Raw genomic sequence first — 72,089 nt, 5'->3', positions numbered from 1 at the left:
ACTTTGAATTACCTTGTGTTGAAAGGTGCTATATAAATAAACTTGCCTTGCCTTGCCTTGCCTTTGTACGAGAGCTGGAAGAACATGTCCGTCAGTCTTCGTTCTCCTCCTCCCTTTATGACACCGAGTGTCTGGTGTGTAAAGGCATCCTGATACTGTAGATTAGCACTGAGGTGCTGATTGGCTCAAACTCTTCTCCATCAGAGCGCCATATTTCAACCCCCCAATTGCTCTGCTTTTGTGTGGCTCATTCAGTGAGCACTGTAGCTGACCCCCCAGTGAGACGGAGGCTCATCTGCCGGTATTCCTTCTGCTATCTGCTTGAGTGCAACTGCGTATTCCTGATGCATCCAGGTGTCCCCCCCCGTGATGGGAGAGGTTAGGAAGACATCACACTCCTCCAAGAAACATGGAACCTTGTATTATAGAAACCTCTGAAACCCTCGCTCGTCCTGCAGGGTTGTCTGCTAGAGCCCACCGAGCAGAAAGATGAAGAGAAGCATCCTCTCATCTCGAACGACCTCGTGCTTCCTTGCACGTGGCTGGGGGTGCTCTCTGCACCCGGAGAGTGTGACCCTCTCTCTCTGACCCTTGGCCTTGAGAGCTGTCCTAGTTATTGGGTTAACACCTGATAGGGATGTTTTTCTGAGTGAAGATGTTGTGGCGATCCAGTACTCACAACAGGAAAGAATGAAACAGAGAGGAATCAATAAAACACAAAACACAGGAATAGTTGAGATTAATCATTATTATTTAGTAGCGCACCACCAAACAACAATGGGGAAACATTACCTTGCTTCAACAGCAACCAATCGCAGAAATGGTCCCCCGAACACAAGAAAACACAGGGCAAATATACGTTTCCTAAATGACACACGAACATGTTCCCTAATCATGTTTAACGCACACACATTGTCAGGTCTCCCAAACTTGGACATGTTCCAGATGTCGAAAGGTCATCATCTCATGACTTCTTTCGGAGTCTTGCAGGATATGAATTATCCAATTAACAAACTATATATACGTCTGCACATGAACGCACATACATTTCTTCCATTAACACTTAACTGTATTATATCTAAATGTAGCCTCTTTGCATTTCCTCTGAGCTCGGCGTCAGCTCACTTAACGTAATAATTAGCAAAGAGACGATTCTATGGAAACTGTAACTTAATAACATACCTAGTTACTATGACTAGGTCCAAGATTGATATAACATTCCCTCCTTTTATTAATTTAAGTTTCCAGATCATCCAATAAATACTCTTACAAATAACCTTTTGAGATCCGCCCTGGAAAGTCCAAAATGACTTTCTGAAAAATATTTATCAATGAATAATCATTTTACTCAAGGCAGAAGTCACAGGGTTACCTGTACTACTCACAAATAGCCAAAAAAACACCTTTTTGATTATAACACAAAAAGTGGAAAAAAAGACAATTTGCGCTAATCTACTCTTACTTAAATGGAAAATCATTTAAAAACCTCAGTATGCTTAAGAGGAAAACATCAATTTGTCCCATTCAAGTTTAACAAACTTACATACATAACCTAATAACAAAGTAACATTCAATTTAATACTTGATTATACATAATAAAAAATCTTCCAAAACACTTATAGCAAGATGTAACTGGCGTCCACTCTTTCTGCTTCTGTTATATTGTCCAGTAAACACTTCTTCAGGGTGTGCACGTTCCGATCTCCATGCGTAGCCTTTAGATGGAATATCTATCTTAGCCTTCATGCTGTGGTGTCCCATCTCATAGCAAAATCCCTTGATGACATCTGAAGCAACATCATTACCATTTGAATTGGACGGAATTGTAGTCAGAAAAACTGAGACTTCTTTAAAAGAACAGTTTAACGGTAGATCTTCTTCTCTGGAGTTTGAGATTACTAATATACTTGGCTGTAAATCATCTCAGACATTTTGGGTTTTGTTCTTCGTGTTGACCCAAACCCATAAGACAATAGCAGTGGAAGAATAGCTGGAACTGAAGGGAGTCATCCAGCTGCCTTCATTGAAACTCCAGTTTGCCTCCAGACGCAGCTCCTTAAACATCTGCATCAGAATGATCCATCTTCCCTCCTTCAGATTGCAAGGGAAAGACAGCTTTGACCTGGGTAGAAAATAGCACTTGCATTCTGGGTTAACAGCCTACACAGTCAACCACAAGGCCTTAGAGTCTTACCTATAATTTGTAAACTTCTTGAAACCATGAAATGTTGTTTGTGTTGTGTTTTTACTTACCCACAATTTCCTAAGCACACAACAAACATATTCTGCAAAATTGTTCAGCCACGGTGCTGAAACCAATCAGATCTCAACTTGGAACAATACATTTAATCATACCTATCTTTAGCAGAACCCAATCAGGAGCTTAACCATGTAGGAAAAAAGTTGTTTAGGCAAAAAGTTGTTTCATTTGCCCTCTGGATCATGTGAGGGTTAAAAAATTCACGTGACAATATAATTACTAAATTGAACAATAAACCCATTATACCCCTCCTGGAAACATTGTCCTCCAAACCATAGAGACCATGTTTCCCCAAGTAAGATACTTCAGAGTACCCATCTTCACATACATTGTTATTTCAAAGTCCTATGACTCATCATCAGGAAAACTTTCTCCTGTCAAAAAGAATCAACAATGTTAAATATCAAGTTACATAGTCATCAAGTCATGCAGGGATCATGCATAGTCAGACAAAGTTCATGCGTCATGTCTCACAATGGTTCAACTAATATGGCATAGTCAGAAATCCATTGCCAAAACCATTGTGTATACCCCAAAATAAAATCACTCTTTTGTCGGTGGGTCAGTGTTACTGTAACAGTCAGGAATTGACAAATCAATTCACATTCATTTAGTCTTTGCAAAGTCTAAGTCAGTCTCGAGATCTCATGTCCTATAGTGGTGCACTTTGATATTCTACCAGCTGGAGTTTTTAATCAGTGACATCATTGTGTTGATGTCAAACAATGCAACAAAGTTTTTCCCGTGTTCGCAGCACAATTTCCTTCAGATGTTAAATAAACAAATTATCAATACACTTCATTAATGTACTGCCCCTAGGAAACACAAAGCCTGACAAATGTTCTTGCAAGGTATCCCTAAGTGAACCTGCAGTCATCGGCCTTTTTAATTAATTATTTGAATTAATTAATAATAATAATAATAATAGTCCTTTTTATTAATTTGTTTACCCTTAGAAGTGAACATATCTCATAATGTTACATCAGGATGTTAAACAACATTTTAGCCAAATCAATCATACCAAACAATTTTACAGTACCAGGTACTGAAGTAAATCATTATTACTGTATCAGATTTAACTGGTGATTGAACAAACCTAAGCCTCTTTGTTTACGACATGCAAACCACTAACACATTTTTCCAAGTTCAGCATCAGCCTTCGTTACTCTAAAATTACATTTTAAATAGGAATATTTAGAAATGGAACAAATATTCAATCTTCAGAAATGTCCTCAATAAATCTCTATCTAGTGAATAGCCAACATATTTAAAAAATAAACCTAAATACTCCTTTACTATCAAAGTCTAAAGCTAGACCTAAGGTGAACAGTTTTTTTTGTAATAGACAATTTAATTCTAAAAAACAAAACTGGACTCGTGTTTTTTGTTATTTATTCTTCAAAATACATTAGTAAATACTTTGTGAAGTATTCACAATATAACTAACCCTCTCTAGGATATCAAATCAGTTCATCTTTAACCAGACACTATTTCCCTATTTACTTTCAGTTCATTATAACAATGGTATAACAACCACACGTTTTACCCATAGGTAGTTTATATTTCAAGATGATTCTGTGTGATATAATAATCAGATGTCTAGTATGCTAAAATAAAGGATATTAATAGTATTCATCTTTTCAGTATTCTAGACCATCGTTAAACAAGCAGCCTCTCTTCTTAAACACTAAGCATAATGTTCTACACTACCCTCTGGAAAACTCTTGCACAGTTATGCTGTAAAATCATTGCATGATTTCTTCAGGGTCTGAACAGTCTGAGACAAGCCTGCCTCAAGATCTTGTCATAATGAGAACAGTCAGTGATTCGTTGTCCTCTGCAGCTGTAGTCAGTGGCAGGGTCCCCAAAAAGCTAGAAACGGCCCTGGTCAGTGGGCTCAAGGAAACTCTTGGATCAATGTGGTACAATCAGCAGACACACGTTATCCTCTGCACAGTAGAAATCCCCAAAAACTGCAGTTCCTCTTCACACCACTGTTGCCTTGACAACAAGGGTTCATGTACATCACAAGCAAAATGTCAAAACCTCCTCAGAGATGCGTTCTTTGCACACTTCTTCTGTTTCTGTAGTGAGCAACATTTCACCAACACACTGATTCAGAGTACAACCCAAAGGTGGCGCATAACTATCCAGTGTTGCTGTAATCACAGCCAATCAGCTACTAGAGAAAAACTCAATTTAAATCTCTCCCCCAACGGGTTATAAAATGGCTGAGTGTCCATATGGTCAGGAATGCTGAAACATGTGAATGTTAAAACAAACTAATGGTGGTAGTTTACCCAGATTCTTTACTTCATCAAAAGTAGTAAAACTACATTGTAAAATCTCTTTTGTCTAGTTGACGTCCTGCTTTTAAATTCTAGTCAGGAAAAGAACATAAACATAATCTTTCAAATCTTCTTAAATTCGAAACCAAAAAGGTCTTAATTCTCCACCGTGATGCATTTCAACATCAAAGTTCATAAAACTGATGATTTATCTTTTAAAACCATGAGGAATGACAGTTTTCATAAAACACCATTCTCCTTTACTTCAGTTCGAAGTCAATGAGCAAAACAAGGAAACCTTCCTTAACCACTATAGACTCATCTTTAATCTTCTTGCATATTCTATTCATTTTCAAATTGTTTATCTAAGTTGTGTTACAAGCAGGGTTAGGTTGTAATAATACAAAACATCAAGTAACTGTATTCAATCCGCGCTATATTTGAAACCCCAAGTAATCTGATTACAGTTAATGAATATATTTTTGGAACACTTAAAGGAATTATTGGTGGTTTCCTCACAAAATGTAATCTTCATTACTAAAGCTAAAACCTAAAGAAATCATCACGGACCGGTTGTCTTTCCTCATCACTTAATTGTTTAAATAAAAAAATAAAAACGAATTGTCAAAACTCTTGAGAACATCTCAACACTTTATTCCATCTAAGCACGAATGTTTATGACAGACACGCCATATATTCCAAGAATAAATATCTCTGGGCCTAAAGAACAATCCATTAATCCAAAACGGTCTTTAGTGATATCAATTGTGAACTTTCTTAACATTAATTGTAAATGCAACGTATGTTCTCTTTAGAACAAAGATAGGATAGTTGCAGCTGAAACTGGTTAATAGCAATTTTCTGTTAACCTAGATAAGCATGTTTTTCTTATATCTAGTAATATAAATATATTTATATTTTATTTTATGTTACTCATGAAACAGTAAACCATTTCCAGAATAGTAGTTAACTTTATATAACATTTACTCTCTCTAGACTCAAAACATCTTAATTCTCCTGTCTCTCTCTTTCCTCACTGCGCCCTGCAGCTGCTCCTGTCCACAAGCTTCTCTCATCAATCACACTTGACCTCTTGTGTTATCCAACAGTGTGAGACGCCTCGAGCAAGCATCGTACAGCACCTCTGTCATGCTTAAACATTAAAAGATTCCTTCTGACTGACAAACTTATAAAAACCTCCTGCTTATTACTTACTACTCTTTCTTCATAAACTTAAAAATACAATTGTGGTGAATCGTTTGCATTTTCAGTTTCCTATCTACTTTAAACAACCATCAAATGAGAGTCACTATTGTATGATAAATACAACTCCTAAATAACATTACAATATATATTTCTTACAGTAAGTTTGTTATTTCATGTTTAACAATTCTCCTCTTTCTATGTCTTGTACTAGGTGGAAAAATCCACTATTATATTTAATTTGAATAAAACCTTTACCTTAATGTACTTCATAAACTCAGTAAACCTCTTTTTACTTTGCCTTAACGTTACTGTATGTAATTAAGTTCCTTTGAAATATAATTAAGTACAATTCTTAGTCAAATGACAAATACCATGAAATTCACAATGCAATGCAATGGTAACAATCAGTTCTCAAAGACTATGTTTAAATAGCAACAAATCATTGTTTCTTATTTATTTCAATATATCTACTACTTCAAATCACACATTGATCTATTCATTTTCAATGTATTCACTCCAACTTCAGATCACTCGTTGATCTTTCACTCCTTGTTTTAAACTCAACACTCAGCAGCCTTCTTTCAGGCATTAGAGAAAAAACAAACAGAAACACTCCGGGCTGCTTCTCTCACAGCCTACAATTAGAGCATCTCCTCTTTTACAGAATGGGGAGAAGGGGGGAGAGATACTTTCACAGACAAATACAGACACACCCCGGCTGGAACTCTCAGCCTTTTCAGGAGAAGGGGGGACATATTTCAAACTGCAGCTTCTTTGACCAATAAGAAATTAAAACAACAAACTATGGTATACCAAAACATTTAGCGCTTTATACTGAGTCTCTAACTCATTACGGCCTGACAAAACATGGTTTCCTCCACTTTTGTATTTAGTGAATTCACAGAGTCGCGAGCAGAGCTTTTTATATTTTTAACCCCCTCGACTCAGATCGGGCTTATTAATCTCTTAATTACCGAACGGACCGGAACAGGCATGACCCTCCACTCTGTTTTTGTGCACTTGGCTCGCAAAGCAAATTTGTATTCCTCAGCCAATAAATCTCTGAACCTTAAGACAAATCATCAGGACCTTCTCAGGCAGAATTCAAGACTACGAGCAAATACAGTGATTCCTCCAGCATAACATGTCCTTACGGCTAGCAAAGATCATATCCCCTCAGTCAAACCCTTAGCTTCTCAGGCAGACTACGAGCAGAATACAGTGATCTCTCCAGTATAAACATAAAACAAACCAACAAACAAAACAAACAATCAACAAACAAACAATCAACAGATCTCAACCATAACTGTGCAAATATCTCAAATCCACTCCTCTGCATTTTCCTTTTAACCAATACAACTTCAAAAGTCATTTCATTCCAAATACGTTTTGCTTACTGTGAGTCGGTATTTCTTCTGTGGAAGTCTCAAGTCTGGTTTCTCAATTCCTCGAGATTTTACCACAGCCGTCTCAGGGCTGCCTGGCCAAGGGAGTTGAGACCCCCAGAGAAGGAACACAGCAACCTCCAGCATCGGCAATCTCGGTAGAACCTCCAAAATGTTGTGGCGATCCAGTACTCACACAACAGGAAAGAATGAAACAGAGAGGAATCAATAAAACACAAAACACAGGAATAGTTGAGATTAATCATTATTATTTAGTTGCGCACCACCAAACAACAATGGGGAAACATTACCTTGCTTCAACAGCAACCAATCGCAGAAATGCTCCCCCGAACACAAGAAAACACAGGGCAAATATACGTTTCCTAAATGACACACGAACATGTTCCCTAATCATGTTTAACGCACACACATTGTCAGTTCTCCCAAACTTGGACATGTTCCAGATGTCGAAAGGTCATCATCTCATGACTTCTTTCGGAGTCTTGCAGGATATGAATTATCCAATTAACAAACTATATATACGTCTGCACATGAACGCACATACATTTCTTCCATTAACTAACACTTAACTGTATTATATCTAAATGTAGCCTCTTTGCATTTCCTCTGAGCTTGGCGTCAGCTCACTTAACGTAATAATTAGCAAAGAGACGATTCTATGGAAACTGTAACTTAATAACATACCTAGTTACTATGACTAGGTCCAAGATTGATATAACAAAGACAACTCAAAGTAATGGATTAGTACATTATCATTTAATTACAAAAATAGGATAGGCCCCTCAGAATTATTTGGGAGCCTTCCTGACACATGCACATTATCATTTTGAAGGTTTGTGTTAGTCATTGAACATGCAAGAATCATATACTCATCAGTCCATAGCAGAGACATGTTATTGTAAGTTAAAGGTGAGCTTGTCCCTGTGGATATAACCCCTTCTCAATGATTCTAAATGTATATTAATTCACCATTTACCTTTTGATAAAATATTAGTTTATCAGAAATATTTAGTCTCTTCCATAAAACATAGGTTTGAGAAATAAATTACCCAATATAAAATAAATTACCCAATATAAAATCAATTACTCAATATAATTGACTCTTCCCTCCCTTTTCTTACATATGGTACATATGAAATAATAACTTAGGAGTCTATTGAAGCATGGTATAGTTTATAATCTATTAATCGAGAAGACTCAGTATCACCTGTGTGCAGCTTACAAAAACCCATTGTGATAAACATATATTATGCAGGAAATTGATACATTTGTTGAAAAACAAAGCTTATCTGATTTGGGAGGAAAAGTTTCATCCCTTTAACATCTGAGTTATTACTGAAGGCATAGCATGAATGATATTGGGTGTCTGAGGGTGTCATTACTGAGAAATGTCAAACAAAATCAAAACCTTACATTTGAAAACAGGTTTGCATTCCTCCACTGAAGGTGACGTTATCATTGGAAACAATAAAAGCTAATTGTTTTGATGTAGAATCTATATATTGAATCGTTAGAGCAGAACAGAATGGTTGTATTGTAGCCTGAGTTTTGTGCAGCCTTTAGTTTTACCAGGTGGAAACATTGTCTATATAATGTGAATACATGTAGAACTAGACATTAAGAGACCCCTGACATTAGGCCTATTTGAAACAATAGTAGGGGCTTTTACCAGCTCGCCAACTTACAGGCATCCTCTGCATAGCAGTATGAATAGCCTTAAAAACAACCCACTCTGCGGTAACGAGAGTCATGTATCTGAACCAAATGCCCTAAGTGAAGCCGTTAGTCTCATCTGACTGACCCAAGGGTTGGTGCTGGTGTGACAGGGAGGCTTCCAAGTGTTCATAGCAGATGTCATGCTTTCAGTTCATGGCTCAGTGGGGGGGAGCAGACCCATGTGAGACAGTATCAACAGCTGTAATGTTCAGTTTGAGGAGTGTCATTCTCTCTGGGAGCAGGAAATGGTGTCCATTCTCAGACCAGACCATTAATGTCATGTAGAGCAGCCATAGCATCTCTGTGACTGCACTCAGCCGGACTGCAGCAGGGCAGAACTGGGTGACTTTTAGTGAAGCCGTCCATGGCCATAGACAAAATGGAACCACGTACTAACAAAAGGGACACAAGGTCATCAATGTCTCTCTTTACCTTTGGCCTGATTGTAAAACAAATTAGTGGAAGAAATGTGGAACACTAATCCATCATCATGTGACATTTAGAGTTAATTTAAATAATTACTTATGGGTTGAAGTCAAATTAACATTAACATTAGAACTAAAGTCAGTCAAAATTGGACTTGCACGGATCAGAATCTAATCAATACACCATTTTCCCAGCTCTGTAATGAAAAGGATATCAAGATTAGGTACATTACAGGAGTGATAAAACATCCAAACATGCACACTTATATTATTCTAATAGAGATTAGAGGACAGGTCTAATGTTGTGAACAAAATGATCAAGTCAAAGTTATTTTATTTATTTTATCTTATGTACCACATTTAATTTAATAATTAATCTTAAATTACTAATAACTTTAAAGTAGGCAACAATTTACAATGTGGATAAGGTGACTACTTATCCAAAGTGTGTGGGTGTGTGTGTGGGTGTGTGTGTGTGTGTGTGTGTGTGTGTGTGTGTGTGTGTGTGTGTGTGTGTGTGTGTGTGTGTGTGTGTGTGTGTGTGTGTGTGTGTGTGTGTGTGTGTGTGTGTGTGTGTGTGTGAACAGCTTGTCTGCCCAAGGTTAAAACATTTGGGACAGCAGTGAGAATGTTATGAGAAACAATTTGTTGCTTAGACTGAACTCGAAAGAAGCTAGACTGGAACATTTTAAATAAATCAAAATACTTGTACATTAATTAAATACATTTGACATTTAGCTTGAGCTGGGTTCAATACTTTCTTTATGGTATTTAAATTGGGCTCAAGTAGAACCTTTACATGGATTTGGCTTGCAACACAAAGTGATACCGATCTCTGTCTGTTATGATTTGAAAGTCTCATGATTTAAAGTGTAGGCCTGTGAAGGAGAGGCCCTTGGAAAACAACCTCTACTTCTTTGTTAACTGTAATTACTTATTGTAAAGAGATTGCAACATTATACTTTTTAAAGAATTGCTCAATTCATTTAACACATTTATTATGCACACTGTAATGAAAACGTCAACAAATATATTGATCCTGGCTTAACCAGCGACCTTTACTCTTTTGTTCATAAGCTCGGTTTCAGAAAACTTGTCAGTAGTTTAACAACTATTAGAATTTTAGTAATGTCTATGGAGACCAATTGGTTGATACGAGAAATCATTTGAAGCAGTTTAATAAAGAATGTTAAACTATATTTAAAACTGTAATTAAACTTCAACTTATATTAATTATCTGAATCCAGTGGCCAGTTGGAACAGATAATCAACAAAGTTTCCATTTTGCAGCAACAGCGCAAAAGGTTTCAACAATAATTTGTATTATGTCTGAGTCTAGTTCTGTCTTATCAGCTTTGTTTCGGAATGTGTTCAATACATTACGTTTTTTTCATTATTACCATACAATACATAGATTTAAGAATAAATGAAACAAATAATACAACATTGACCTAAAACAGCAGACAGATTTTGCAACCCTGACCTCCTCAGGCAGGGTTTTTTACGACCAGCAGTGATGCCTCTGAGGGTCTCAGGGTGCAGGACGGGGCATAGGGTTTATAAAAGGTCACAAACATATCTTAACATACCAGCAATACAATTTAAGAATGTATTCTTAAAGTAATATAATCTTCTCTTCTTCTTACACCTAAAGCGCACACCCTGAACAGTGTGCTTCTTGTTTACGTTTCCTCTGCACACTCAGATGCAGGACATAAAACACTCTTTTGCTATTTATTTTCATTTTGCAGCACATTTATACTACCAGAATTTTGCAAAACACTATATATTATTTATCTTTCTCAAGTCATTTACTTTTGGTGAGTTAACTAAAGCTTAGTTTATTTTACCCTGGCTATGGACTGATTCATTATTAGTTGTTACAAAACATGCACAAGACGGCGGTTAGACAAACCAATATAGACCCCTGATACAAACAATCAGACAAACAAACATGATGAACTCGTAATAAACAACAATGCGACAGCAAAGTTCATCCAGCTCAATTTAGTCCGGATTAAAGAGGTTTCAGAGGGGGTAGGGACTATTTGATCTCTCCCAATGGGAATCCAGTGGGGTACCTTGACTCGTGCCTCCACCCTTGTATACAAGTCCTTAGATCGGTGCCTGAAGACCGTCCAAGAGAAATAACTAGCTTATCCTCTTGCGACCCCACTATCCCTGCTCTAGTGGTGCTATGCCCCCCCGATCTGGAGCACATAGACTTTTTTCCTCTACCCTTTCTATCCGAAACCACACAGTTAACTGTAGTCCTACTCGACCAGCCTACACACCTCCCATCATGCTCATCCCAACGATGAAACACAGTTTTGCTCTACACTTGCATACCACTGCCCACCCATGATCAATTAGCCTATAATTTTATGTATGCACCCCGGACCGACATCAGCTCCTCAGCAATGTAGGGAGCCTGTCGCATCAGGTAATGCACGCACCTCGCACCTGCCAGCACATCGTAAACGGCCACAAGCCACGAGAGTGCTTTTAAACCGTCTCGTTTTTAATAGAGACGGCGGTGGTGTGAGTTAAAGTTATAGACCAAAATCTGTGATTTTCTCCCTCTGAGTTCACTTCACCAGCTCATGCAGATACGGGGAGGTATTTTACACACATTCCCCGGAGCCGCAGCTGGAGCCGTGTTTTTTTTTAGAGGCGCTGGGGGTAATATCTCTGGCTGCTTTAGTTAACTGCTAGTGTTGGCCGCTGAAACCCCCGGAATCTCGGCGATTTGTTCATTACAAATCTCTATTTTGATTTCACACAGAAGTTCCACTTTACTGCTGCCCTCATTAAGGTCTTTTTAAACATCTCCGTGTATGCCTGCACGGCACATACGTCCCGAGCAGCACACACAGAGGGAACCAGCCAAGACAGAGTCCCTGGATGATCCCCTGGGGTTAATAGCCCCAAATGTTCATTAACCAAAACGAAACGCAGCCGCTTAGCTTCACAGATAATTTTAGGATACCGTCAATCACAGATTCTGGTAAGGCAATGTCCAAATGTAGATTTGAAATCACACTTACCAGTCTCTGAAGATCTGTTGGTATCCTGCCGACAACGCCAATTTGTGGAGGAAACTTCTGTGTAGTAATGCATGGAGTCACCGACTCAGGAAGGAGACACGGTGAGAGTTGGAGCTTTGATGTCAAACACTGATGGGTTTATTCAGAGTATTCGGCCGGAGGATTCACATCACAAATCAAAGAGTCAGAGGTTCTGACCACACGGTAGAGTTGCCACGTCAATTCTGAAGAACCTCTCTCTATGCTAGACCTTTTAACTGGTTCACAGAGAGAAATCAACATCTCTGAAGGAGTAGACTAACACTGAGTCACCTGCGTCCGACGCTCATGGCCTCAAGGATTTCACATCCTAGAGCCCACAAACACCGATAAAGAAGTGCTTCAGTGTTCCCACAACAATTACCCTTCGTGCCAGTCAAGTTGACCGGTCTCACACTGGTGACAACAACACATATGGCACCAAGACCTTTCCTTAAAGGAGATAACACATGTCAGAGTAAAAGGTTAGATATCTAGAAGAATTATTCCTTAACACGTACTACACGTACTACACGTACTACACGTATTACACGTATTACACGTACTACACATACTACACGTACTACACGTACTACTCGTATTACACGTACTACACGTACTACACGTACTACACATACTACACATACTACACATATTACACGTACAACACATATTCCACGTACTACACGTACTACACGTACTACACGTATTACACGTACTACACGTACTACACGTACTACACGTACTACACGTACTACACATATTACACGTACTACACATACTACACGTACTACACATATTACACATACAACACATATTACACGTATTACACGTACTACACGTACTACACGTATTACACGTATTACACGTACTACACGTACTACACATACTACACGTACTACACGTATTACACCTACTACACGTACTACACGTACTACACATACTACACATACTACACGTACTACACGTACTACACATACTACACATACTACACATACTACACATAATAATAATAATAATAATACATTTGATTTATATAGCACACTTTAAAAACAACGTCATCTCAAGGTGCTTCTCAAAGCTATAAGGAACAATAAGTAAAAAGTTATCTAAAGGAGCATATTGGATAAAATATGGCAATATAAAAATAAAAATAAAAGGTTAAGAGCATAGAAGGTTTAAAAAATAAATAAAGTAAAGGACAGTCAGTAAAATGCGGTGTGGAACAGGTGGGTCTTGAGGCATTTCCTAAAAACTGAGAGTGATGCCGAGGTCCGTATGTTCTCTGGAAGCTGGTTCCACTAGAGATGGCAAATCCGGATCCTTTTACGGACTCAGGGTCTTCTGAGTCAGTCATTGAAGAGATCCGGATCATACGAGTCATTTGAGTCATATGAGTCATATGAGTCAGTATCACCAAGACCGTAGAAATCCTATCGGTGAAACCGAAAAGTTGTTGCATTTCACGAGCATATTAAACTGACGTTATATTAACCTCCGCTACACAGTGTATTTTGCTTTAATAAAAAATGTTGATCACAAAAAAAAGGGTTATTTTACGATTTGGCAAATCTGAGTCTGCTGTTGACTCGTGCATGAGGACGAGTCTGCTGGATCTCTGGATCTGCTGCTATATGGTTATGGCTCTGAGTCCGCACGAGTCTGCTGTGTGTTGCACAGCGAGTCAGGATTTGCGAATCTGAGTCTGTGAAGTTGACTAACTCGTAGGCTGCTGGTCTCTCTCGATCATTGACCTGGATTCACGGATCCCGCGATTTTGATTAAGTCCATTATGTTTCCGGCTCTAAATGAAGTTTCAGTGTAGACTTCTAACAAAATGGTCATGTTGTGCAACAGTCTCCTGCGTGTAATAGCTGCATTTCCAATAAGGATCTTACTTGGCAAAACGTTTATTTTGAACATAGCACACAAAAAGAAACAAACAATGACAAATGATAGAAAATTGCAAAACAGTTAGAATATATAAAATGTCTTAATTATACAATTATTATTATTAAACATATAATTATATCTAATCATATGCCCCCCATATTTTCTCATGGACTGCGTAATCATTGCAATCCTGGTGTTTGTAAGTGTTAAATGTGTAAAGTGGTGTCTTTTGCTTTAATAAAACATATTGATCACAAAAAAAAGGTCATTTTGCGATTTAGCGAATCTGAGTCTGCTGTTGAATCGTGCATGAGGACGAGTCTGCTGGATCTCTGGATCTGCTGCTATACGGTTACGGCTCTGAGTCCGCACGAGTCTGCTGTGTTTTGCACAGCGAGTCAGGATTTGCGAATCTGCGAGTCTGCTGTTGACTCGTGCATAATATAGTGCGGGAGCCGGGTGCTGGAGGAGGGGCTATGCTCGTGCACATGACGAGTATGGATTGCTGGATCTGCTATGCTATTACGGTTAGGAGCCGTCGGCTCCTCTGAGTCCCCACGAGTCTGCAGGAAGTTTCACTGATCCGCGTCCCCTGAGCCAAACGATCACTTCTGGCAGCTATCCTACTTGCTAAAGGGTAGGTAGATGGACTGGGGTACGTTGTAATGTGATTTTACATGTTATAAAGAGAGTAGCGAGTGACGCAATTTATAGTTTTAATTTGTACGTCACACCAAGTGTGGGACTCAAAGGACTCGGGTTAATGGAGAGGGGAGACTCGTCACGACCAGCTCATTTCTAGGATCCGGGTTAATGATCCGGATGAATCAGGACTCGCCCATCTCTAGATTCCACAGACGTGGACCCAGGGAGGAGAAAGCACGGTATCCCATGCTGACCAGTTTTGTCCGCGGGACAGCCAGGAGATTGGAGCTGTCTGAGTGTGCGTGAGGTATGGGAATGTTTTCTGATTAGCAGTTCCTGTAGGTAGGTGGGGCCAGTGTGGTTGATGGCGTTGAAGACCATTATGAGGACTTTGTAGTTGATCCGGTGGGTTACAGGGAGCCAGTGGAGTGAGTGAAGGATGGGGGTGATGTGCTCTGATTTGCGTGTTTTTGTGAGTATCCGGGCGGCACAGTTTTGTATATATTGTAGTCTCTGAGTGGTTTTTGCTGGAATGCCTGCAAGCAGAGAATTGCAGTAATCAAAGCGGGAGGTGATGAAGGCATGGAGCAGTTTTTCTGCATCCGGTTTGGTGAGGGAGTGTCGCATTTTGGAGATGTTTCTTAGGTGGTAGTATGAGGCTTGGCAGACCGTCTTTATGTGTGCTTGGAATGAAAGGGATGAGTCCAGTTTCACACCAAGTGGGGAGAGGGGAATGGAGTGGCCATTGATGCTGATATGAGGGATATCAGTTTGTTGTGTTTGATGTGGTGTTCCAATCAGAATGGCCTCTGATTTGCTGCTATTCAGTTGGAGGGAGTTGTTGCTCATCCAGTGGTGTATGTGTTCCAGCATGGGCGTAGGAAGCATCCTGAATGTGGGGGGGACATTTTTAACGGGGGTGTGGGGGCGAAAAAAATATAGATTTCCTGTATTCTGGTGCATTTTAACAGGTGGTTTGATACTTTTATGTGGCTATACTAGCATGAGGAAAATGATGGGTACATTTTGTAATTTCATCCAGTAGTAAAGAAAGGAAACATATTTGATTATTAATTCAGAGCTGTCTTTGAATTAATAAAAAGCAGTTTAAATGCCCATTTTTTTGTACATTTATATACAACAATAAATATTTGTGAGTGCATTGAGAGATATTGTTGTGGAGAGTCATTTATATATAAATCGCAAAATACATTTGTGAATCCTTCTGTGAGCATTTATTAATATTGAGACTGATCTGACTCCATACGGATGTTAAGTTCAACTAGGAATGGTATCATTGACTTAAATGTTCAAATAAATGTTGCTCTTCTGTCTATATTGGTCATATATGATTTGTTAATTATGATGGTGGCAGTTGGAATAATGGATGGAGAGCAGGCTTTCAGTAGGGAGGTGGGGATAGGATCAAGGGTGCAGCTAGATGAGGTCATAGCTGAGATAATCTTTGAAAGCTCAGCTTGCGTGACCTCCGTGAAGCAGTTTAGGATTGGTGCATTTGGTGGAGCAAGTACAGGATGTTGGGGAGAGACAGGTTGGTTTGAGGAGGCTTTGGCGATGTTAAGCCTGATGTTTTCAATTTTTGTTTTCAAAACTTCCATAAAGCGGTTGCAGTCATGAGTTGTAGGAGTGGTTGATGAGGGATCACTAGGTTTGAGCAACCGATGTATTGTGGAGAATAGGTGCTTGGGTTTGTTTCGATTTGTCTCAATCAGATTGGAGGAGTAGGCTGACCTGGTTGCTCTCAATGCCGAGGAATAGGCCTTCTGGTGATCTCTAAAAGAGAGCAGTTTTTGCGTCTGGAGAAAACCTGGTCCACTCTGAAGGGATCTACTGATAGATGTTATAAGGCCTGGCAGCCATTGATCACACACGCAGAGAAGTGCAAGCTGGACTTAACTCTTTAAAGAAGAGTGTGTATAGGTTTGAGTGTTGCTGAATCTGGGCTGCTACCATTTCTAAAGCATATTGTAAATGTTGTATATATTTTGTCTTTTTGTTTGTCGTTTGCTTTGTATGTTTTTATTTATTACATTTTTGTGTCAATCGTGAGAACGTGTACACTTATCTCATTTACTCTGTTTTTTTTTTGTTTGTTTTTTTTAATTTCATATTGGGGTACATTTGATCTGCTTTTTGGCAGTCTGGTTTAAATGTGCACTGTTGCATCTACAGTATGTATTTGACTGCTCAATGACATTCTGTAGGATTTTTCTTTGTAATGAAAAGTTTCAAAAATAAAGTGTTAAAAAAAAAGAATGGTTCTGTGTTTATTTATAAGGTAAAACATAGTGAACTAGAGGTGGTACATTTCCAGATATTAAAGCTTTGATTGTGCTACAGTCATAATAAATCAGATCAGACAGATGTTTAATAAAAAGCTTGTAAATCACTTTAAAAAGCGCTTATTTCCACACACTTTTACGCTTGTTATTGACCTATTTTCTGCCTTTTAGCTCAACGAGGAGCCTCTAGCGATGAACCAGGAATCTCCCTCTGAGGAGTTGGTGCCGCTGAAGAAGCGGCGGACACACATGTTGTGGCGATCCAGTACTCACACAACAGGAAAGAATGAAACAGAGAGGAATCAATGAAACACAAACACAGAAATAGTTGAGATTATATATATATTATATATTATTGTGTTGAGGCCATAAAACCTTTTAATGGGTCGCTCTGTGGTCTGTTCAGATTTAGATGTTCTTCCTCTCCAGAGGTCATGCCTGTCTTTGACCCTGTGTGCTGCTGTGAGTCTGCAGCACCTCAGGAGCAGAGAAAGGGGGGAGATATTGACCCAACAAGCTGAGCTCCCTCAATGCCTGTGCAAAATCATTATGCGATGAACAACATAGCACCACATTTAACTCTCCCTGACTGGTTTGTAAAGCGTTTTTTAAGGCTTGCATTGAGTCCTCTGTTGTGTAACCGAAAATCCCATTTCCAAAAAGGGTCAAGAGCACGTAGTTTGGTTGATTTTGGTAAAGTATTTGAGCTTTAGCTTCCTCCTCATATTGGTATTGAAGATATTCTTGGGGTTTGATATCTACTGATAGTTCCCACATAGGTTTAAACGGTACATGCAAAACGACAGATATTTGTGGGTCATCACCCCCTCGAGTGACAACCACATTGCCCTCTGACAGTTTAATAGTCCTTATCATATTATCGCTCTGTGCTTGCATGCTAGGACCTATTCTTTTTGCCAGAGCTGCTGCTACCCCTCCTGCAGGTTTTAGCTCCATATTAGCAGGGTTCACTAACATGGTTGGTTGATCCAGTTTAAGATTTTCAATATCTGCCATTATTATTTCCAACATTCCTTTCCCTGAATAACAGGTCTAACAATGTGTTTTCTTTTAGGAGTAGTAGATAGGATACTTATAAATGGCATCTGTGAGCTATTATCCCCGTAGGGTGGAGGTAGGGTCTCAGACATTATACCACCTGCTTGTTGCTCTCTGTCTAAACGGTAGTCTAGCAGGAACGTATTTAGGTCGCGATACGCCCGTGGGTCTGGGCTAATCCGACCAGGGGGGGCAGAAGGTCCGGATCTAGCTTCTGTGTATCCCTCCCAATCTGTGGCTGGCTCTGAGTCATTAAACTGCATTCTAACCTCATCCGCCATCTTCTTAGGGTTTAAGTTCACTCTTTTATACACATGCAAGTTCCTAGGCTCTTACTCACGCAGGGTGTACAGTCCGACTATACCGTCACTTGGTTCTAGGTTACTCTCCTGGATTCAGCTAGTGCATGCGGATACCTCAACTAAGAGGGTTATGTATCGAGCTTCGAGCTTTTCCAACAGCCTAGGAACCCTTTCAGACCTATGGTTTATCTTTATTAAATATCCTATTAACTCTTCACCACGTTATGTTTTAACGCAAAAGTTCTAACCGCAGCTCTTTGTCAAGTCCTACCTATAAGTTTCAAAGTAATTGGACAGGTACTGAGCAGTGCTCCTACGGCTGACTTTACTAATAACTACTAGCCACCAAACCTGTGCATTAGGGACCACAGGGGTTTCCCAGTTTGGCTAGGGGAAGAAAAGCCTACTTTTAGCTTCTTTAACAGACAGCAATATCCGATATAATATAACCCTCAGTCCGGTGCAATAGTATCAACTTTAATTACTACACTTTTAGGTATAAATATATTCTAGGATTTGGGTAGGTATTTTAACAAGACTTTCAGCCTGTATTTCGCTGATTTGTGCTCCTCGGCTTTTGTCACTAGGCCGTTTTGGTTCTTGTATTTTAACTCTGTAGAAGTACAACTTCTCACAGAGTCCCACAGTTGGGCGCCATGTAAGAGTCGGGAGTCATCCGATATAATTTATTCCGAACTTAAATTACTCAGACCTCCTAATTGACCTAACCGAAGTTATTGAGTCTATGTAAGTTTACTGCTTGGCTCAGATCCACCAACGGTCAGTAAGATCTCACCTCTATTAACTCCCCGAAGAACCAGGTTCAATTAACTGCTGTTTCAATTCAGACAACCCCCTAAATCTGTTTAAGCAATCCCGAAGGACTTTGATATCAGTACAGATGAAGCGTCTTATTTTGGACAGTTTAAAATGCGAGGGTCGTGATCGGTTTGTGCACGTTCCGTGATGGCCGGCCGGCCCCCAGTCAGACTTGATACCGCCCCCATGATAAATACATTTAATTATTGTGAAGCCAGCTGCAATGGATCATTGATCCACCAGGGGGTGCAGTGGGGTTCCACACTGGAGTCATGTGAAATCAACTTCTCTGTTGTTAATAATGTTGTTTAGTCGGAAAAAACGAACGAGCCGGCTCTCCCGATTTTTAATCCTAATTTAATCATCATCATTGATGTTTATGTTCGCCGAATTGACATGAAATCACTGACAAATATGAATATTCTGTATTCAACTTCATTGAAACGATCAGGATGGGTGTTATTTTTCCCCACAATGACCAAGTCGCTGCAAATGATCCCATGTATTATGTACATGTACATGGCCACATTCTCAACAAAGTTACGTAACGAAACATTCTGTATTCCTTGCTTACTTTTTATTTAATGCTTTATAACAGCTGGAATAGTTCGTTTAGAACAGGCACCTCACTCGCAATCTGCTCCTCCGCAACGCCTACCACCTACCTCCGGCTGAAATTATGAATGTACAGTAAGGCATAGTAATCATAGATAACACGGCAGGCTCCGTTACAATTTGTTTTCATCTGATTTCAAATATTTCAAATGTCTGAAGTTAATAAATACATTCTCAGTGTTCAAGTCAATAATAGTCATATAAGAAAAGTACTGATCTAATAACAGAGATTTTATAAGGACTTTTCAATGTTCGACATCGCTCATGTGAAATACAGTAAACTGGATGTTGTGGTGCCGAGAGGCGGGGTATCAAAAGTACAAGCTAAACTTTTATTTAGCATCTGAACACACTTGTAAACAACGTGATGCCCGGGAAGCGAAGACCCGGCGGAAACAGCTGGTCTGGTTCACTAAAATGTCCGTGTACAGTATATCTGGTACTAATGTATAGCGGATCTTTGTTAAGATCGATATGTCAGTAGAGATGGGATGGCAGAAGGTGCTATATATATATATATATATATATATAATTCCAAAGCTGGTAAAGACCTTTCAAATTTAGCAATAATAGTCATATAAGAAAAGTACTGATTTGTTCTTGAATCAACTTTTTTATGGAAAATGTTTTATGTAATTTTATTTCATTTTAAATAAAATGAAAGACATTCACAGTTAATGTAATTAGATATACATTATTAATGCCATACATTTTTAAATGTAATTAGATATACATTATTAATGCCATACATTTTTGCATAAATATTTATTCAGTATGATAGCTGTCTAACAGAAGTTAAATCCATTTCTCACTTATTCTGACAATGTACTTAACCCCAAATAAAAGAACCCAATAAAAATAGTTGTTAAATAATAGTGAAGTCACGTTGTAATAACAATAACTCATCTCTCTCGGTTTTTTTTTGTTTTCTTTGTGTGCTTTGCCAAAAGCCACTGTGTCAAGTGTCCTAGTTGGGTTACCGTAACGAACAGCAGCCGGCTCTCGATTTTTAATCCTAATTTAATCGTTTATGTTCGCCGAATTGACATGAAATCACTGACAAATATGAATATACTGTATTCAACTTCATTAAAATGTTATTAACGTGCCTAAACTCAGTAATTCACTAAAAATTACTGATCCCTGGGTGTTATTTTTCCCCATAATGACCAAGTCGCTGCAAATTATCCCGCTTATTACATGGCCACATTCTCAACAAAGTAACGACATGACTCCCAATATTAATTAAAATGCTTTTATGGATTTAGAAAATATTTTTATTGATTTAAAACATAGTTCTATGTATTGATTTAAATTTACATGCATCCGCTAAGAAAAATAGTCCGTTGTTACCGTTTTTTAAACAGTCAGAATGAAACGGCAGCTCTCAGCTGTGTGTTCACACTCCTAACTCTGATCTTTCTTTTCCAACAGTTAAGTTAACTGTAGGTTACTCTGAGTGACAAGCTTACAGTTAGTGAAGTAACACTTTTTTTTTGTGAGTCACGACCTCGCTGTTTCATTCTAACATAACTCTCCAAATACGACTGTTTCCACTCGGACTTCAATACAGCAACACCATTGTTTGGTTTCCATGGTAGCGTGTCTCTTTAGTAGCGTGCACTCCTTTCCTGTAAATTACAGGTCCAGCCAGGCAAAACAGTAATATGAAATATGAACGTTAGTTTTTAACTGAAATGATCAAATAAAGTCAAAATGTCACAGTGTTTACAAACATTGACCATACCGTTCACCAGCCCCCACCCCACTCTTTGTTTAAAACGAATTGGCCATCGGAATGTGTGTGTCCCAACCCCCCCCTGTGATATCTCTTCACAGGGGGGAGAGAGTTAGACGCTCGTGAATTGTCAACGGGGGGGGGGGGGGGAGCCTCTCTGCACGGAGGAGCCGCGGAGAAGTGAATCACAGTGATCTGCTATTTTAAAGTAAATTCAACACATATCGACCCTAAATATAGCATATATTAAGAACGAGAAAGTGTTAACATCGTTTTTTGTAAACATATGACCAATGTGCGAGGGTGATGACATCAGAGCATCGTCCTATGGGCTTAGCCCCGGACAGGTACAACAGGTATTCACTCAGAGGGGGGTAGTTACCCATTTACATGTCAAAAAGCAACATACAGTAGGCGGGTGGGGGATGGTGAACGTTTACATTTCTCTACAGCAGTGGTTCCCAAACTTTTTGTGCCCAAGGCACACCAAAGGACAAGTAAAAATCTCAAGGCACACCTATTGTGCGAAATAGCCCTTATAACACGTGTTATCACTCATATCATGTAAAATATCTGTAAATGTGCATAATTATTTACTAATGCCAAATAAAATGTATAGATAGAACAATCAGTGGTTCAAGTTAGTATATTCCTCAGTGTAACATATCCACTAGTTGCAAAGCTTAAACATTTTTATATATTTTTTTATTTTAAGGGAAAGGATGTTTTCACTACTCAGTTTGTCAACTATGTTACGGACAAACTTGATGTCATTACAATCATTTGATTAAGTCCTGCACTTCAAGTAAAATCAAATTTGAAAGGCTCTTGAGTCTATTCTACCATATATCCAAAGATTTTTTAAAGTTTAAAAATAATTGTATTAAAGTTTTGTTTTTTCATGTGATATGTTCAGCACTGTCATTAAGTTTAGGGATATTTTGTATTATAAAACTACCATACAGGTCATTTTGATAGTTTTAAGAGATGTCATGTAAAACTCCAACCTGTGTAGATATACATTATACTATAAAGGATATCAGAAGCACTATTTTAGATATTTTAAATTTGAAAAAATGAGGTGCAACATAGTTGACAATGAAAGTCAAACATTTGACGCAAATAACATAGTTGACTGGACACATTATTAACCATCAGCACTATGTTCATTTCAAGGCAGAAGTGCAAAATTCCATTGATAATGATGTGTAATGACGTCTACATGTCGTACAAATTGTCAACTAGGTTACCTGTCAACTAAGTTACTACAGTTATTACAGTACTGGGTAACTCAGTTGACAGGTAACCTAGTTGACAATTTCCCTATTTTGACCCATCATTTCAATGGTAGGCCTTGCCTGGATGACCACATGTCATTTTCTTGAACAGGTTAACATCACATTTGCACATATAATTGAATTAAAATCATTAAACAATTGTAAACCATAACAATGTACGTAACATTGTTGATTGTCAATGAGTATATTAATTGACCATGTGCTATTATACATAAAATATTGTAAAAATGTAGAGGACAATCACCACAGTGTGTTCAAAATGTCTGCCAAAGAGGAACATGGCATCATGTGATGCTGGTGACATGGTATTGGGACAAACAATTTTTGAGTTAAAGGGGGAAGTTCTGTTAGTAACATAGTTGACAGAACTTTTGCGGACATTCATATATTAAGATATTTAAATTATTTAAAGGGGGAAATCAATTAAAAATATGTTATTATTCTTTAGTATTTAGACTTTTGAAATAAATGAATCATTTTTTAAATTTACTTTAATGGTTTTTATTCATTATTTTGAATCCAAGACACCCTCAACTGAAAAACGGACATAGCAAAAACTGACAATTTAAGAACATCATGACACATTTCAAGCTAAATAAAGCATAGGATGCACATAATGTTTGTGTGATATTATAACATGCTTTCCAATAATAGGCAAAATATGATATTTTTGAAGAAAATAGTTAGAATAATTATAATTATCATCAATGGACATCAATGGACATGGAATGTACCCTAAATTGTAGAATCACTCAGCAGTTACATACACCAAACCTTCCAGTTATATTCCTATCAATATTATGAAGGCTTTTACAGAAGGGTTTGGTCATATATAATTCATAGCCTGAATTATATAACATTTATACCTAAAAACATGGTGAAAATTGATATTTTAGGGCTGTTGACAGTATTTTCTGATTTATGGAGTGATACAAAGAGATATCACTCACTCAATTTCACTTTCCACTATGTCCACCGTTGTTTTTCACAACCAATGGCAGAACTTTATTGAGGCCTGTAATTAGTCAACTACAGGTCTCTTGAGTCAGTCTTTTTCTTCCAAAAAGCTTGTGACAAGATGTTATTGCTCTTGGGGCATTAAAAACAAGATTTTAACTTTAGTTTTTTATATAATATCTGCATTTTCTATTGTGAAAAACTAAGTCTTAGTTATTTAATATATAGCGCCATCTCCTGGTTAAACCCTGAAATTGGAGAATAGTGGGAGGGCCTAACATTCCTGAATACTGGTCTTTGGCAGGCAACTGGCTGGCAGTCGGCAGGAAGCTGTATGCTGGGGTCCAAAATAAGAGGCTCCATCTGTAAATGAGGTGTGGCCCTACCTAAGTGTGAGTGTGGCAGGGTGCGATCTTACCTTTCAAGCAGGAGAGGAGAGCGCAGTTGTCTTTTAAGTTGTCCCAATCCAAAAGGTGGGATCAGTTTATTTGAAGAAAAATAGGTCCAAACTAATACAGGGTTTTTGCCTTCTCTCTTTACAACATTATAATCATACTAAACCTATCATGCTGTGATCAAGTTCTAATATGAAACTTTAATTCACAGTTTTACATTTATTACCAAAATTGTAACTTCAACTGCCCAATTCAGTTGTGACATTTAAAATCTCCCGATAGAAATTAGAGGCTTTTCCTCATAAAAGACCGTTGTTAAAAGATCGTTGTTAATAAAAAGCACATTCAAACTTTCTTTCACCAAATTAGTTCACATCAATTCCATACCTTTTTTCCGACACAGATGGCGGGCACCTAGTGTTTCGCACAGATGGCGCAGAAGTTTCACCTAGTGTTTCGCACAGATGGCGGGTACCTAGTGTTTCGCACAGATGGCGGGTACCTAGTGTTTCGCACAGATGGCGCAGAAGTTTCATTCACAAACACATACCTATTTCCCAAACACAGATGGTGGGTTCTAACATTCACACACCCATAGCGCAGAAGTTTCACCTAGTGTTTCGCACAGATGGCGGGTACCTAGTGTTTCGCCTAGATGGCGCAGACCTTTCACCTAGTGTTTCGCACAGATGGCGGGTACCTAGTGTTTCGCCTAGATGGCGCAGACCTTTCACCTAGTGTTTCGCACAGATGGCGGGTACCTAGTGTTTCGCACAGATGGCGCAGAAGTTTTACCTAGTGTTTCGCACAGATGGCGGGTAAGTGTAACCTAGAGTTTCGCTCAGATGGCGGAAAGTGTAACCTAGAGTTTCGCTCAGATGGCGGGAAAGTTTCATTCACAAACACATACCTATTTCCCAAACACAGATGGTGGGTACTAACATTCACACACCCATAGATTTACGCAATAGTTACCAAGTTCGAGAGAACCTTACCGAGAGCAAAAACCCAGCTCTCAGGGAGAGAGCGTTACCGAGAGCCAATATACCAGGGGATCCCCCCCCCCCTGTCTCCCTCTCTCCAAAAAGAAAGTTCCTCCCCACCTGCCAGTGTCTTTATGCTCGAAAACAGGATAGAAAAACCTAAAGACACCTCCTCCATACCCATATTTGTGGAAACTGGGCATGGCCTCTGGTAGAAAGAACTGGACATGACCAGACATATTCTATGGCTCTGGCATAAGACACACCTTCCCATGTTTGTGTAAAAAGGACATGACCCCGACATAACCACCTTTTTGGAGCCTCAATGTATTTCTCCTTAAGTCAGGAGTCCCCCTCCCTGTGTACTGCTGTGAGGGGAGAGGGAAGAAACTGCCTCTTCTCTTATCAGTGACACCCATAAACCATTATAGGCCTTACACACTCAACTTAACAAACCACTTGCTTTTTGTTTATACTGTAAATATAGAACATCATAAAATATGAAGCATTTTCATTGTGGGTTATACAAGAATATAATTGATTATATTTGATTATAACTAACTTTCGTTTTAAGTATTCATCCTGATTTGGAGATCTCAACAGTTCTTTGCACACTTCTTCTGTTTCTGTAGTGAGCAACATTTCACCAACACACTGATTCAGAGTACAACCCAAAGGTGGCGCATAACTATCCAGTGCTGCTGTAATCACAGCCAATCAGCTACTAGAGAAACACTCAATTTAAATCTCTCCCCCAACGGGTTACAAAATGGCTGAGTGTCCATATGGTCAGGAATGCTGAAACATGTGAATGTTAAAACAAACTAACGGTGGTAGTTTACCCAGATTCTTTACTTCATCAAAAGTAGTACAACTACATTGTAAAATCTTTTTTGTCTAGTTGACGTCCTGCTTTTAAAATTCTAGTCAGGAAAAGAACATAAACATCATCTTTAAAATCTTCTTAAATTAGAAACCAAAAAGGTCTTCCTTCTCCACTATGATCCATTTCAACATCAAAGTCCATAAAACTGATGATTTATCTTTAAAAACCATGAGAAACACTATTCTCCTTTACTTCAGTTCTAAGTCAATGAGCAAAACAAGGAAACCCTCCTTTAACCACTATAGATTCATATTTTATCTACTTGCTTATTCTATTCATTTTCAAATTATTCATCTAAGTTGTGTTACAAGCATGGTTAGGTTGTAACAGAATACAAAACATCAAGTAACTGTATTCCATCTGCGCTATATTTGAAAAACCCAAGTAATCTGATTACAGTTAATGAATATATTTTTGGAACACTTAAAAGAATTATTGGTGGTTTCCTCACAAAATGTAATCTTCATCACTAAAGCTGAAGCCTAAAGAAATCATCACGGAACAGTTTTCTTTCCTTATCACTTAATTGTTTCAATAAAAACAAAAAAGAATTGTGAAAACTCCCACTCTTGAGAACATCTCAACACTTTATTCCATCTAAGCACGAATGTTTATGACAGACACGCCATATATTCCAAGAATAAATATCTCTGGGCCTAAAGAACAATCTATTAATCCAAAACGGTCTTTAGTGGTATAAATTGTGAACTTTCTTAACATTAATTGTAAATGCAACGTATGTTCTCTTTAGAACAAAGATAGGATAGTTGCAGCTGAAACTGGTTAATAGCAATTTTCTGTTAACCTAGATAAGCACGTTTTTCTTATATCTAGTAATATAAATATATTTATATTTTATTTTATGTTACTCATAAAACAGTAAACCATAGGAACATTTTCCAGAATCAAAACATCTTAATTCTCCTGTCTCTCTCTTTCCTCACTGCGCCCTGCAGCTGCTGTCCACAAGCTTCTCTCATCAATCACACTTGACCTCTTGTGTTATCCAACAGTGTGAGAAGGCTTGAGCAAGCATCGTACAGAGCCTCTGTCATACTTAAACATTAACAGCTTCCTTCTGACTGACAAACTTATAAAAACCTCCTGTTTACTACTTACTACTCTTTCTTCATAAACTTAAAAAACAATTGTGGTGAATCGTTTGTGTTTTCAGTTTCCTATCTACTTTAAAACAACCATCAAATGAGAGTCACTATTGTATGATAAATACAACTCCTAAATAACATTACAATATATATTTCTTACAGTGTGTTTGTTATTTCATGTTTAACAATTCTCCTCTTTCTATGTCTTTTACTAGGTGGAAAAATCCACTATTATATTTAATTTGAATAAAACCTTTACCTTAATGTACTTCATAAACTCAGTAAACGTCTTTTTACTTTGCCTTACTGTATGTAATTAAGTTCCTTTGAAATATAATTAAGTACAATTCTTAGTCAAATGACAAATACCATGAAATTCACAATGCAATGCAATGGTAACAATCAGTTCCCAAAAACTATGTTTAAATAGCAACAAATCATTGTTTCTTATTTATTTCAATATATCTACTACTTCAAATCACACATTGATCTATTCATTTTCAATGTATTCACTCCAACTTCAGATCACTCGTTGATCTTTCACTCCTTGTTTTAAATTCAACACAATGCAGCCTTCTTTCAGGCATTAGAGAAAAAACAAGCAGACACACTCTGGGCTGCTGCTCAACAATTAGAGCAGAATCAGGAGAAGGGGGGGAAATACTTTCACAGACAAAGACAGACACACCCCGGCTGGAGCTCTCAGCCTTTTCAGAAGAAAGGGGGGGCTTCTTTGACCAACAAACAACAAACTATGGTATACCAAAAACATTTAGCGCTTTATACTGAGTCTCTAACTCATTACGGCCTGACAAAACATGGTTTCCTCCACTTTTGTATTCAGTGAATTCACAGAGTCGCGAGCAGAGCTTTTTATATTTTTAACCCCCTCGACTCAGATCGGGCTTATTAATCTCTTAATTACCGAACGGACCGGAACAGGCATGACCCTCCACCCTGTTTTTGTGCACTTGGCTCGCAAAGCAAATTTGTATTCCTCAGCCAATAAATCTCTGAACCTTAAGACAAATCATCAGGATCTTCTCAGGCAGAATTCAAGACTACGAGCAAATACAGTGATTCCTCCAGCATAACATGTCCTTACAGCTAGCAAAGATCATATCCCCTCAGTCAAACCCTTAGCTTCTCAGGCAGACTACGAGCAGAATACAGTGATCTCTCCAGTATCAACATTTATCAACATAAAACAAGACCAACAAACAAAACAAACAATCAACAGATCTCAACCATAACTGTGCAAATATCTCAAATCCACTCCTCTGCATTTTCCTTTTAACCAATACAACTTCAAAAGTCATTTAATTCCAAATACGTTTTGCTTACTGTGAGTCGGTATTTCTTCTGTGGAAGTCTCAAGTCTGGTTTCTCAATTCCTCGAGATTTTACCACAGCCGTCTCAGGGCTGCCTGGCCAAGGGAGTTGAGACCCCCAGAGAAGGAACACAGCAACCTCCAGCATCGGCAATCTCGGTAGAACCTCCAAAATGTTGTGGAGATCCAGTACTCACACAACAGGAAAGAATGAAACAGAGAGGAATCAATGAAACACAAACACAGAAATAGTTGAGATTAATCATTATTATTTAGTTGCGCACCACCAAACAACAATGGGGAAACATTACCTTGCTTCAACAGCAACCAATCGCAGAAATGGTCCCACGAACACAAGAAAACACAGGCCAAATATACGTTTCCTAAATGACACACGAACATGTTCCCTTATCATGTTTAACGCACACACATTGTCAGGTCTCCTAAACTTGGACGCACCAACATCAGAGCAACATGTAAGTTCCAGATGTCACACACCAACATCCTTATCGTTTCTTAGCTAATGCATGCTGGATATGAACCACTAACTAACAAGACTTTAACTGTATTATATCTGAGGAAGACCTCTCTTGGAGTTCCTCTGACCTCTGCCAATTTACTTAACATGGGTACATCTGCTGTTAATTGCAAAGACCATTGATAATTAGCAAAGAGACTCATGGGCCTCTTCCAATATCTGGAAACTGTAATTAAATTATAGTTATATTGAGAAGGTCCAAAACTTGACATAACACACATTTCAGACAAACCCAACTATTCTCTCAATCTGTGGAGTATCATGAAGAACTGTATCGGCAAAGAGCGGTCCAAAATCCCAATGCCTGAGTATTTCTAAGAGGTTACTCCAGATCAGATGTCCCTTACAGGAATGATGTTTGTTGGCATGACCAGAAAGGACTCCACCTTTTCTTTTTAAATTCTTTGTTGCAAGAATGCATTCAGTCAAACAAGCTAACAAGTGTGTTTTAAGATCGCACTGATTGACTTCTGGCACCAACACATTCATGAGATGCCAGGTCAATCAAAAACACAGATCGTCTTCAGTTCCTGTTGGACAACATTCTGCCAGAGCCATCCAAGTTTCAAATGGCTCTATTGACAGATTAATGGGACCAGTGGCGAACAAGTTGTGGTCAGAGGTCAGAGTGAAACCTACCGATTGATCATCAGGACACATCTCACTGTTGAAACCGCTGATATTACTGCTTGTCCTTCTGTAAAGAAATGCAAAAGGTAAAAGAGTATCTGTCAGGGTCTGGGAGGTTTCTGGTTTCAGCCACTTCAACATACAAGGAAATAGAGATTGAATTACTTCAACTGATACTAACCGATCCAAATAAATCAAATGTTTCACAGTTAAGGAAGTGCAAAGACATTAACCCGAGTGACATACAAGGAACTGAGTTAAAAAAACAGAAGTCTTAACCTCTTAAGCACGGCGGTCCCCCCATTGGACCCCTCCCACCGTTTTTTTTTCGAGATAATGTCTCAGGGCTTCTTAACATTTATGAAACTATTAATGTGTAGCACCAGATTAACGGGAAGAATCTCAGCTAACTGAAGATATGAACAATTTTTACCAAAACAAAACACAAGTCTCATAAGAAGCGTCTAAATGACCCCTGAGCGAAACAATTCTAACGCACTGCGGCACACAATTCAAGATAAAGATACCCTTATTACTTATCGTAGCTGCACATACAATATAGCCGATTAAAGCTGAGACTCCACAGATTATTTAGGTATAGTATCATCACTGAGCGATCCGAACTTGCGACAGGGGAAGCAAACACAGACATCACAACACGTACCTTTACGGAGCATTTACGGCAGATCGTCTCACAGTAGCTGTCAAATAGGGCAAAAGACGTGTTCAATGGCATTAAAACGAAAAAAAAAAATGCTACAACTGTTGATCCATGGGTTGAAAATGTACCTGTGCCTTTGAAAAAAATATTTATAATCCATAATTCCATTTTTTATGTAAAAATCAGAGCGGAAAAGTTAGCTGCTAATGGTAGCCACCAGAGTGTATGCAGCTTCCGGTTTTGGTAACGCGTCACTCTCACTCCTTATTTGTTAACGTTTTGGTGTGTATATAACTTTCCCTCGATTCTATTGGCTCTAACGGTCAGAAAGAGGTGTCAACCATCAAAATTGAGCAAGGGGGGCCAGAGATAGGTCAAATCCACCCAAATGATGAATATTTGGCTAAATCTCTCTTAAAAAGGTCAAATTTCACTTGTTTTGCATCCATTTTGATACAGGGTACTTATTATATGTTGTACTTTGGATTCCTAAAGCTTTTAGTCTACTAACCCATCATCCAAGGGTAGTTTTCACTATAAGTACAAAAGAACGGACACTATAATTTACAGTTTTTTACTATGTAAAATCTGAATTTTCTATAAAATAAAAAACATCTATATTGATTCTGACTTTTCTACATCCAACTCACAGGTTTATCATTACTTTGAGAATAAAGATTATTAATTTAACCCTTTTAGAAGGGAAGATATGGTCATTTGTTCTGGGAATGTCATTTTCGAGCCTTAGACCTGAAAAACAGGCTCAGGGCTTAAGAGGTTAAGAGATGAGACAAGGATTAGGGGAATTCTGAGTCACACAAGGTGATGTGTTTCCTTGTGTGACTGTTGAGTAAATAACAGTGTGTTATTTAGAAAAGAATGACAAATTAGAAGGAAAATATTTAAAAAAAAATTTTAGATTCCTGTATTTTGAGGCTCTGAGCCATTTATTTTCCTCACGGACGGCAAACAAAGTCAGACATTATAGAATTTAAAATAAAAACAATATCGTGGCTTGATATTGAGTAACAAAACATTTTTATGAGCCACACAGCTTCTGCTCTTCCAAGACCCGACCGGACAAAAATACATGGTGCCGGCACGAAACATACTACCAATAGAAATACATTGCTTTTAAAATCGTTCTGTGTGACACGAAAAAAAGGGGAAATCGTGTTGGTGAACACGAAGCAATAGATTACATGTCGTGACTATAACACGAAATGCCGTGAGACTGGGTTTGTTGATCAAGACTGCATATTTGACCAGTTCAAATACGTTTTTGTCAGCCTTGGTTGAGAAAAAGGACACCACTTGATGGCTGTATGTTCAGAAACTTTCAAAACCAGAAACAGTACGTATACATTTGTATTTGAATAAAGACTTTCAGCCTATATTTCACTGATTAACACTCATCAAGCGTTTCCACTGAGCCGTTTTGGTTCTTGTAGTTTACACACACACACACACACACACACACACACACACACACACACACACACACACACACACACACACACACACACACACACACACACACTCGCACACACATACACACACACACACACACACACACACACACACACACACTCTCGCACACACTCTCGCACACACACACACACACACACACACACACACACACACTCTCTCACACACACACACACACACACACACACACACACACACACCACACACACACACACACACACACACACACACATACACATACACATACACACACACACACAAGCCTGATATTTGCATATAGATAGAAACACAGGAAACCATTTTTAATACAAGAATAACCAGACTGAGAAGTTTTCAGGAATGTTTGCATCAGTCTTTAGGGGCTGGACGAGCAGAAACAGCATAAAAACAGACAGAGCGAGACACAGCGCCACATCAGAGCTGCACCTCCAGGACCAGGACCTTAACAGAAGCATCAGCTGCCCCGGGCCTCCAGGACCAGGACCTAAACAGAAACATCAGCTGCCCCGGACCTCCAGGACCTCCAGACGGTGAGTCTCCGCTTATGTTTCTCCTCACGGTCCTGCAGCTCCGTCAGGAAGCCTCCTGTGACTCGGTGCAGGGACCAGTCCCCTCAGAAACACAGAGAATCCTGAAGAGAGGTCCGTGTGAATGCTGAATGCTGAGCTTTCTGAGTAACGTACGGGGAGCAGATAGCAGCTGAAGTCAGTAGTTATACATATCCCGCTTCAATCACATTAGTATGCATAACAAGTGACAGGTCACACCTGCTAAGTCCCGCCCCCTAATTATGCTAATGAGCCCCTTTGATATGCTAATGGCCTCCTTTGTTCGAGGTGTTATAACGTACAGGTGTCACATCCTCCCTGTAGCCCCCACCCCTCTCAGCCCACCCCCCTCCCCCTCACATACAGGTGTCACATCCGCCCTGTCGCCCCCACCCCTCTCAGCCCCCACCCCTCTCAACCCACCCCCCTCCTCCTCCCTTACAGCAGGTGTCACATCCTCCCTGTCGCCCCCACCCCTTCCTCCCACCACCCCTTCCCCCCTTCCTTTAGCTGTGATGTCAGAAGATAGAGGTGGGGGGGTGGAGTTAGATAAAAAAAGAAATCCGTGCAAACTAGATAAAAAGCCACTCACCAAGTCACCTAAACTTTCAAAAACGAAAATGGCAAAGAGACGCAACGATATGGGTTTAATCAGCGAGACGCCTGTGACAACTTACCGCCATCCGTCGGGAGCGCCAGTCAAGAAACGGGTGCAGTATCTGTGCCGGGTTCAGACCCTCCGTCTGAGGCTCTTCATGAAAAATGGAGTCTGGATGTGTGAGACTGTCTCCCCTCAGATTTGTGCGTAATTCTCTCACAAAGGAACTGTAAGATACACGTTTATGTATGGAAAACTTTATAACTTGGTAAAATATTCATTCATTTGTAACGAATTGAGTTTTCTTCAAGAATCAAACTCTAATGGAGAGTTTATGATTTTAACACTGTTTCGATGAAACAATGCAGTTTTGATAACTTGACTTGACTAACATTACTTTTTTAAATATATGTTTTTAGATGCTTTACTTTTGATTTCTTTCATGTTATTTTAACACATTACTTTTTTCATATTTTTCAACATACTGTGATATTTGTTTTTCTCTCTCCTTTTTTCCATTATATTTATGAATATACAGACATTCAACGCAATAAGTCCCACCCCCAATTAGCAAATCATCCAAAACTAAGGACCCCCACTAAGACGAACAGATTTTCTTTAAGACTGTGACTCTTAAAGGCACTTTGGGATTTTAGTAAAATAATCCAGTTTTCTGGAAATAACTTAAATGATTTTCGTTTTTTCTCCTACAAAGATACTTATAGTTACACTTTAATGGATGCAAAACTTTATAACTTGGTAAAATATTCATTAATTTGTAATGAATTGAGATTCTTAAAGAATCAAACTCTAAATGGAGAGTTTGTGATTTTAACACTGTTTCGATGAAACAATACCGTTTTGATAACTTGACTTGACTAACATTACTTTTTTAAATATATGTTTTGTTAGATGACTTTACTGATTTTTGCTTTTTTCTTCCTTGCTTTTGTTTGTGTTACTAGGATACTTTTAGATACACTTTGAAGTGTGCAACACTTTACAACTGATAGAATAGTACTTTGTAAGGAATTCGTTTTCTTGGTAGAATATAAAGTACTTTTGTAAGGAATTGGGTTTCTTAACAATCCTGCTCCACCATTAAATCACTTAATCTGCTACTTCCAGGCAAAAGCTTTTAAAACTTGCATCGTGTATTAAGTCATGTCTTGGCAAAAATGAGAGTCCTGGGTGCTTTAAAACATTTCTTAGAACATTTTGATATATTCAAACACATAATGAACTGCAATGACTCACTGCTGCATCAAATGTATTTTACACTGTTGGGAGGACAAAACTGTGAGCCTCTCAGACCCTTTTGTTGTCAATCTAATTAGCCTGTCCTCATTCTAACTAAAGTAATTTAACCTAAGTGGAGCCAACCTAAGGAGTGGGCCCTACAGTCTGGGACTAGCTTACTTTTTAACATTCTACTCAAAGGGCCCGTAAATATTATCTCCGCCAAAAGGCTAAAGAATGCTATATTAAAATATCATTTAAAAAATAAAATAAAAAATAAAACTCATTTCATGTTGAAATGATCAAGGAAAAGCCAGTCAATGTTATGCTAACACAAACAAAAGTTCTGTTTTATATGTTGAAATATAATTTAAAAAACAACGATATAGTATTTTCAAGTCTTACTTTAGTATGGTAAAATTAAGAATAAGTCACATTAAAGTTTGTCATGATTTTCCGTAAAAAAGTCAAGTATAGTTTGTCAAAAGAATATGAAAAAATCATTTTGTGGAGTAGTATGTTGAAAATCTCAGTGTTTAACTGAACACATCTACATGTGATAACACCTCGAACAAAGGGGTAATTAGCATACAAAGGGGGGTCACTAGCATCAGTGGGGGAAAGGTGCTACGGGAATGAACTTTGAGGAGGGGGAACTTGTAAGAATTTCCAAGGCGAGAGGGGTCTTTGATAAAAAAAAATATGAACAGAGTTATACCGACTAATTATTTACGCCGTCCGAACGCAACCACTCTGTTTGTGAGTGTGTCAGTGTTTCAGTGTCGCAGTGTTTCAGTGTTTCAGTGAAACACTGAAATACTGAAACACTGACACACTGAAACACTGACACACAAACACTGACACACTGAAACACAGACACACCAAATACTGAAACACTGAAACACTGACATCTGTGCACAAACTTATCTCGTGCCCTCATTGGTCATGTGCGCGTTCGTGTGTGTTGGAGGAGGGGCTCTGTAAGGAAGTGGCAGATTTTCTCCGGTTGTGTATTTTCAAATTCTAGCGCACTCGAGCTGGTTTCTCCAAAATTACCTACCCCACCTTTAAAGGTCACCTATCATGCTTTCATACATAAATATGTGTCCCCGTGTGTCAGGAGACTCACAAAGGGGCGTGGCCAGCAGCAGCTCGGGTACGTTGGAAGCTACTGACCCAGAATCAGCTCTTTAGTCACAGGCCTGAAATAGAGGGGGATGAGGCTGCAATGATCTGTTTGGGCTTTGGAGCAAAGCACTTCAGAGACATGTTTTTTATATCTCTGAAACCTATGATATATGCCTAAAAATAGTATAACAGGAGACCTTGAACATATACCAAACAGTTGGCTTTATTGCTAGGTTCAATAAGTGAACAAAATGCACTTTAAACATGTCATGCAGGAGTAAGACAATGATTTAAGTAGGTACCTCCATATGATTATTGTGAATACATGATTAAAGGTTTCAGCCTAACTCTCTGAAACATGATGTCACACATCACTTGTGGATTGTTATATTTTATGAATCTAAAAGTGTTCATTCATCTGAAGCACTTTGAGAGCATTATCAATAGGATATAAATATGGTGTGCTCTTGTAACAAGTATGTGCATTTGTAAAGCATTGAAACAGAAACACACTGATTGTATAACTATTAACGCTAACGACACAGAAAGAAAGTTACATCTACACATCACGGTGGAATTGGCATTACTCCTGAAGTTACTCGTGCACAGTGCTGCCCCTGACAGAGTTGGCCCGTTCTTTACATAACGTGTGAAAGTGTGTTCATTGGATGACAATAGTGAAGCTGAGGGAAATGATTTCCAGATATGTGTTCAGTTAAATACCACCAGTACGTCTTCTTATCTCAATGTCTCAGTTTTGCTCACAGCCTCTTTGCATCACTAAACTGGTGACATCAGGGAATCAGTCAGGGAGCATTTGACTGGTTTAGAGAACATTGTTTTGAATCTTCAGGAAGTGTATGAACCACTTCCTGCCGAGGACCCTTCATTGTGTACGCTGTTAATGTGTGTTATCGTGCGTTAACCCGGTGTTTGTGCCTCTTCCTCTGTGCAGAGTCATGAAGCTGCTCCTCCTGCTGGCAGGTAAGCAGCATCGCAGGCTTCACTGTGACAAACAACATGTGTTTGAAAGGCATTATGAATGCATTTCAAAGTCAAGTCCTCTGTGCATAAAGTCACTGCGAGTGTGTAATAGCCCTGCACTACTCTACTGTCTTCTTTGTGCAAATAAAACAAGATAATGTTTGAATGACAGACTTTTAAAACATGAGCTCATCCATGAAATCAATATAAATCTGAACGGGTAGCTCTTATTCAACATTTTGATGGCTTCAGTTAATGAGGGGGTTAGCCTTCAACCACTTGTATTTATGAATGAAACAGAACCCAGATACCCTGTATACATTCACCCTGAAGGAGCACATGCTTTACAGAATAAATAAGTATATCATTATTCACTCATTGCACTGATGAGTGTCACTTCAAGTCAGAGGAGAGACTTCAGGGAACGATGAGTGTTCAGGTTGTTCTTGATGGATGTGTTTCTCCTGGAACTCCTGCAGTTGCTGCCAGCCAGATGGAGCTCTCTGCCTCTCAGACTGTCACTCTGAATGCTCCTGGTGGAAACATCAACATCAGCACCATGCCCATCACTTTCTATGGAAAAACATACACATGGTTACACGTGAGTACAATGAACCCCTGCCTGTGTTTCCTGTGATCATCCAGCACACACACTGACTGCTGATGACTGGTATTATTACACATGTTACACATACTACACATGTTACACATATTACACGTACTATACATACTACACGTACTACACGTACTACACATATTACACATGCTACACATATTACACATATTACACATATTACACATATTACACATACTACACATATTACACATACTACACATACTACACATATTACACATATTACACATATTACACATATTACACATACTACACATACTACACGTACTACACATGCTACACATATTACACATATTACACATACTACACATATTACACATATTACACATACTACACATACTACACGTATTACACGTATTACACGTACTACACGTACTACACGTACTACACGTACTACACGTACTACACATACTACACATATTACACATATTACACATACTACACATACTACGCATACTACACATACTACACATACTACACATATTACACGTACTACACATATTACACATACTACACATATTACACGTACTACACATATTACACATACTACACATATTACACATATTACACATATTACACATACTACACATACTACACATATTACACGTACGACACATACTACACGTACTACACGTACTACACGTACTACACGTACTACACGTACTACACGTACTACACATACTACACATATTACACGTACTACACATACTACACATATTACACATACTACACATATTAAAGGTATATCTGTGGTTTAGATAAGGTATAGATATTACAGATATTACACATAACTCACTGTTTAATATGTTATAACTCACTGTTTAATATGTACTAACTCACTGTTTAATATGTACTAACTCACTGTTTAATATGTTATAACTCACTGTTTAATATGTACTAACTCATATGTACTAACTCACAGTTTAATATGTACTAACTCACTGTTTAATATGTACTAACTCACTGTTTAATATGTACTAACTCACAGTTTAATATGTACTAACTCACTGTTTAATATGTACTAACTCACTGTTTAATATGTAATAACTCACTGTTTAATATGTACTAACTCACAGTTTAATATGTACTAACTCACAGTTTAATATGTAATAACTCACTGTTTAATATGTACTAACTCACAGTTTAATATGTACTAACTCACTGTTTAATATGTAATAACTCACTGTTTAATATGTACTAACTCACTGTTTAATATGTACTAACTCACTGTTTAATATGTACTAACTCACTGTTTAATATGTACTAACTCACTGTTTAATATGTACTAACTCACAGTTTAATATGTACTAACTCAGTTTAATATGTACTAACTCACTGTTTAATATGTAATAACTCACTGTTTAATATGTACTAACTCACTGTTTAATATGTACTAACTCACTGTTTAATATGTTATAACTCACAGTCCTCAGAATCAGTCACGAGTGTGTTTGTCTTGATCTTATTTATATATAGATGTAAGCGGTTTGTTACCTCTCAGCGTGTCAGCCTGTAAATATGGGAGCAAATGAATAATGACATGTTGCTAAAGGCAGAGAATGAATTGAGTATTACACACAAAGTTTAAAGTGTGTGCTTTTTGTGCCAGCTGTTATTTTGGGTATTATAAAAGTTTCCCCTCATATTATTCAATATCAGATGCACTGAGACAGGCTTGGTCCCAGAATGCATCACTGTGAGTCTGGTCCGGAGCTGGAAAGTGAGCGTAACATTTCCCTCTGGGGTCTATGGGGTCTATGGGGTCTATGGGGTCTATGGGGTCTATGGGGTCTATGAGGTCTATGGGGTCTATGGGGTCTATGGGGTCTATGGGGTCTATGAGGTCTATGGGGTCTATGGGGTCTATGGGGTCTATGAGGTCTATGGGGTCTATGGGGTCTATGGGGTCTATGGGGTCTATGGGGTCTCTGGGGTCTATGGGGTCTATGGGGTCTATGGGGTCTATGGGGTCTATGGGGTCTATGGGGTCTATGGAGGTCTATGGGGTCTATGGGGTCCATGGGGTCTATGGGGTATATGGGGTCTATGGGGTCTATGGGGTCTATGGGGTCTATGGGGTCTATGGGGTCAGGCACTGATCAGATCAGTTCAATGGAGTGGGGACAGATCATTACTAGAGCCAACAGGAAGTGGTTTGGAGCAGCTGGACGCGTCTCTTTGATTCCACATGTGTCTCTGTATGAAAGGAGACATAAAGACTTGTTGGACAGTGGCTTGTAGAAAGCTTTTTTCCAAAGTGAGAGAAATGTTTTGATCTCATCATTGATCCTATCCTTTTTCTCCGTAGCTCAAAGCACTCCTTGCAGCTCAGACATTTGAGGAGATGAGACGATGCTGTTCTGGAGCGAAAGCCTTCATATTGTAGTTCCTTTTTTTGTTTTTGCAGGTGAAGATCGGCAATAAGTTTGAAGTTTGTTTAAAAAATGACCCATCTGAGGACGACATTGACTGTGTGGTGACCAGCGACGGGGTGGCTTCAGACAAAGTGGTCTACAATATACAAAAGACACCAGTTCCCCCTCACTCTTCTCTTGTTAACATCAAAACCCAGGGACAGGGTTACATTTTCTTCGAGTTCTATACTGGTGCTACATTTAATGTGAGTCCTGATCCGATCCCTGTTACACACTGACTGGCTGTCCAGCTGTTTGTACAAAATGAACATTTCAAAGACATTGTGTGGCAAAGACAACTTCAAATCAAAGTTTATTTGTAAAATGTTGGAAGCATTTCCTAATATTTCTCTCTCTGTTCCTGCTTTCAGATGGATTGGATATTCATCAATTATGGGTTGCAAGCTGCTTGCTATACATATCATTATGCTGGCCGTCCGTTTTCTGATAGTTTAGTAAGTATGACATGAGGCTGTTACCTAACCCTAACCCTTCAGCCTCACCGATGTTTAGAGTTACCATTTGTCAGGTCCCGATACCAATGCAATGTTGTCCTGTTTGTTTCTGTGTGCCAGGGAAACTCATATCCTAAATGCTTTCTGTTAGAAAGCTGCTGTCTTCCAGCCTTCCTCACACTCACTCTGAATGAGAACTGATCCCTGAGAAGACTTCTGTACCCTAACCACCCTGAGAAATGAGAACTGAGGCTGTGTGTGATCCATTATTCCTTTGTATCACTATCAGACATCATTCATATGAATACAGAACCAGCTTTCAGTTCAGCATGGATAGGTGAATGGAGAAGATCAAGTGCAGTCTGTTTGCTCCTCTAAGCCTCTCCTTTGAAAACTCTCTTCTTATTTTCACTTCTAAACAGAGATAGGTGTCAGAAATAATGTCATCCACAGCCTTAGAGTTTCAGGAAGCAGAAGTCACTCAGCATCATGTGTCTGAAGACAAAGAGAGTTCTTATCAGTGACACATGTAGCTGCTAGCATGCAGAGCTAACGGGGGCTGGACTCACAGCACCAGGGGCTGGTGGTTCTGCTCCTTCCTGCCCTCAAGTGGACAAAGGAGTTCATTAGAAATATCAATCTGGAATAATGAAGGAGCTCACCACTGCTCTCACTGTTACTTCATGTCCTAACATCGGAGGAAATATATCAGAAGTGGCATCTATAGAACACTTTCATTCATGTGTACAGTGTTGATGTTAACTTTGTTTTCACTGATTGTATTTACTTCAAACATCTGTCCAGGGACTACAGCTGTAAAAGAGCCTCTTGGCTAACTCTGGCACATTTACAGAGATGGTTCTTAGTGTGCAATGTCCCTGTTAAATAAATAATATGCATACAAATACATTCTGTTTAATCCTTTACTAGAACATTTCTACAACAGTCGGTGGCACAGTGATGGATACCTGGGAGCCTCCTGCAGGAACATCTACTCTTCGAGACCTGAGTGGATGCAGAGGCTCAGGTAAGCTGGTCTGGGGGTTCCCAAAGAAAGGGATCCTCTAAGTTAAATGTGATATTAAAACATGTCTGTTGTTTCCCTATCTTAAATTCTGCCTGTAGTTACTGAAGGGTAATATCATTACCTCCATTCTCCTCCAAGGTGGCGCTGTAATGCCGGGTTCAGAGATGCCCAACTTAGGGCCCTGCTCTACTGGAGTCTGTTCTCTGTCTGCAGTCCTCTCTACTGTCACTGCATGTGGGCCCGAGGAGGTTTGCCAAGCGGACAACACGTAAATATGTGCTCTTTATATCAGGAATAAAGGTCTGACTGATTTGAATAAAGTGTCCCATGTGATCGAACCCTCCATGAGAGAGTGAGGATATTATCCACCTGAGGATTATTGCAGTTACTGATGAATCTGTTCCTATTTCTATTACCCCTTTCCACCAAAGCAGTTCCAGGGTCAGTTCAGAGCTAGTGCCCGATAGCTCACCAGTCCTTTCATTGTTTCCATGAGCAAAACTGGTTGGTGTTAGGAACCAGAGCACTGCTGAACTGGAACCAAGAACCAGATCTGTGTGGAGGCTGGGTCAGATCACTAGAGCCGTAGAGATACGTTCGCTCTCACGGCCCGTTTTGAGGAGCAGCACGACCCGTTCTCCTGTTGTTTTCATACCAGCTTTCAGGTGTGATCACTACATACTGTAGGCTACACAAGTTTTCATATCAGATCACAAGTGAAATCCTATTGAAAGAGCGCCGGTAGAAAACGGAAAATGACTCAATGATAGCAACATGTACTCATACAAAGCATTTATGGTGAATAATTAAAACGCCGTAACCATCTAATGTTCATATCATGTGTTATATATTTTAAATAAGTTTAATTTAGTTTGTTGGCTCTTAATCTGGTTATTGCTTCTTCAGACTGGCTATGCTAACATCATCCATATGATACAGGGAAACGTTTGGCAGTTAACGTCAAACATTGTACATTAAAACTGAACAAAATATGAATCACTGGGGAAATCTGCATCTGTTGCTTTAGTGACAGTCAGCAGTGAATTACTGACTGTCACTAAAGCAACGGTGAATGCCTCTGAATCCTAGTGGGAACAGTTCAACCTGGATCTGAAGAAGAGCAACGAGAGCACAGCTCCAATGCAGCAATATCATATTCCATTTACATGTATACAGACTTTTTGCATTACTTTTTATTTTTGTATTTGATTATATATGTTGCATCGTTGGAGGAGCTCAGGTCAGAAGAATGTCATATGACAATGAAACCTTTGAATTGAATGTTGAATTGAATGTCCATCAGGTGCGCTGCTCCTGCTCTTGCTCCTGCTCCTGCTCCTGCTCTTGCTCCTGCTCCTGCTCCTGCTCCTGCTGCTGCTCCTGCCCCTACTCCTGCCCCTACTCCTGCCCCTACTCCTGCCCCTACTCCTGCCCCTACTCCTGCCACTACTCCTGCCCTACTCCTGCCCCTACTCCTGCCCCTACTCCTGCCCCTACTCCTGCCACTACTCCTGCCCCTACTCCTGCCCCTACTCCTGCCCCTACTCCTGCCACTACTCCTGCCCCTACTCCTGCCACTACTCCTGCCCCTACTCCTGCCCCTACTCCTGCCCCTACTCCTGCCACTACTCCTGCCCCTGCTCCTGCAACTACTCCTGCCACTACTCCTGCCCCTACTCCTGCCACTACTCCTGCCCCTACTCCTGCCCCTACTCCTGCCCCTGCTCCTGCCACTACTCCTGCCCCTACTCCTGCCCCTACTCCTGCCCCTGCTCCTGCAACTACTCCTGCCCCTACTCCTGCCACTACTCCTGCCCCTACTCCTGCCCCTACTCCTGCCCCTACTCCTGCCCCTACTCCTGCCCCTGCTCCTGCAACTACTCCTGCCCCTACTCCTGCAACTACTCCTGCCCCTACTCCTGCACCTACTCCTGCCCCTACTCCTGCCACTACTCCTGCCCCTACTCCTGCCACTACTCCTGCCCCTACTCCTGCCACTACTCCTGCCCCTACTCCTGCCACTACTCCTGCCCCTACTCCTGCCACTACTCCTGCCCCTACTCCTGCCCCTACTCCTGCCCCTGCTCCTGCAACTACTCCTGCCACTACTCCTGCCCCTACTCCTGCCACTACTCCTGCCCCTACTCCTGCCCCTACTCCTGCCCCTGCTCCTGTCACTACTCCTGCCCCTACTCCTGCCCCTGCTCTTGCCACTACTCCTGCCACTACTCCTGCCCCTACTCTTGCCCCTACTCCTGCCCCTACTCCTGCCACTACTCCTGCCACTACTCCTGCCCCTACTCCTGCCCCTACTCCTGCCCCTACTCCTGCCACTACTCCTGCCCCTGCTCCTGCCCCTACTCTTGCCACTACTCCTGCAACTACTCCTGCCCCTGCTCTTGCCACTACTCCTGCCACTACTCCTGCCCCTACTCTTGCCCCTACTCCTGCCCCTACTCCTGCCACTACTCCTGCCACTACTCCTGCCCCTACTCCTGCCCCTACTCCTGCCACTACTCCTGCCCCTACTCCTGCCCCTACTCCTGCCCCTACTCCTGCCCCTACTCCTGCCACTACTCCTGCCCCTACTCCTGCCCCTACTCTTGCCACTACTCCTGCAACTACTCCTGGCCCTGCTCCTGAGGTTCCTAAGGCCCCGGTGGTGTGCACGGTGACGGGCTCCACGGTGATCGGTTTCCACGGATCAGTGCACTCTGTCCAGGATCGCTGTGCCTACAGTCTGATGGAGCCTGAAGGCAGCGCCAGCTTCAACCTCATGGCCGCTTTCAGGGAGCGCCGGCGTACAGATGTTCCTCTTCTGGACCACCTGATCCTGTCGCTGCCAGGTGTGACCATGTATCTGGAGCAAGGAGGAAGAGTTCGGGTACGTTAGCACGTTGTAGTTATGGGGGTGTTTGCTCAAGCAATGCTGATCATTTCCTGCTAGGAGTTACTTTGTGGTGGTGTATCACAAACCCTGTGTGTGTGTGTGTGTGTGTGTGTGTGTGTGTGTGTGTGTGTGTGTGTGTGTGTGTGTGTGTGTGTGTGTGTGTGTGTGTGTGTGTGTGTGTATGTGTGTGTGTGTGTGTGTGTGTGTGTAGGTTGGTGGTGAAGCCCTGGTGCTCAGCAGCACAGCTCAGCTGATGCACGGCGTGGAGCTCTCCAAGGACCAGACTGGAGTCACTGCTAAGTTCCCGTCCTCCAACATGACTCTCTTCTTTGATGGCAACAGCGCACATGTGACAGGTACAGAACAGTACTTCCAATCTGGACTGAATATTACATATTTATTTCTGAATAACAGCTTTAATTCTACCCTCACATCCACCAGGACTTCCTGAAGCTGTAGAGGGTTTGTGTGGCAGCCCCTCCAACTCCAGCTGGACCACCACCCCGACTGCAGAGAAGTCCTCTATCAGCCTCCCTGGGTACCGCTCAGTCCGACTGATATGACCTATTTGTCATAATGTGGATTAGGGTTCAGATGTAATGTGATCTTTGTCTCCCTCTAGCTGTGAGATTCAATACCAGGACTCAGTCGACAGCGCCATCAACTGCAACCGCTCCACCGACCAGTAAGAGCTGAGCCATGAACACCCTCGTCTTGTCATGTCATATAAGCAGCGTTGTTTCTGCAACATCAACCAATGTAACACGGAAAACTCTTCCCTCTGAACAGCTGTAATCTCATGAGGCAGCCTCCCTTCTCCGCCTGTCACGAGCACACCGACCCAGAGCCGTACATCAGCGCCTGCACACACACTCTGTGCAGATACCCGTCAGTGGATGGGGTCGACTGCCACTTTTTGGAGGCTTACGCCAAGGCCTGCAGCCTGGAAGCCAACGTGACCCTGGAGGACTGGAGGTCAACTTCTGGCTGCTGTAAGACCCTCTTTCACTTTAATATTGACAGTCGTTGTGGTTTAATACACAACTGGAAGTCCCTGTGTTTGTATAGTAGCCTGAGTATGGTCACATATACAGGATATATGTAATATGGATAGTGTGCAGTGTTTGATTCCACTTCATTCTAGGTTTATTACTTCATTCCTAGTAATAGTTTGTATAATCATTGTTATTAGTGATATTATTATGATAACTATTTAAAACTGTGTATGAAGGAAAAAATGGAAATTAAATTAAAATTAATAAAAGCATAGATTTTGTAAAATTAATTATTTTTATTTCATTTTAAATATTTTAAACTCGTCTAACTGTCATAGTTGGCTCCTCATGTTGGATGTTGTATTACGGTGTGTGTGATATCTCCTGTATAGATAGATGTTAATACATATATAACTTTTATCAATATATTTTAATATTATTATAAGTTGTTATTAATACTATCATGAGTTTTAGAATCCTTATCTGAGATCTGCCCACTAAATGTGTGTGTGTGTGTGTGTGTGTGTGTGTGTGTGTGTGTGTGTGTGTGTGTGTGTGTGTGTGTGTGTGTGTGTGTGTGTGTGTGTGTGTGTGTGTGTGTGTGTGTGTGTGTGTGTGTGTGTGTGTGTGTGTGTGTGTGTGTGTGTGTGTGTGTGTGTGTGTGTGTGTGCAGCCCCCCCCCCCTCTCTGTCAGCAGCCCTGCAGTGATCATGAGTTCTGTGGAGCAGAGATCTGGTCGTCGTCTCGCTGCTTCTGTCGGGCTGGGTTCTCCTCCAAGTACAGAGCCACCAAGTCTTTAGGTACGGAGCTGGAAGAGAGGCGCTCCTGAACGCATCACATGTTTCTCTAGAGACATTAGTAGTTATTCATATCATACATCTAATATCATTATATGATAGGTCATCCTGACCACAGCCCCTGAATGTACTTTTCTTTCTTTGGACTTTTGGAGCTAACCATCAGTTGGTTATTTTAGCTCGTCTTCTCCCTGACAACGGTTAACTTGAAGTGTTGCTGTGTTTGCAGGCGAGCCGCCGGTCTGCAGGCAGGGCTCGGCCACTGTGACTCTGGCTGGATGTCTGCTGGCTGACAAAGGCATCGAATTCTCCACCTTACACCTGAAAGACCCCAGCTGCAAGGGCCACATGGACCCCCAAAGCCACCTGGTGACCTTCAGCTTCGACAGCAGCAACACCTGCGGGACGGAGGTCATGGTGCGTGCTTTCCTCACAACTTAAAACCAGTTCTGGTGTCAACCTCTTTCTAGTTCAGGGGCCACATACAGCCACATGTGATCTCCAGTGGGCCGGACCAGTGAGATCACAGCATAATGACCTATAAATAACCACTACTCTAAACCGTTCCCTTTTGGTTCAGTCCAACAAAGTGTATTCTTAAAATGATCACATTTAATGAACTATCATTTTACAAAACATTAGGAAGTAACAAAATACTGTTTCCCGTGTTTATCTTGCAGCGAGTAACCCTTACAAAAACAACAGAGCAACAAGAAACACTGACAGGTCCTAAAGTGCTTTAGTGCCAGGAGGTTTCCTGCAGTGTCATCCTGAACATCAGTCTTCTCCACACTTCAGGAAACCAGTCGTTATAGGATAACCCTTTATCAAAGCTTCAATGCCACACTTTCCATTACAGGGCTCATCACTTCCTGTTGTCCTGTAGAGGACATGTCCCACTAGTTTCCTTTATTGATGAAAGAAGGACACACGTGATCCATGAACTGGATGATAAAGATATGGCCGTCTGGATGGAAATGTTCGGGAGTAATGTTTGCGCTGTGATCAAATGAACTGATTACTTTTTCTTTCACAATGCAGAAGAACGGCAGCCAGACCGTCTACGAGAACTCCATCGTGTCGAGCAACCGCTCATCAGGCGGCGTCATCACGCGCCAAGACCAACTCAAGATCGACTTCTCCTGCTTTTACAAACAGCCGGAGGTCAAGAGTGTGTCCTTCACTATCAGAGACAGGTGAGGGTCCTCCTGGTCCTTAATGCACCACAGCTTAACATTCACAATGCTGAAGAGTGTGTGTGTGTGTGTGTGTGTGTGTGTGTGTGTGTGTGTGTGTGTGTGTGTGTGTGTGTGTGTGTGTGTGTGTGTGTGTGTGTGTGTGTGTGTGTGTGTGTGTGTGTGTGCAGCTCTGTGGTGCAGCACATCGTATCTGGAGAGTGGAACTACACTCTGACGATGAGCTCCTTCAGCGACGCCGGCCTCCTGCAGAATGTTGGGCCGAAAACAGAGATCAAGCTGAACCAGAAGGTCTGGCTGCAGCTGGAGGCGGGGGGGCTGGACGCCAACATGGTCGCCATGGTGACAGACTCCTGCTGGGCAACCAATCAGGCGTCACCTGATGATTCGCTACGATACGACCTCATCATCAACGGGTGAGGAAATAAACTCTGACTGTTAGAACAAAATAAACTCTGACTGTTAGAACAAAATAAACTCTGACTGTTAGAACAAAATAAACTCTGACTGTTAGAACAAAATAAACTCTGACTGTTAGAACAACATTTTACATTTTTTTATTACATGTTACTTGTTAGACGCTTTTATCCAAAGCGACTTACAAATACAAAAAATAAACTCTGAGACTTCATCTTGTGTATTTCCTGTCTCCGGGCAGATGTCCGAACCCTGCTGATGATACGGTGCAGATGCAGGGAAACGGACAGGGAACGTCCAGCGTTTTCTCCTTCAACATGTTCCAGTTCTCTGGAGGAAGCAGTGAAATCTACCTGCACTGCAAACTGGAGCTGTGCCCCACACAGGGCCAGGCCTGCACTCCGGTACACACAGAGTACTAATACACAGAGTACTAATACACAGAGTACTAATACACATAGTACACAGAGTACTAATACACAGAGTACACAGAGTACTAATACACAGAGTACACAGAGTACTAATACACAGAGTACACAGAGTACTAATACACAGAGTAAACAGAGTACTAATACACAGAGTACTAACACACAGAGTACACAGAGTACTAATACACAGAGTACTAACACACAGAGTACTAATACACAGAGTACTAATACACAGAGTACTAACACACAGAGTACACAGAGTACTAATACACAGAGTACACATACACAGAGTACTAATACACAGAGTACACAGAGTACTAATACACAGAGTACTAACACACAGAGTACTAATACACAGAGTACACAGAGTACTAATACACAGTGTACTAATACACAGAGTACTAATACACAGAGTACACAGAGTACTAATACACAGAGTACTAACACACAGAGTACACAGAGTACTAATACACAGAGTACTAATACACAGAGTACACAGAGTACTAATACACAGAGTACTAATACACAGAGTACACAGAGTACTAATACACAGTGTACTAATACACAGAGTACTAATACACAGAGTACACAGAGTACTAATACACAGAGTACTAATACACAGAGTACACAGAGTACTAATACACAGAGTACACAGAGTACTAATACACAGAGTACACAGAGTACTAATACACAGAGTACTAATACACAGAGTACACAGAGTACTAACACACAGAGTACTAATACACAGAGTATACACAGTACTAATACACAGAGTACTAATACACAGAGTACTAATACACAGAGTATACACAGTACTAATACACAGAGTACTAATACACAGAGTACACAGAGTACTAATACACAGAGTACACAGAGTACTAATACACAGTGTACTAATACACAGAGTACTAATACACAGAGTACTAACACACAGAGTACACAGAGTACTAATACACAGAGTACTAATACACAGAGTACACAGAGTACTAATACACAGAGTACACAGAGTACTAATACACAGAGTACACAGAGTACTAATACACAGAGTACTAATACACAGAGTATACACAGTACTAATACACAGAGTACTAATACACAGAGTACTAATACACAGAGTACACAGAGTACTAACACACATAGTACTAATACACAGAGTACACAGAGTACTAATACACAGAGTACTAATACACAGAGTACTAATACACAGAGTATACACAGTACTAATACACAGAGTACTAATACACAGAGTACTAATACACAGAGTACACAGAGTACTAATACACAGAGTACACAGAGTACTAATACACAGAGTACACAGAGTACTAATACACAGAGTACACAGAGTACTAATACACAGAGTACACAGAGTACTAATACACAGAGTACACAGAGTACTAATACACAGAGTAAACAGAGTACTAATACACAGAGTACTAACACACAGAGTACACAGAGTACTAATACACAGAGTACTAACACACAGAGTACTAATACACAGAGTACTAATACACAGAGTACTAACACACAGAGTACACAGAGTACTAATACACAGAGTACACATACACAGAGTACTAATACACAGAGTACACAGAGTACTAATACACAGAGTACTAACACACAGAGTACTAATACACAGAGTACACAGAGTACTAATACACAGAGTACTAATACACAGAGTACACAGAGTACTAATACACAGTGTACTAATACACAGAGTACTAATACACAGAGTACACAGAGTACTAATACACAGAGTACTAATACACAGAGTACACAGAGTACTAATACACAGAGTACACAGAGTACTAATACACAGAGTACACAGAGTACTAATACACAGAGTACTAATACACAGAGTACACAGAGTACTAACACACAGAGTACTAATACACAGAGTATACACAGTACTAATACACAGAGTACTAATACACAGAGTACTAATACACAGAGTATACACAGTACTAATACACAGAGTACTAATACACAGAGTACACAGAGTACTAATACACAGAGTACACAGAGTACTAATACACAGTGTACTAATACACAGAGTACTAATACACAGAGTACTAACACACAGAGTACACAGAGTACTAATACACAGAGTACTAATACACAGAGTACACAGAGTACTAATACACAGAGTACACAGAGTACTAATACACAGAGTACACAGAGTACTAATACACAGAGTACAGAGAGTACTAATACACAGAGTACTAATACACAGAGTATACACAGTACTAATACACAGAGTACTAATACACAGAGTACTAATACACAGAGTACACAGAGTACTAACACACATAGTACTAATACACAGAGTACACAGAGTACTAATACACAGAGTACTAATACACAGAGTACTAATACACAGAGTATACACAGTACTAATACACAGAGTACTAATACACAGAGTACTAATACACAGAGTACACAGAGTAATACACAGAGTACACAGAGTACACACAGAGTACACAGAGTACTAATACACAGAGTACACAGAGTACTAATACACAGAGTACACAGAGTACTAATACACAGAGTACACAGAGTACTAATACACAGAGTAAACAGAGTACTAATACACAGAGTACTAACACACAGAGTACACAGAGTACTAATACACAGAGTACTAACACACAGAGTACTAATACACAGAGTACTAATACACAGAGTACTAACACACAGAGTACACAGAGTACTAATACACAGAGTACACATACACAGAGTACTAATACACAGAGTACACAGAGTACTAATACACAGAGTACTAACACACAGAGTACTAATACACAGAGTACACAGAGTACTAATACACAGTGTACTAATACACAGAGTACTAATACACAGAGTACACAGAGTACTAATACACAGAGTACTAACACACAGAGTACACAGAGTACTAATACACAGAGTACTAATACACAGAAGTACACAGAGTACTAATACACAGAGTACTAATACACAGAGTACTAACACAGAGTACTAATACACAGAGTACTACAGTTACTATACAGAGTAAGTACTAATACACAGAGTAACAGAGTACTAATACACAGAGTACTAATACACAGAGTACACAGAGTACTAATACACAGAGTACACAGAGTACTAATACACAGAGTACACAGAGTACTAATACACAGAGTACTAATACACAGAGTACACAGAGTACTAACACACAGAGTACTAATACACAGAGTATACACAGTACTAATACACAGAGTACTAATACACAGAGTACTAATACACAGAGTATACACAGTACTAATACACAGAGTACTAATACACAGAGTACACAGAGTACTAATACACAGAGTACACAGAGTACTAATACACAGGTGTACTAATACACAGAGTACTAATACACAGAGTACTAACACACAGAGTACAAGAGTACTAATACACAGAGTTACTAATACACAGAGTACACAGAGTACTAATACACAGAGTACACAGAGTACTAATACACAGAGTACACAGAGTACTATACACAGAGTACACAGAGTACTAATACACAGTACTAATACACAGAGTATACACAGTACTATACACAGAGTACTAATACACAGAGTACTAATACACAGAGTACACAGAGTACTAACACACATAGTACTAATACACAGAGTACACAGAGTACTAATACACAGAGTACTAATACACAGAGTACTAATACACAGAGTATACACAGTACTAATACACAGAGTACTAATACACAGAGTACTAATACACAGAGTACACAGAGTACTAACACACAGAGTACACAGAGTACTAATACACAGAGTACTAACACACAGAGTACTAATACACAGAGTACTAATACACAGAGTACTAATACACAGAGTACACAGAGTACACATACACAGAGTACTAATACACAGAGTACTAACACACAGAGTACTAACACACAGAGTACTAATACACAGAGTTCTAACACACAGAGTACTAGTACACCTGTGTGAAGCTAACTTCCTCTCTGATAAGCTCACTTCCTGTCTGTGAGCTAACTGTGAAGCTAACTTCCTGTCTGTAAAGCTCACTTCCTGTCTGTAAAGCTAACTTCCTGTCTGTGAAGCTCACTTCCTGTCTGTGTACAGAGCTGTGGGGGGGCAGCTCGCAGGAGGCGCAGATCTGCTAAATACGCTGATGGGAACGCGGCCCTCATCACTATGGGATGGAGAAACTGAAGAGCTTTGCATGGTAGGTAGCTCCTTCATTTGTTCTTCCTAACGAGTTCCTTAATTAACACGATGTTTAACGAGTTCCTTGATTAACACGATGTTTAACGAGTTCCTTGATTAACACGATGTTTAAAGAGTTCCTTGATTAACACGATGTTTAACGAGTTCCTTGATTAACACGATGTTTAACGAGTTCCTTGATTAACACGATGTTTAACGAGTTCCTTGATTAACACGATGTTTAACGAGTTCCTTGATGAACACGATGTTTAACGAGTTCCTTGATGAACACGATGTTTAACGAGTTCCTTGATTAACACGATGTTTAACGAGTTCCTTGATGAACACGATGTTTAACGAGTTCCTTGATTAACACGATGTTTAACGAGTTCCTTGATTAACACGATGTTTAACGAGTTCCTTGATGAACACGATGTTTAACGAGTTCCTTGATGAACACGATGTTTAACGAGTTCCTTGATTAACACGATGTTTAACGAGTTCCTTGATTAACACGATGTTTAACCTGTTTCACACCTTCCCCCCGGTACCGGGCGGATAAACGCGTCATTTGCAGGAAACAACGTCTAAGGAATCTTAATATTGAATAAAACTATGAATGTGTTATATCCATGTAACGGGAAGAAACTCAGCTAACTGATCTTTTTAATTTTTTTTTTTCAAAAAAACCCACAATGCTAGCACTCAGCCTCTGAATTAGCCTCGACGAAAAAACGTAACCTACAAAGGCACATAAACTCACTCAGAACTCCCTTATTACTTATCCTAGATGCACAACCAAACACTCTTTTTTGGTGTCCTGGAGACACTGAATCTACCGGTGCCCTCCTCAACACTCAGTGATAAACATTCGCGACGCTATCAACGAAAGCGTACATCATCACATGTGGAGCTAAGAAGCTAAACAGTAAATATGGCTTACCTTGGTCAAAAGTGGTCTTCAATGGCATTAAAACGATAAAAAAACGATGCTGCAGTTAATCCATAGGTTCATCCTATGTGTCTGTGCCTTCTTTGAAATGATTTCTGATAATCCATAAGCAATACAACTGCGTTTTAGTTTCCAAACTCCAGAAGGAGACATTCCTCTACTTTGGTTTCGTTTTCCACACGCGAAGCAACCACATTTTTTCTTTACAACCTGTCTGGGTGGGAGCCTCCCCCTTCGATTCTATTGGCTCTAACGGTCACAAGGGTATGTCAACCAACCAAATCGAGCAAGGGGGGCCAGAGATAGGTCAAATCCACCCAAATGACCCCAGATGGCCCAGTTTTTGGCTAAACCTCTCTAAAAAGGTCAAATTTCACTTGTTTTGCATCAATCTTGATACAGGGTACTTATTATATGTTGTACTTTGGATTCCTAAAGCTTTTAGTCTACTAACCCATCATCCAAGGGTAGTTTTCACTATCTGTAAAAAATAATATTTGGACGGACACTATAATTTACAGTTTTTTACTATGTAAAATCTGAATTTTCTTTAAAATAAAAAACATTTATATTGATTCTGACTTTTCTACATCCAACTCACAGGTTTATCATTACTTTGAGAACAAAGATTATTAATGTAACCCTTTTAGAAGGGAAGATATGGTTATTTGTTCTGGGAATGTCATTTTCGAGCCTGAGACCTGAAAAACAGGCTCAGAGTGGAACAGGTTAACGAGTTCCTTGATGAACACGATGTTTAACGAGTTCCTTGATTAACACGATGTTTAACGAGTTCCTTGATTAACACGATGTTTAACGAGTTCCTTGATGAACACGATGTTTAACGAGTTCCTTGATTAACACGATGTTTAACGAGTTCCTTGATTAACACGATGTTTAACGAGTTCCTTGATGAACACGATGTTTAACGAGTTCCTTGATGAACACGATGTTTAACGAGTTCCTTGATGAACACGATGTTTAACGAGTTCCTTGATGAACACGATGTTTAACGAGTTCCTTGATGAACACGATGTTTAACGAGTTCCTTGATTAACACGATGTTTAACGAGTTCCTTGATGAACACGATGTTTAACGAGTTCCTTGATGAACACGATGTTTAACGAGTTCCTTGATGAACACGATGTTTAACGAGTTCCTTGATTAACACGATGTTTAACGAGTTCCTTGATGAACACGATGTTTAACGAGTTCCTTGATTAACACGATGTTTAACGAGTTCCTTGATTAACACAATGTTTAACGAGTTCCTTGATTAACACGATGTTTAACGAGTTCCTTGATGAACACGATGTTTAACGAGTTCCTTGATGAACACGATGTTTAACGAGTTCCTTGATTAACACGATGTTTAACGAGTTCCTTGATGAACACGATGTTTAACGAGTTCCTTGATTAACACAATGTTTAACGAGTTCCTTGATTAACACAAAGCAGCAAAGTATAAACCATGACTCAGCAGTGTCTCTGTGTTCTCAGCTGATTCCTGACGGTGGAAATGAAGGTCTTGTTGCTGTGAAACTGAGCCGGCACATTATCTGAGATTATGCTGAGGACTCCAGTTATTCTGAGTTTTAACTTCTTTATGATGTGGGGGAAATAATCAAAAGGGGTTCTTTTACTATGTGCACTAGTATATATATATATATATAATTTCTTCTTTAATATACTGTCTGTTTGTAAATGTGCACAGCCTGAAAGCTACCTGAGTGTTAAAGAAGGGAAACAGGAAGTGAATGAGAACTGAAATGTGGATGACTACCCAGGAAGAGGATCAGATCAGATGTAATTCCTCAGAGCACGCTGTTGTACTTTTATTATGATTGTATTACTATGAGCAAAATGTATTACTTTATTTAGTCCATTGATAATAAGATTGAGATATGTAACATCTTTAGGGGAATAATAGAAGTGAAGCATACAGCAGCATTACGCAACAACATCCCCTCCAATGAAACACACAGGATCAGCTGATACGAGGAACTCCTACACAACACAAGTCATTCAGTGAAAGATCACCTCTCTGCCATTAGACCCAGATTAGATGAGACGTATTACCTGTCACTGCTGGCAACATCAGGACATATACGAGTACTGCTCAGATCAAATGACGGTATAGCCAAACATCGATGTATTATTTACAATGATCCCAATCCACAGCAACATGGTCTCAAACTCTACGCTCATTTGATATATTTGTTTTTCCAAGAATAAAATGAAGCGCAGATCAAAAATGAAAACACGAAGAAGCACAAAACGTCTTAACTTGAGACGTTGTGAGTTTTAAAGAAGTGAATTATTATCAGACTGAAGTCATTCCCAAAGGAGAGGTTGTTGCACGCTGTTGTACCTTTACTAGGGTTGTATTACTATGAGCCAAACATACTTTACTTTATTTAGTAATACATGGATTATATTTAGAAATGTAACATCTTAATATGTGTCCGATGAAGAAAAGTGATCAGAAAAGGGTTTTATTAGGATGATTTTATTACTATACGCAGAAAGGTTAGGGTTAGTTCACCAAGTGATGTGACGTATGAATACCATTCAGTCATTGAGCAATTATATCTATAAATGTAACAATTAGATTTAGAAATGTAACACCTTTAGTGAAATAACAGAAGTGTCTAATGAAGGGTTTAGAGGGGTTCTTTTACTATGTGCACTGGTATATATATATATATATATATATATATATATATATATATATATAAACATTTCTTCTTTAATATACTGTCTGTTTGTAAATGTGCACAGCCTGAAAGCTACCTGAGTGTTAAAGAAGGGAAACAGGAAGTGAATGAGAACTGAAATGTGGATGACTACCCAGGAAGAGGATCAGATCAGATGTAATTCCTCAGAGCACGCTGTTGTACTTTTATTATGATTTTATTACTAATGGAACCAAAAACAATTAATAAAGTGAGTGGGAAAAAGAAACATGAGTCTCAGTCGTATATTCATTGAGTGTGTGTGTGTGTGTGTGTGTGTGTGTGTGTGTGTGTGTGTGTGTGTGTGTGTGCGTGTGTGTGTGTGTGTGTGTGTGTGTGTGTGTGTGTGTGTGTGTGTGTGTGTGTGTGTGTGTGTGTGTGTGTGTGTGTGTGTACAGGAACAGCTCCTTTGCCACGTCTCATGTAGCCTGGAAGCACATCTGTCAAGAGCCATAACCTCTAGCTCCGCCTCTTTGGAGCTCTAGCTCCGCCTCTCTGGAGCTCTGGTGACACTGACAAAATGGCGGACTTTACAGGAAATGACGTTGCCGTAGCAACCACAAACAACTAGTTTAAAGACATCTTAATGCTAGAGTCTATTTAAATAGATTTTAGTACTTGTTATTAACGAATGGAAATCACTTGGTTTCGATGCATTGGCATGAAGATACCAGCCAACAGTTTTTACAAATAAAATGACGTTATGACAAATCTGCTGAAGGGCTCTCCCCACTTACCTTTTTTGTGATGAACTATGATTGTTGGGCCCTGCTGAGCATCACCCTAACCCTCACTGTCAACCCAACCCATCAACTCTCAGAACACATAACATTTATAGGAAAATATAATTGAATACATGAATAATATATTTCAGCATATGAGAGTGAGCGTGGGGTTCGTAAAGGATATATCCTCACTGTTGTGATTCGGCCGTATGGCGAGTGCCGCAGTACTACGACATTAGCATGAGTTGTATGTATTGTATTGTACTATTAGTATATATCGTCCCAGTAATATGACATTAGCATGAGTTGTATGTATTGTACTATTCAAATCAAATCAAATCAAGTTTTATTTATATAGCACATTTTTAAACGATTTTTGGTTGAGCCAAAGTGCTGTACATATAATAAAAATACCCTATAGTAAAGACACTTTACAGCAAATACAACAGCACAGTTTGTTCAGAATATCAGTATGAGAAAAACGACACCCTCTGTCCTTAGACCCTCTGTCCTTAGACCCTCACATCGTACAAGGAAACACTTCCAGAGAAAAACCCACAGTTTAAAGGGAAAAATGGGAGAAACCTCAGGGAGAGCAACAGAGGAGGGATCCCTCTCCCAGGATGGGATGTAAATCCGTGTGTAAATCGAAGAGATAATACATTTTACAGCGTAGGTAGACCGAATGTTTGGAAATGCATGTGTCTATAATAAGAAGATGAATCCACAAAGATGTCAACAACAATCCTGTGGGAGCCATCAGGGAAGCAGCATGATGAGAGTCAGGCAGGACCACAGAGACAGGCCCAGCCACGACCCGAAGTCCACAACTTAATCCAGAACTCAGGATAGAGGATCCAGGGCACAGGACCACAGCAAGAGGATCAGCCTCGACTCCGGATCCCGGCGTAGATATAGACACAAAACAAGAACAATTTGGCTGGGTTAATCGGAACATGAGAGTACACAGACACAGACAGACAGAAGGAAGAACAAGCACTCCCTTAGGATAGGTTAAGGGAAAAGGGTAGCAAGTAAGAGAGTAAGAAACAGAGGTGGAGAGGCACACGCAGGGAACAAGGTCCCACTGGAGCCTTAGCCTATTAGTATATATCATCGCAGTACTATGACATTAGCATGAGTTGTACGTATTGTACTATTAGTATATATCATCCCAGTACTATGACATTAGCATGAGTTGTACGTATTGTACTATTAGTATATATCATACCAGTACTATGACATTAGCATGAGTTGTACGTATTGTACTATTAGTATATATCATACCAGTACTATGACATTAGCATGAGTTGTACGTATTGTACTATTAGTATATATCATACCAGTACTATGACATTAGCATGAGTTGTACGTATTGTACTATTAGTATATATCATACCAGTACTATGACATTAGCATGAGATGTACGTATTGTACTATTAGTATATATCATACCAGTACTATGACATTAGCATGAGTTGTACGTATTGTACTATTAGTATATATCATACCAGTACTATGACATTAGCATGAGTTGTATGTATTGAACTATTAGTATATATCATCCCAGTACTATGACATTAGCATGAGTTGTATGTATTGTATTGTACTATTAGTATATATCATCCCAGTACTACGACATTAGCATTAGTTGTACGTATTGTACTATTAGTATATATCATCCCAGTACTATGACATTAGCATGAGTTGTATGTATTGTATTGTACTATTAGTATGTATCATCCCAGTACTATGACATTAGCATGAGTTGTACGTATTGCACTATTAGTATATATCATACCAGTACTATGACATTAGCATGAGTTGTATGTATTGTATTGTATTGTATTGTATTGTACTATTAGTATATATCATCCCAGTACTACGACATTAGCATGAGTTGTACGTATTGTACTATTAGTATATACCATCCCAGTACTATGACATTAGCATGAGTTCTACGTATTGTACTATTAGTATATATCATCCCAGTACTATGACATTAGCATGAGTTCTACGTATTGTACTATTAGTATATATCATCCCAGTACTATGACATTAGCATGAGTTGTATGTATTGTATTGTACTATTAGTATGTATCATCCCAGTACTATGACATTAGCATGAGTTGTACGTATTGCACTATTAGTATATATCATACCAGTACTATGACATTAGCATTAGTTGTATGTATTGTATTGTATTGTATTGTACTATTAGTATATATCATCCCAGTACTACGACATTAGCATGAGTTGTACGTATTGTACTATTAGTATATACCATCCCAGTACTATGACATTAGCATGAGTTCTACGTATTGTACTATTAGTATATATCATCCCAGTACTATGACATTAGCATGAGTTCTACGTATTGTACTATTAGTATATATCATCCCAGTACTATGACATTAGCATGAGTTGTACGTATTGTACTATTAGTATATATCATCCCAGTACTATGACATTAGCATGAGTTGTACGTATTGTACTATTAGTATATATCTTCCCAGTACTATGACATTATAATGACAGACTGATAGCAGAGCTCATGCACTCACTGATAGCAATACAAAGTGATGTGACTATATGCTGCAGAAGGTGACAGAATGATGAGTTGACATTAGGGATGTTAAGATTCACCGATTCGCATTGGTGCACCGGCATAAACGTTCAAGATGCGAGTGCACCGGTTGAAAGAGTGCACATCGGCTACAGTTTGGGTTGAACTCGCGATGCATCGATTGTAGCGTCTTTGCATCGGTAAAAAAACGATTCATTCATATAATATCCTCTCATCCTGTCAGCACTCAGCAGAGACGATCTTTGATCTTTGCTTCGCCACTACGGAGGCCGACAGTCTCAGTTATCAACACACATGGAAGTCGAGGAGAAAGAGAAACACAGCGCACCGAAAAATACCTACAAATCAAACGTTTGGCAACACTTCGACTTTTCAAGAAAGACGGACAACTTGAAAAATCGCTCGCAAATTGTAAACGATGCTGTGCGGCTTTAAAGTACACAAGTAGTACGAGGAACTTAGCGACGCACATAGAGGCAACATGGGGTCTGCGGCTGAAAAGAGAAACCTGAAAGTTAGACATATGAGTTAAATCACTCAGTGAGGTGTTCTGTCAGTGAGAGTGGTATTTAGTTTACAGCCTGTGACTGCCAATAATAGTTTAAATGTCTTCCTTACAATTGTAAGCAGTTATGAAATACCTGTTTGTGAAAGGTTATTTTCTTTATTGTTCCTATAGAAACCACTGCTTTCTGCTCACTGGTGAGTTAGCCTATGGATGAGTGTTGAAGTAAACAGATATGGTTCTAAACTGTATTGAAGTAAACATGTATTATTTTGAATTGTATTTTAGTGAACATGTATTGTTTGAACTGTTTTAAGTAATCACATATATAGATATTGTCTTTTTCACTTACAACTCACTGACCCAGAGATCCTGTTACACACACATACACCTCCTCCCACCAGCACACACACATATTCTTTTCAAGGTTCTTTCTGGGCATCAATATATCTGTGTACAATGTTTGGTTGTCTGGGAAAGAATAGTTTGTGTGAAATATTCCTTGGGAAAGTAAGGGAGTGAAAATCGGTGCAGAGATAAGATTGACTCTGCCCTTGTGAAACTTCAGAATCTCACGCTGTGGTCAGAAGAAAACATACTTTTTCCCAGAACTCTGATTCGCTGTATTGGACCCGACCAGAAGTGAATCCAACCAGTAGAAACACCTGGGGGAGTGAGCAGCTCACACAGTTCCTCCCCACGGACTCTCTGATTCGCTTCGGAGTAAAATGGGAAGGAAGAAGTCAACACATCTCCGCCGCAAAATATGAATATGAATACTGTTGTTTTTATATGTAAAATGCTTCTTGTTTGCTGACTGGCTGGTCCCGATACCTGTATCGCACCGCAGTAGAAACCTGAAGTCCGTAGTACTCTGTAAAACTTGTATACGTGTTTTGTTTCTTACCAGTAAAATCAGATTATTGTTATAACCTTTAATTCCGGTGTTTTGAATTCCTTTCTTTATTAAATATAACCAGCCTCATCTAACGAACGGCGCGTAGCGGAGGGGGGCTTTCAGCCACCATCCAACAGTGTTTGCTACAACAGTGTTAAGCACATCAGGCTGGCAGTTGTATGTGCATTGCACTATGGTAGTTGTTATTTGCACATTGTTAATTCTGGGCATCCTTAAATTGTTTAACTGTGAGGTGTTATAAAATTGAACTGTACTCTGGAGACAGAGAACACTACTACACTTGTGAAAAGGCCAGTTTGTGAAAGGTCCAAGTGTTTGTTTTTTTTAAGGTAAAAAAGAAACAGCATGATGGGATGCGCAGTACTAGTAGAGAGAAGCAAATATGTGAAGCACTTTTTTGTTAATGTATGATTTGCTGCATATAAGGAATAAAACAAAATCCTCTGTCGTACCATATTGAATTGTATCATTATTTTGCATCGTGTTGAATCGCATCATATCGCATAATGTTGAATCAAATCGTATCGAACTGTATCGCAACAGGGGTGAATCGTATCGTATCGCATCGCCTGGTGTTTCAAAGGTATCGTTAATGTATCGTATCGTTGGTAGCGTATCGAGATGCGCATCGTATCGGCCTCAGTGATGGAGATGCACATCCCTAGTTGACATGCATTGTTTATATGTAGGGAAGGATAGGATAGGATATCTTTATTGTCATTGCACAAGTACAACGCGATTCAGTGTGCAGTACCAAGCTTAACTGAAAACTAGGGCTGTCAAGTTAATAACGCGTTAATGCAAAAAAAAAATAACGCCACTAATTAACGCGATTAATGCATGTGTATTTTTTGTCCTCGGCCGCCCCGTAGTTTCAGAGCGCATCGAGTTTAAAATACCATTTACAAGCTGATGCTGACAGCCCCGCTCCTGCCACCCGCTTGTGGCAGACCACACTTCCACGCTCACCGGCAGGCCCGGACTGGCCATCGGGAGGACCGGGAGGGTGTGTGTATGTGTGGGGCGAGCAAGGCACACCTTACATGTTGTTGTTAGTATCTGGTGCTAGCTAGCTGCGCTAACGGATATAAGGAGCTGTTTCAATGAAAACAGAGGAGCGACATTTCGCCGACAACTGCGCCGAGCACTTGACTTGATGCAGGTAGCCAGACAGTGGGACATTGTACGAAAAGTCAGCACACTCAGCACGGATAGTGCGCGCAACATGATTGCAGCGTCCAGGCAGCTCCCGTTCGAGCATATATGCCTTGAGCTGCACATAGCTCCAACGATCCATCACAGTGTCTCCCACAACACACGACACCACACACAAACACACACACACAACACACACACACACACACACACACACACACACACACACACACACACACCACACACACACACACACACACACCACACACACACACACACACACCACACACACACCACACACACACACACACACACAACACACACACTATTGTATGAGGAGAGGTTCCAGGCTGTTGTGTTTTAATATTCATGAGAATATTTGTCATTGTTCAAATGATAATAAACAAACAATATAAAGCATATTTGTCCACTCATATTGTTGATAAGAGTATTAAAAACTTGAAAAATATCCCTCTAAGGTACATTTAGAACAGATAAAAATGTGCGATTAATTTGCGATTAATCGCGATAACTATTTGAATCGACTGACAGCCCTACTGAAAACATGTAATTATTCATTATTAGGTTAATAACACTGACAATTTCAGATGCAAAAAAGTGATCATTGGTAGGAAGGGTGAGACACGTGCAGATGGTAGGAAGGGTGAGAGCTGGATGCCCAACTGTCTCTGTCTCTCAGCCAGAAGGGAGAGTGAGGGTGTGTGTGGCACATTCAGAAAAGATCTACCCGCTCAGACTTGTGTCTCCATCACCACTCAGACTTGTGTCTCCATCACCACTCAGACTTGTGTCTCCATCACCACTCAGACTTGTGTCTCCATCACCACTCAGACTTGTGTCTCCATCACCACTCAGACTTGTGTCTCCATCACCACTCAGACTTGTGTCTCCATCACCACTCAGACTTGTGTCTCCATCACCACTCAGACTTGTGTCTCCATCACCACTCAGACTTGTGTCTCCATCACCACTCAGACTTGTGTCTCCATCACCACTCAGACTTGTGTCTCCATCACCACTCAGACTTGTGTCTCCATCACCACTCAGACTTGTGTCTCCATCACCACTCAGACTTGTGTCTCCATCACCACTCAGACTTGTGTCTCCATCACCACTCAGACTTGTGTCTCCATCACCACTCAGACTTGTGTCTCCATCACCACTCAGACTTGTGTCTCCATCACCACTCAGACTTGTGTCTCCATCACCACTCAGACTTGTGTCTCCATCACACTCAGACTTGTGTCTCCATCACCACTCAGACTTGTGTCTCCATCACCACTCAGACTTGTGTCTCCATCACCACTCAGACTTGTGTCTCCATCACCACTCAGACTTGTGTCTCCATCACCACTCAGACTTGTGTCTCCATCACCACTCAGACTTGTGTCTCCATCACCACTCAGACTTGTGTCTCCATCACCACTCAGACTTGTGTCTCCATCACCACTCAGACTTGTGTCTCCATCACACTCAGACTTGTGTCTCCATCACCAGCTGCAGAACCCGGGGAAGTGGTCCTCGGAGTAGAAACCCTGAAGGATTCCTCTTCGTCCTCTTCCTCTGTAGCCTGCACCACAGTCTTCATGCAGACTGCTGCACTGTAGTCTGCTGCACATTGACATGTTGTAGGCCCTCCTGTATTTCCCTTTGTGCTCATCTGAAGTGTTTCTCCAGTTCACCACGCCTGCATTGAAGTGTCAAAAGACAAATATTCAGAACAGAAATGAACAAAAACTTCAACTGGCTGATCTTATTCCTTAGTCAATGGACCTTTTTGAGTGCACTAAGTCACTCCAAGGAGTATTGATCTTGTCATACTTTTCACATTACGGGGGGGGGGGGGGGGGGGGGGGGGGGAGACACTATGAACTAACTGATCCAGGACCATAGCTGAAGTGGCCCTCCTCTTGAAAGAACTGCTGGCTCACAATGCACTGATTTGTATGCAGGTTTAGGGCGCGCGTGCAGATGGCAGGATCCCCGTCCTCAAGCACAACGAGGATGAGGATCCTGCGTATATGTTCCTTCAGGTGCTGTACCATATAGAATCACAGGACTCAATATGAAGTCCTTTCAAGCTCAACAGCATGTTTTGTATGGTCTCTATTACCATCAAAACTAAAAACCTTTCATTACTGAGTGAATGGTTGTAGTATGTTGAGCATCTGCCGGGCTGTTCATTCGCTGTTCATTTGGTCAGAGGTTTAAAACAGAGAAAGGATCTCCAGATCTGAGAGAAGCTTTAATAATGAATTGAATATAAAGATAGACACTGAAGCACGAGTCAAAAAACATCTTTAATTTTCAGTATTAAAATAAAGCTGCTGCATTATTTCCCTTTAAAGTGAGAAAAGCAGTTCTGGAAAAGAGAACGTTTGAATTCCCTTATCTTTGAGTCGCACCATATACTGTACATTATAAATATCCTTTATCACAATTTACAAAAGTATTCTTCATAAAGATGCAAACAGCCGCAAGAACATAACAAATAAAAGCTTCATTTCCAACTTTCCAGCGACTGCCAAAAGAAATGTGCAAACATAGAATTTACAGGAAACATTTTGGAGGAAATTTCAGAGCATTTTTGTAAAAATGATTATAAAAATAAAAGGTAAAAACTAATTATAAACACATTATTTAAAATGGTCTCATGAAGCAGATTATTACACTTTGAACAGGATGATAATTAAGGCTTTTCAGATCAGCTGTTAATGAGAACGGGTTGCCAGGTTTGATTTGGTGTTTCAGAGTTTTGTTTTAGTCACAGGTTTAAACAAATGCTCATTTGTGTGTGAATCAAACACACATTTAAACACATGTTATTGATGTTGGGAAGAAACACTTGAATCCTTATCAATCTGTAACATGTCTTTACAGAAAGTTCAACTACAATCTAAGAAATGCAGGAAAAGGATCTATAAACAGGACGATGAGACAGATGCACTAAAGTGGTGGCAATTTAAAATAAAAACATGTTCATTACAAAAAGGTAGAGGCTGGACAAAAGCTTTAAACAATAAGGAACGACTGGATGCAGCTCTGCAAAGAAAACAGAGCAGTTTGCACATCCTCCCAACCTGGCAACCCACAGGACACATCCTCCCAACCTGGCAACCCACAGGACACATCCTCCCAACCTGGCAACCCACAGGACACATCCTCCCAACCTGGCAACCCACAGGACACATCCTCCCAACCTGGCAACCCACAGGACGCATCCTCCCAACCTGGCAACCCACAGGACGCATCCTCCCAACCTGGCAACCCACAGGACGCATCCTCCAAACCTGGCAACCCACAGGACACATCCTCCCAACCTGGCAACCCACAGGACACATCCTCCCAACCTGGCAACCCACAGGACACATCCTCCCAACCTGGCAACCCACAGGATACATCCTCCCAACCTGGCAACCCACAGGACACATCCTCCCAACCTGGCAACCACAGGGACACATCCTCCAACCTGGCAACCCACAGGACACATCCTCCCCAACCTGGCAACCCACAGGAACACATCCTCCCAACCTGGCAACCCACAGGACGCATCCTCCCAACCTGGCAACCCACGGGACGCATCCTCCCAACCTGGCAACCCACAGGGACGCATCCCTCCCAACCTGGCAACCCACGGGACGCATCCTCCCAACCTGGCAACCCACAGGACGCATCCTCCCAACCTGGCAACCCACAGGACAGCATTCCTCCCAACCTGGCAACCCACAGGACACATCCCTCCCAACCTGGCAACCCACAACCCCCCAACCGGACCCACAGCACATCCTCCCAACCTGGCAACCCACAGGATGCATCCTCCCAACCTGGCAACCCACAGGACACATCCTCCCAACCTGGCAACCCACAGGACATATCCTCCCAACCTGGCAACCCACAGGACGCATCCTCCCAACCTGGCACCCACAGGACGCATCCTCCCAACCTGGGCACCCACAGGACACATCCTCCCAACCTGGCAACCCACAGGACACATTCCTCCCAACCTGGCAACCCACAGGACACATCCTCCCAACCTGGCAACCCACAGGATGCATCCTCCCAACCTGGCAACCCACAGGACACATCCTCCCAAACTGGCAACCCACAGGACACATCCTCCCAACCTGGCAACCCACAGGACGCATCCTCCCAACCTGGCAACCCACAGGACGCATCCTCCCAACCTGGCAACCCACAGGACACATCCTCCCAACCTGGCAACCCACAGGACACATCCTCCCAACCTGGCAACCCACAGGACACATCCTCCCAACCTGGCAACCCACAGGACGCATCCTCCCAACCTGGCAACCCACGGGACGCATCCTCCCAACCTGGCAACCCACAGGACGCATCCTCCCAACCTGGCAACCCACAGGACGCCTTTCATTCCTGAAAATATAGAAACATGTCCCTGTTTGTTCTGCAGGTAAACAGAGGAGGACTGGAGACCCTCCACTGGACCTCTGGACCAATCACAGGGTCTCTGAGTCCACAGACTGACCTCTGGACCAATCACAGGGTCTCTGAGTCCACAGACTGTCCATGCAAAATGCACATTTGTATGTCTTTTATACATCAATATGTGTCCCCGGTGTGTCCCCGGTATATCCCCGGTGTGTCCCCGGTATATCCCCGGTGTGTCCCCGGTGTGTCCCCGGTGTGTCCCCGGTGTGTCCCCGGTGTGTCCCCGGTATGTCCCCGGTGTGTCCCCGGTGTGTCCCCGGTGTGTCCCCGGTGTGTCCCCGGTATGTCCCCGGTGTGTCCCCGGTGTGTCCCCGGTGTGTCCCCGGTGTGTCCCCGGTGTGTCCCCGGTATATCCCCGGTGTGTCCCCGGTATATCCCCGGTGTGTCCCCGGTGTGTCCCCGGTGTGTCCCCGGTATGTCCCCGGTGTGTCCCCGGTGTGTCCCCGGTGTGTCCCCGGTGTGTCCCCGTATGTCCCCGTGTGTGTCCCCGGTGTGTCCCGGTGTGTCCCCCGGTGGTGTCCCCGGTATGTCCCCGGTGTGGCCCCGGTGTGTCCCCGGTGTGGTCCCCGGTGTGTCCCCGGTGTGTCCCCGGTGTGTTCCCCGGTGTGTCGGGGAACTCACGCAGCGTCAGAAAATAAAACCCTCTCTCTTTCCTCCGTACCCAAATCTCTAAAAACGGGGGAACAACGGAGCTGATCCAGATTTGCGTCCGATATGACGTAATATCTGAAATGTGGACCCACGGCCCTATCAGAAACGTTGCTATCAGAAACAATGCTCGACTGTTTTGGACGTAATATGGTCGGTGTTTACATTAGCATGGCTAACACTCAGAGCTAACCTGTACTGGAGAGCATGTGTGTGAAGAAGCAGGAAATAAAAAGGAACTCACCTTGTGGTATAACCGGCAAGAGAGAAAGCCTTTGAGCTCCATACTGTTTCAGAGAGAATCCTTGATAATCCATGATATGGTGTTTCATCACGGCAGCATTTAGTTTAGACAGTAGCTGCCGGGTCCCGCACGAGCTCAGACCCCTCCTTTTTAAAGCTTTATACCCCAAATCAGCACTTTAGAAACAGGAAGTGAAATAGAGGGATATGAGGCACGGCTAGAATGGGTGATCTGTTTGGTGTTTGGAGCAAAACAATTCAGAGACATGTTTTTTATATATTTGTATATATCTGAGACCTATGCTATTGCCTACAAATAGCCTGATAGGTGACCTTTAAAGCAGGCTGGCAAAAGTTTTCATGTACATTTTTCTTTTAAATTGTTCAATAGATTAAAACTGTGTTCTGTGGATTCTAATTCGGTTTCTGGAGAGAGTTTATTAATCCTTTCAGCATCACAATCATAATCACAGACAACTCCATTGCTTTGGCTTGGACATTATTTTAAGAATTATAAATGTGCAGACCTTCAAGGCTAAGATCATTGACTTTAATAATAATAATAATAATAATGGGTTCCATTTATAAAGCACTTCATATTTGATTTCAAATCCCGAAGTGCTCCAAGCAGTGAGCATGAACAGTATAAATAGACATTACACAACACGGTAGAATTCATAAAAAGCAATACAAATAAAAACTTTAAAATGTCTCACTTTTTGGATTCATTGAACTGAATTGTGCTTTCTTCATGTACAGTAGGATAAATACAAAGCCCCCACTTTCAGCTGACCTTTCCCCTGCTGGAAAATAAAACATGTTTTGATAAATAGAAAAGAATGAAAGAACAACCTTTATCCCACCGTGAATCCAACAGGTTTTACAGTTTTTAAAAAGGGCTTCAAACTGGGCTAATGTGCTTTTCATGTGCTGTAATTATGAGCTTCAACGTTTTCTTTCAATGACATCAACCTGCCAGGGACTGCGGTAGAAAATGAATCCACAAGTTTCAAATCAAAGTGACTTACATCAGTGAAAAAGACTGTTCTTTATGTGTATCAAGTAAGTTAATGGCCAAACCACGAGACAATTATGGTGACATTACCTGTTTTATTTCAAAATGGGGATCTTACAGACAGAAATATTTACCATTCATCATCACCTGTGACCTTGAAACACCTGAACAGATAAACTGGCACATGCTACCCTCTTGTGGTGAAATACTATAGAGTAAAGCAAATGTTAACATACATTAGATGACATATATTTAAGCATTTATTTATCGCGATACCGCGATATTCGGTATATCGTTACATCCCCAGTCATAATAAATCAGATCAGACAGATGTTTAATAAAAAGCTTGTAAATCACTTTAAAAAGCGCTTATTTCCACAGACTTTTACGCTTGTTATTGACCTATTTTCTGCATTTTAGCTCAACGAGGAGCCTCTAGCGATGAACCAGGAATCCCCCTCTGAGGAGTTGGTGCCATTGAAGAAGCTGCGGACACACATTTCAGACAAACCCAACTATTCTCTCAATCTGTGGAGTATCATGAAGAACTGTATCGGCAAAGAGCGGTCCAAAATGTAAGAGGTTACTCCAGATCAGATGTCCCTTACAGGAATGATGTTTGTTGGCATGAACAGAAAGGACTCCACCTTTTCTTTTTCAATTCTTTGTTGCAAGAATGCATTCAGGCAAACAAGCTAACAGGTGTGTTTTAAGAGCGCACTGATTGACTTCTGGCACCAACACATTAATGTGATGCCAGGTCAATCAAAAACACAGATCGTCTTCAGTTCCTGTTGGACAACATTCTGCCAGAGCCATCCAAGTTTCAAATGGCTCTATTGACAGATGAATGGGACCAGTGATGAACAACTTGTGTTCTTAATCAGCAGATAGAAGCACTACAAATAAATATAACTTACATACAGTCGAGGATAGGAGTCGAGGAAAGGAGTCGAGGATAGAAGTCGAGGATAGGAGTCGAGGAAAGGAGTCGAGGATAGGAGTCGAGGAAAGGAGTCGAGGATAGGAGTCGAGGAAAGGAGTCGAGGAAAGGAGTCGAGGATAGGAGTCGAGGATAGGAGTCGAGGATAGGAGTCGAGGATAGGAGTCGAGGATAGGAGTCGAGGATAGGAGTCGAGGAAAGGAGTCGAGGATAGGAGTCGAGGAGGGGAATTAGAGAAATGAGAAACCTTCAAGATCTTCATCACTTTCCTCCCTCTTCTTCCTCTCCTCGCAGTGACTCACAGTCTAAATAACTGTTTGCAGCCGGGTTAGACACACACACACACACACACACACACACACACACACACCACACACACACACACACACACACACACACACACACATACACACACACACACACACACACACACACACACCACACACACACACACACACACACACACACACACACACACACACACACACACCACGTACACATTATTGTATGAGAGGTTCCAGGTTGTTGTGTTTAATATTCATGAGAATATTTGTCATTGTTCAAATGATAATAAACAAACATATAAAGCATATTTGTCCACTCATATGTTGATAAGAGTATTAAAAACTTGAAAAATATCCCTCTAAGGTACATTTAGAACAGATAAAAAATGTGCGATTAATTTGCGATTAATCGCGATTAACTATTTGAATCGACTGACAGCCCTACTGAAAACATGTAATTATTCATTATTAGTTAATAACACTGACAATTTCAGATGCAAAAAAGTGATCATGGTAGGAAGGGTGAGACACGTGCAGATGGTAGGAAGGGTGAGAGCTGGATGCCCAACTGTCTCTGTCTCTCAGCCAGAAGGGAGAGTGAGGGTGTGTGTGGCACATTCAGAAAAGATCTACCCGCTCAGACTTGTGTCTCCATCACCACTCAGACTTGTGTCTCCATCACCACTCAGACTTGTGTCTCCATCACCACTCAGACTTGTGTCTCCATCACCACTCAGACTTGTGTCTCCATCACCACTCAGACTTGTGTCTCCATCACCACTCAAACTTGTGTCTCCATCACCACTCAGACTTGTGTCTCCATCACCACTCAGACTTGTGTCTCCATCACCACTCAGACTTGTGTCTCCATCACCACTCAGACTTGTGCCTCCATCACCACTCAGACTTGTGTCTCCATCACCACTCAGACTTGTGTCTCCATCACCACTCAGACTTGTGTCTCCATCACTACTCAGACTTGTGCCTCCATCACCACTCAGACTTGTGCCTCCATCACCACTCAGACTTGTGTCTCCATCACCACTCAGACTTGTGTCTCCATCACCACTCAGACTTGTGTCTCCATCACCACTCAGACTTGTGTCTCCATCACCACTCAGACTTGTGTCTCCATCACCACTCAGACTTGTGTCTCCATCACTACTCAGACTTGTGTCTCCATCACTACTCAGACTTGTGTCTCCATCACCACTCAGACTTGTGTCTCCATCACTACTCAGACTTGTGTCTCCATCACTACTCAGACTTGTGTCTCCATCACCACTCAGACTTGTGTCTCCATCACCACTCAGACTTGTGTCTCCATCACCACTCAGACTTGTGTCTCCATCACCACTCAGACTTGTGACTCCATCACCACTCAGACTTGTGTCTCCATCACTACTCAGACTTGTGTCTCCATCACCACTCAGACTTGTGTCTCCATCACCACTCAGACTTGTGTCTCCATCACCACTCAGACTTGTGTCTCCATCACCACTCAGACTTGTGTCTCCATCACCACTCAGACTTGTGTCTCCATCACCACTCAGACTTGTGTCTCCATCACCACTCAGACTTGTGTCTCCATCACCACTCAGACTTGTGTCTCCATCACCACTCAGACTTGTGTCTCCATCACCACTCAGACTTGTGTCTCCATCACTACTCAGACTTGTGCCTCCATCACCACTCAGACTTGTGTCTCCATCACTACTCAGACTTGTGTCTCCATCACCACTCAGACTTGTGTCTCCATCACCACTCAGACTTGTGCCTCCATCACCACTCAGACTTGTGCCTCCATCACCACTCAGACTTGTGTCTCCATCACCACTCAGACTTGTGTCTCCATCACCACTCAGACTTGTGTCTCCATCACCAGCTGCAGAACCCGGGGAAGTGGTCCTCGGAGTAGAAACCCTGAAGGATTCCTCTTCGTCCTCTTCCTCTGTAGCCTGCACCACAGTCTTCATGCAGACTGCTGCACTGTAGTCTGCTGCACATTGACATGTTGTAGGCCCTCCTGTATTTCCCTTTGTGCTCATCTGAAGTGTTTCTCCAGTTCACCACGCCTGCATTGAAGTGTCAAAAGACAAATATGATTCAGACAGAAAATGAACAAAACTTCAACTGAGCTGATCTTAGTCTTAGTCAATGACCTTTTTAGTGCACTAAAGTGAAAAGACAAGTGCTTTCAAATCAAGTGTTCACCTCACTAAATGAAGAACATGAGAGGAATAAGAGTAAATCAAAACACAATAGTAAGAAAGGAACAAGGTGTGATTAAAAACCAATGAACCCAGGTCTCTGGAGATCCTCAGGACGTATTCATGGATCAAAGGGTTTTCTCTGCGGGTGGTTCTCCAGAATCCAGGTGACATTAAATACATTTAAAATATGATCAATTATTAATAAAAAAGGCAGGAAAGGAGAGGGATGGCTTCCTCATGTGGGTTATCTGTGTGTGTGTGTGTGTGTGTGTGTGTGTGTGTGTGTGGTGTGTGTGTGTGTGTGTGTGTGTGTGTGTGTGCGTGTGTGTGTGTGTGTGTGTGTGTGTGTGTGTGTGTGTGTGTGCGTTGGTGCGGCCGGATTATGAGGACAATTCGCATGGATACACACCAGCATTATAAGGACATTTCGACTTGTGAAGACAAAACTGGTGTCCTCACAAGTCGCGCAGTGTAGAAGCACTTATCAACATGTAAATAAAACCCTCCCGCTTTTTCTCGGTATGTCCTAATAAACTGCCTTCACCTGATTTTTCGTGTATATTTGTGTGTGCTCGTTGTGTATAAAACGCTCGTACAGCCGATTCATGATATTGCAGTTTCATACACATCTCCCTCTCTTTTTACACAAAATAAGCGCTTTTCATTGGCTGGACACACCTGCTCACTGATTGGGCGGCTAAAGACTCAATCAGGCAGGTTCTCATCAGG

The 72,089-nt window shown here is 40.8% G+C and overlaps 1 protein-coding gene across 1 annotated transcript; it reads left to right on the top strand.

The window, feature by feature from the left end:
- The first annotated feature begins 32,352 nt into the window (after positions 1-32,352).
- LOC117484600 (alpha-tectorin-like) lies at positions 32,353-55,611 on the top strand. The gene is made up of 20 exons (XM_034133031.1): positions 32,353-32,543; positions 36,482-36,510; positions 36,990-37,111; positions 39,552-39,764; positions 39,930-40,013; positions 40,944-41,040; positions 41,179-41,308; positions 42,344-42,374; positions 43,685-43,924; positions 44,142-44,286; positions 44,372-44,468; positions 44,553-44,615; positions 44,720-44,934; positions 45,612-45,725; positions 45,952-46,139; positions 46,764-46,918; positions 47,089-47,334; positions 47,577-47,739; positions 51,864-51,966; positions 54,401-55,611. Exons 1-19 carry the CDS (start codon positions 32,353-32,355, stop codon positions 51,951-51,953), a joined length of 2,613 nt encoding a protein of 870 aa, XP_033988922.1. The 3' UTR covers positions 51,954-51,966; positions 54,401-55,611.
- Positions 55,612-72,089: the final 16,478 nt, after the last annotated feature.

The sequence above is a fragment of the Trematomus bernacchii genome, unplaced genomic scaffold (genome assembly GCF_902827165.1).
Source record: "Trematomus bernacchii unplaced genomic scaffold, fTreBer1.1, whole genome shotgun sequence".
NCBI lineage: Eukaryota > Metazoa > Chordata > Actinopteri > Perciformes > Nototheniidae > Trematomus > Trematomus bernacchii.
Note: the sequence above shows the minus strand (reverse complement) of the source record. Positions and strands in the feature narration are given on the sequence as shown.

Coding starts and splice junctions, on each gene's coding strand:
- LOC117484600 (XM_034133031.1), top strand. CDS start 32,353: ATGTTTGCATCAGTCTTTAGGGGCTGGACGAGCAGAAACAGCATAAAA. Junction 45,726..45,951: donor CAGAGCCACCAAGTCTTTAG/GTACGGAGCTGG, acceptor CTGTGTTTGCAG/GCGAGCCGCCGGTCTGCAGG. Junction 47,335..47,576: donor TACGACCTCATCATCAACGG/GTGAGGAAATAA, acceptor GTCTCCGGGCAG/ATGTCCGAACCCTGCTGATG.